This window comes from Vigna angularis, chromosome 7, assembly GCF_016808095.1.
Source record: "Vigna angularis cultivar LongXiaoDou No.4 chromosome 7, ASM1680809v1, whole genome shotgun sequence".
Classification (NCBI taxonomy): Eukaryota; Viridiplantae; Streptophyta; class Magnoliopsida; order Fabales; family Fabaceae; genus Vigna; species Vigna angularis.
In genome coordinates, this window is record NC_068976.1 from 22,778,962 (window position 1) to 22,839,909 (window position 60,948).

The window sequence follows — 60,948 nt, forward strand, 5'->3', positions numbered from 1 at the left end:
AATAAACAAAATATATTTTTTAGTTTTTTGGGTGTCGGAGATGATCGAAGAAGATGAAGATGTTAGGTGCTGTCCGGTAGTTGTTGGGAACGAACGCTCGTGAGGAAAATTGGATGAGAATCAGCCGCGCGGTATGTTGGAGGTTCAGTCTTGGAGACGAACGCTCGTGGAGGGAACGAACGCTCGTAGGGAAAACGAGATGAATATTTGGCCGAACGGAGATGGAATTTTTATACATGGATTATACTTGATCAAACAGAGGAAAGCGAATATAACCATACATTGATCGAACACAAACTTCATTCATCTCAGCATGCATAAGGAAACCAAACAGAAGAGCATGAGCAGGACCAGAGAATTTTAGGTGTACGAAACTTACCTCCGTAGCTTCAAGATGAGCCTTTCGGTCCTCCTTCTCCCTGCTGTGAATGATACCTGACTGTTGAGTGATGTTCCCTGTGGCTGACTCCCTTTTTTTTTCGTCTCTCCCCCCTTTCTAGTAACGCCTCCTCTGTTCTTTGGCTTCCTCCCTCTGGTGCGAATGGAGATGTGGACGTTGGCCGTGAGGTTAAGATGTTGGGTATGGTGATGGGCGACAGTCGAACAATAGGTGGAAGGGGTGCATAGCTATGGTGACCGGTGTATATGGATGAAAGTGATCACTCCGTGCGGATAGGTGGTGGACCTTTTTGTGTTGGTAGTGGCCTTCGAGAGCAATCTTAGAAGTGATGAAAACTGGAGTGTCCTCTTTCTTTTCTGGTTGTTTTCCTCCCTCTTTTTAGCTAAGTCTTCCCTTTTTTTAGCTAAGTCTTCCCTTTCTGACTTCCCTGCTGCCCTCCTCCTCAGCATGTTAGTGTGGTCCAAGCTTCCCCTCCCAATGAAGAAAGGCCCAAGATAATGGGTTTCCCCATGTTCCCAAGAATGTTCCCTCTCTTGGATGGTGTAAAAGACCACTTTGCAGAGTTCCAATGGCAGCAGCTTCAGGTGAACACCCGTGGCAGACAACTCCAAGAATGAATGTGCCAGATGATTCCCAGAAATCCAATGCTCAGCCCAAGAAATCCGTACTGTAAGTGGAAGTTCGTCCACCCGGGAGTTCCACTGGACGCTCGTCCAAACAGGAAACGAAACGAACGCTCCAACACTCTCCAACCCACAACAAAAAAACGAACGTTCACAAGGTAAAACCGCTGATCCAGGCCGAACGCTAGCCACTGGGACGAACGTTTTTTTCATGACAGAACGCTCGCATTTGGGAAAAACGAACGACTGTTCAAAACACTATTTGGACGAGCGGTAGAACGAACCGGACGATCAAATACACTAGGGTAAGGACGAGCGCTCAAAACTGAGAACGAACGCTTAAAAAACACTAAGACCGAACGCTTAGAGAACCCTTTACTATTTGGACGAGCGTCGCAATACCCCATGTGCCGAACGCTCGCTCAAAACAAAAACGAACGAACGCTCTACTATTTGGACGAGCGTCGCGAACCAAGAACGAACGTCCAGAAGAAGATCGAACGAACGCTTTACTATTTGGACGAGCGTCTCGAACCAAGAACGAACGTCCAGAAGAAGATCGAACGAACGCTTTACTATTTGGACGAGCGTCGCAATACCCCATGTGCCGAACGCTCGCTCAAAACAAAAACGAACGAACGCTCAAATTATGAACGAACGCTCTACTATTTGGACGAGCGTCGCGATACTCCAAATGCCGAACGCTCGCTCAAAACAAAAACGAACGAACGCTCAAATTATATGAACGAACGCTCTACTATTTGGACGAGCGGTACAACAGTGATAGGACGAGCGCTCCAAACCGAGGACGAACGTCCTTGGTACGACTGTCGCGGTCATACAAATTTGATGTGCACGAAAATATGCAGTATAGTCTAGGATGTGACTCCTAGGTCGTCTCTCAAGGACCAATATTGTGGGTTCAGTTTTAGATTTTTAAACACGAATGGTGGGGGGTTTGTGATTGTTTTGTTATTTGTTGCAGAAAAATAAAATTTAAATTAAAAGTGAAATTTTAAAAACAGCAAACAGAATTAAAAACTGAAGACAATAAAATTAACAAACTGTAAAAGTAAAAACGCAATTTGTCTATTTTTTTAAACATCACAAGAGAACGTAAATCACTAAGGCAGTAAAAATAAAGCTGAACGTAAATTAACTAGTGCAGTAAAAAATAAAGCTGAGAAACATCAATCACAATTTGAAAACGTAAATTGAAAATGAAATATTTTGGCAGAATTAAAATTTGCAACTTGAAAACCGATCAGGAAATTGGTTGAATTAAATGAGCAAAAATGATATTTGCAGTGAATTGGAAAATGACAGAGATTGGATTCAAGATTTAAACATGCAATGGAATTGTAAACAGAAGCTAATTTACAGATGAAAATCAACAACATCAACTAAGAAACGCAGAGTCTATCAAATAAAATTCTTCACTGAAATAAAACCAAATTCATTAACAAAACCCCTAAACCTCCCAATGGGAGGGGAAAATGAACTTCAGAACAGAAACGTAAATGGTGCTTCCTATTCTATTCCTAAAATCTGATACCCATTCTCTGCTGCTGCTGCTGGTTTTATAACCAAAAATTCTGAACATCCTTCCTCAATTCATCATTTTTGATTTCCTTTCCCGTGACTTGTTTTTGTCTCTTGTTTTCCAATAATGAATAAGGGTTATCCACTTTCTAAAATCAAACGAAAGTTGCACCCCATTTCCTATGTGCAGACAAAACAAAACACTCCATACCAAATAAACAAATGATTCACTTTGTGTGGGCTCTATGCAGCTACTGTTGGTCGTGGAGGTTGGCCGTGAAGGGTTGCTGCTCAATTGTGGTGAAGTGCTGTACGTTATTCCAGCTGTGACTGTGCTTCCCATTCCAGCCTCCTCCTCCCAAAATGAAGGTTTCTTTCTCCCAAGGGACGTGTGAAGACTTGAACGCTGACACCTCCCATGCTTCCTGGATGATGAGTTGCATGCTGCTCGAAGTAGGTGGACTGTACATGAGTGTGGCAGCTCTTCACTTCTCAAGGGTGGCTGCCTCTATGCTTGTTCCATCCATGAAATCTTCTTCAGCTGGAATGTGAACGCCACTCCAAGCTGCTGCCCATTCTCCATTTTGCTACTATGTGCGTCTCAAGCTGCTGGAAACGTGTTGGCTACTGGCTGGAACGCATCTTCTCATTGCTGAACGTGTTGCTGGAGTTGGACGTAGGAGGCTACTGAAATCGCTGAACGTGTGGAGCTGCTGTGATGTTGCTTCATGGATGGTGTTGTTGCTGGTTTGCTGGATTGAACAATATGGAGCGGGTGGTGTGGTATGTTGTAGGCCAAAGCTGGATAGACGTGAGAAGCTGAACTGGAGTTGGATGGAAGAAAGCTTGCTGGATTCTTCTCTCATGCTGCTAGAATGGAGTTGCTGCTTGACGTGAATTTCTTCTCCTAGCAAGGGCGAGACACCCTCTTCACGTCCATCCTCCCTTTTCCACTTTGCTGGATTAGCTTCTTTTTATTTGGACCAAGGACCGTGTAGCTGCTGCTGTCTGGACCAGCCGCCGTGAGCTTCCACTCCTTATCTCGGTAGCTGCAGATGTTGGGTGCTCTTTCTCCGAGGCCAAGGCTGTGAGTAAACTTACCGTGATGCTTCCCATCTTAGGTGGTGTATCATGAGCGTGGTCCCTTGTCTCTTAAAAGAAGATTGTTATTGTAGAATGGAGTGGATGCTGACCGTGGAGTGCAGTATGAAGAAATTAAATTCATTTCTTCTTTCCAAGCAATCACGTGTTGTTGCCAAAAAGTGGTGGCCCCTTCCTTTGTTTTATTCCAAATTCCTTTCACCAAAAGATGGGTTGTGTGATGTATTGGATGAGAATTGATTGTTCTTTGTGCAATAAGTCACGCCCATAATTAAATTAATTTAGCAATAAGAATGAAATGATTTTCCAACATTCTTTCTTCCACGTGGAATGGGTCATCAAATTAGCCATAAAACAATTAAACATGCTTCTCCCAATCAAACAAATATATGTGTGGTGTACATGATTTCCAAACCAGTATTACTTTAAAAATTCTAAGAGGTGTAGTTTCTTCAAGAAAAACACAATATGCAAATGAATATTCTTTCAAATGTCCTAAAATATGTTTCCAAAATTTTCCTGCACTCAACAATGTAAATAATTAGTTTCAGATAATTCAAATTAATTAAAATAAGAATTACTGATCAATTTAAGCATAATTAGTAAAAACGGGAAAATACTGGACAATTAAGCACAATTCCCTGATTAATTCTAGTACAATAAACTAAGTGAAGTGGAGAAAATAATGATTCATCAATCCTCAATAAACACTATGACCGAACGCTTAAAGAACGCTTTACTATTTGGACGAGCGGTACAACAGTGATAAGACGAGCGCTCCAAACCGAGGACGAACGTACTCAATAAACACTATGACCGAACGCTTAAAGAACGCTTTACTATTTGGACGAGCGTCGCGATACTCCAATTGTCGAACGCTCGGTCAAAATAAGAAAACGAACGAACGCTCAAATTGTATGAGCGAACGCTCTAACCAAAGAAACACACGGACCAAACATTCACAAACCAAGAACGAACGTCCAGAAGACAAGAACGAACGTCCAACTCTTGGAGGAACACCGGACGGTCAATTACAAAACCAAAACCGAACGTCCTAAAGAGACGTTCACTAACACATAACACAGAAAAACCGAACGGTTGAACAGTGAAAATACGAACGATCGCACAAACGAAGGACGAAGCCGAACGCCAGAGGACGAACGCTCTCAATGGGGGACGAACGCTCTTTCTTCTTTCCCTCTTTTTTTTTTTATTTTTTTTTATTTTTTTTTATTTTTTTTTATTTTTTTTATTTTTTTATTTTATTTTATTTTTTTTGAAAATAGATTTTATTTATCAACCCGGACGAAATTGAGTGTTGACAGCTGCCCCTCTTTACTTAGATTTTACTAGATCATATGACAAACAATGTTTTCATATTATCAAAGTAAAAGATAAGTAAAGATAAAAATACTAATTTCGTTCGGGTTTCAAGATAAATAAGAAACAAGCAGGGAATAAAACAAATGAACAGAGTTGGGAGCAGTGAGGTGTGACAACCTCGTGGATGGTGTGCCCACCCCATGGGTAGTGAGTGAAAAATCCGAATTTGATCGGGTCCGACCATTGCCAAGCAGAGGGCCGTTTCGAAAAGTTAAAATTTGGACTGACCATTGCCATGCAGAGGGTCATTTGGAAAATTTGGACTGACCATTGCCATGCAGAGGGTCATTTGGAAAATTTGGATTGACCATTGCCATGCAGAGGGTCGTTTTGAAAATTTGGACTGACCATTGCCATGCAGAGGGTCATTTGGAAAATTTGGATTGACCATTGCCATGCAGAGGGTCGTTTTGAAATTTTGGACTGACCATTGCCATGCAGAGGGTCATTTGGAAAATTTGGATTGACCATTGCCATGCAGAGGGCCATTTTGAAAATTTAAAGTCTGAACCTGACCATTGCCAAGCAGAGGGTCAATAGGCAGAACAACAACCTGGATTTGACCATGGCCCAGCAGAGGGTCAACACATAGAATAACAAGCTTAAATCGACCATTGCGGAGCAGAGGGTCCGTTGAACAATTAAAATTTGGACCGACCATTACCAAGAAGAGGGTCGGTTGAACAATTAAAATTTGGACTGACCATTGCAATGCAGAGGGTCATTTGGAAAATTTGAAATTTGGACCGACCATTGCCATGCAGAGGGTCGTTTGAAAAAGTAAAAATTGGCTCGACCATTGTCTTACAGAGGGTCGTTACAAAAAGAAAAAAAAATTGAGTTTAGGGTGTGATGAGTCGTTATTTCTTGAATTATATTTAGTTTATTGCACTTAAATAAACCAGGGAATTGTGTTTAATTGTCTGTTATTTCCCTGTTTTCCGAATTTTGCTTAATTTGGTCGGAAATTGGTAATTGTGCTAATTTGGGTTTTCTGAGCTGATTAAGTGCATTTTTAAGTACAGGAAGAATTTTGGAGATACATTTTGGGACATCAGGAAGAATGCAATTAAATTCAAGACTCTCCACTCAGACATTGTAGAATTAATTAAATTGTAATTTAGTAGTTTAGAATTTTTGAATCAACTCTCACATTTTGGGTCAATTTTTGGTAAGTAGACTTAGACCCAAAAGTGGAGATGAATGACTTGGCACCTTAGGGTTTTGTATGTGGACCCACCCTTATTAAAAACAGGACACACGGCCTTAGGGCAGCCGACACCCTCACGGAATAGTCTCTCTCGGCTTTTGAACAGTTTTATTCATGGAGAATGTCAGGGAAGCATTTTTTTTGTCTTCTCTTTTGAAATGAAGGGGTGATTTTTATCCTTGCTTAATATAAGAAAGCGCTGAAGTGATTGACGAAGAAAAAGCTCGATGCTAATCTCAATTTACTGATTTACTCATTGCCTTTTATTTGGTTTTCATGCACTTTTAATTGAAGTTTACTCAAGCAGCTGTTACGGAGAAAGAAAATGAAAGACCAACGTTAATTTCTGTTTTTGGTTGCATTTGTTATTCCGCCCTTTTCATTTCAGCAGCAGCATAGAAGAGAGCAGTGCAGCAGCGTTGATTCCATTGGGAAGGCATGGGCTTCACGGGTAGAGAGCTGGGACGTGTGGAAGCAGTCAGCCGCCAACCTCACTTGGTTTTCTTCCTTGAACGTTTTTTTTATTAATTTTCATTTCAATAAAAGAGGGGCTGGAATGATGTGCACGGTGATGAAAAAAAAAGGGAAGTTTTAATTTTGTTGAATGTGCTGCTTTCAATTTGGTTACGCACCTTTTATTGAAGCTGGATTCCAGCGAGGACAACTAGTAAAAGTGGTGATTCATTTTTCTTTCCAATTGCTTTGGAGTGCTGAATTTACTGTGTTATTGAAAAGAGTGTTCATTCATTGTTGAAAAGAGAGCATTGTCACGTCCGAATGGACTTTGGGTGGTGCTGGCATTTTTTTTATTTCATCTCCTTTAGAAGAAGTAGCTGTATGCCGCCACCTACAAAGCTGAAATTAGAGAATAGGATGTTGTTTTAATGAGGGACCCACACGGTTTGTGCACACTATATTTTATTTTATCTTCTTTCTTATGGACCTAGGATGAATTTTATATTTTACGTGTTACAACTTTCTTAAATGCATTTAAATGTTTTAAAGTCATTTCTACTTATTCCACTATTGCAATTTAGTTTACTATTAACCTGTTTTCTATGTGTCATTTCCGTGATGAATTACTTTTAATGCTAGGTTACTAGTTGCATCTTAATAGCTTCAATTACGTTTGGATATTTACTTATTACATTGTTCACTTTAATGTCTTATTTTATTTCAATGTTTTCAATTCAGGTTACGGTTTTATTTAATTTCCAGTTTAATTTGTTTTAATCAAAAACAAAACTTTCAAACCCCCCACTACGTGTCTGACCTAAGACTGAACCACATTTGGTCCTTGAGAGACGACCTAGGAGTCACTTCCTAGTTTATACTGCATTAATTTTGCAATCAATTTTTGTGTGAGGTGCGACCCTCTCAACAGGGTGCCAGGTGAAACTGGGCTTATGGGGGGCTAGTGTGAAAACTAGACTTCGGGGCCAGTGTGGAAACTGGGCTTTTGGATTTGGCAATTCTTGGAACTTGTAGTTTTGTGAAATAGTTTTTTTTTTTTGACAGAAATTTGATTTATGAAAAGGCTTCAGTGACTACTCCCAAAGCAAGGGATCCTGATATGTGGATAAGAGAAATAAGGCGTAAAGACCAAGGTAGAATGTTGAAACCTTAACTTACAAGCGGTGAAGAGGGTCTAAGGATGTGAATGTCAAAACCCCAAAATGAGAGAAAAACATGATCACCATGAAACAACATAACTTTAAAGAGAAAACCATAATGTTATTCTTTTTGTATTTTTGAAGAAGGATTCGACAACCATTCATATCAATGAAAAGGGTTTCGATCCAAAAGATTTTCTTTTGATGGATGAATGCACACATATGGAAAACATTTGCTTTGTTTTGTGTTTCGCTCTCTTCTTTTTTTTCGAGTCATTCATCTTACTTGCAATCATCATCAAACTGATCTTTATTTTCAATGTTTTGTGAAAGTGAGAAATGTCATACATTCGAGGTCTAATGTTTGATATGATTACATTTTGACTTTTTCTTTCGTGACATCAATGCACGCATGCTTGAATTTACTGGCAAGTGAGAAAAATGATAGATGTTTAGGATGGTCTGGAGAAGACTAGGGCAACCACGTGGGCACATCATTCCTCATACACTCCTTGCCGAAGATTTGATATGTTAATGTCAAAGTGAAACGGGATATCCCGAAAGTTGCCCCAGTTTGGTGCTTGGGAAAATGAGCATAGGGTATGGATCTTCGAAAACTCGGGTGAATAGTTCAAATGAGATTCGCAAAGCTACCCCAGTCTTGAAATTATTATGGGTTGATAAATTTCAGGGCGAAGATGCATGGTGAGATCTACAAAGTTGTCCCAGTTTTTTGGCCCAGGGTTTAGTTTGGAAGAGGTAGTGGGCATGAGAAGGATCGGTTAAAAGGATGACCCCAATTGATCTGATTTTCTTTTACATGCTTTTGCCTTGTTGGCAAAGAGATCCCCTCTTCCTGAGACATTATTTTTTTTCTCTTTTTTCATTCATTTTCAAATTTTTTGTTCTTTTTGTTTTATTATTTTTGGACACATTGCAAGTCATTTCGTCTTATCGCGAAATTAAGCTTTATAAAAATTTGAGCAAACATTATTCAATCTGTGTGGACTTTATTAGGCTTGTAACGTGGCTAGGGGCTAAAAGGTATTGAAAGAAAAGATATAAAGGCCCAAATGAATGTTTGTCAGATACATTTTTTGAAACAAGGGTTGTCATCTATCACTGTGTCAACTATTTGACTTTTTGAGCACTTTGTTTTTCTTGAACTCCATTTTTTTTCATTCATTTTTTTTTATCACTTTGTGATTTTTTTGTTCCTTTTTTGTTTTTTTTTTTTGTTCACTCTTCTTGATGAAATTTCTTCGTTTGATCATTGAGTACTCTTCATTTGCATCATGAGTTGACTCCTACCTGATGACAACCCTTGCTTGGAGATGATTTTGAAAAAGAGTTTATTTTTGGCTCAAACAGGGAGGCAATGGATATATATTCTTGCTTTTTAGATAAAGAAAAGATGGCCACACATCATTTCAAATTCTGATTGCTTTATTTTCAAAAGATTAGTTCTACGACTAGATGACCTCAACATGAGTTCTTTTTTTTTGGCTGCCCTTTCGGGTTTTCAATCTAATGGGCTTATTCTCTTTTTGAAAATTCTTCTGTTTGTCTCAATGGATTCAGGGATCACCCTACTAGCGCAAGCGAGAAAACTTTGGCCAGACCAATCTGCCCCAGTGTAAAGATTTTTGTTACTGAGGGCAATGACAGTGTTTGTTGGGGAAAATCCTTTATTTTAGAGAAAGTGAAGGGTGGAGGCTTTCAAGCAACACGTGCACAAACATCTCGAAAGGAAACATCAAAATGTTATTTTTAAACATTTGACCTCAGAAAAACTTGACCTCCCAATTTCCTTTTTGATTATTCATCATTTTTCCTTTTTTTTTATTTTCGAAAAACAAGAGTTTGACGATTCACAAGAAAGACAAGTGACTCAAGATTTCCTTCATTTTTTTTGTTTTTTTTTTTCAATTTTGTTTTCCCTTTTTTTTTTAATACCCTTTCAGGACTCGATTCCTAGCACTACTTGGAGAAACCCTGTAGTGAATGTTCGCATTGCAAGTCATGGACGAAGATGTGATACCAATGAGCATACTTCTTCATAGCAAGACACTTCACAACATCGAATTCACTTGTACAATGACTTATGCTTTCTTATGCGATCTTAAAGCCCACTTCATTTCTTCATGGCATTTGTAGAGGCATTCACAAGCCTTGCCTTGGTGTCTAGTTGACTTTCTTCATACTTTAATCATCTTGAATGAATCAAAGTTTGCCTTTGCGCTTGAACCCCCAGCACTTTTGGTGGAATGACCAATAACCCATTCATGATAATCACCTTTTGTGTATGATGCATCACGAGTCTTGCGGGAATGAGGCTTTATAGGCTTCATGTAACAAGTAACGACCAAGCTTTTTATGCAGGAGACTTGGAAGAAACGTTGCATAAGTCAGAAGGTTAGGAGTGAAACTCATAAGCCTTTTCTCTTGATCAAACATTTTTCTACCTGACAGCTTGGTGGGAAGTTGAGTTTGGGTCGAGTCCAGTTTTGTCTCAGAGCGGTTTCAAAGGGTAGGCCAACGGTATTTGAGTAGTGGGATGTGATTGGGCTCTTTCTTCTCTCTTTATCCCAGGCTTAGACCAGACTTGTTCACATTTGTTATCATAGTAGAACCTTGTGCGATCTTTTCAGTCTTCACACCAATTTCAATTCTTTCTTGGATTATCACCAAGTTTGAGAAGTTTAGGGAAACACTGCTCATCATGGTCTCATAGAAGGGTGATTGCAAAGTATTTAAGAATGTGTCAACCATCGCGTTATCACTCATAAGAGACTTTCTTTGAGCAACAATCTCTTTCCACCTTTGGGCGTATCCTTTGTATAATTCATACTCCTTCTTCACCATGCTTCGTGGTTGTAATCAATGAGATGCCCCGTCCATGTGGTATTTGTACTACCTCAAGAGAGCATCCACCAAATCTTCCCAAGATCGGATGCACGAAGATTTAAGATGAGTGCCCCAGTTTGGTGTCATGCCATCTAATCTACCTTAGAAGAAACGAATTGACCACTTTTCATCATAGGAACGCACAACCATTTTCTTTCTGTACATCATGAGATGGCTCTTGGACAAGTGGTGCCTCTGGGTAATTTAAAATTTGGGAGGTATCAGCATATCATCTGAGACTAAGCATAACCCTGCAATATTTGCAAACTTAGAGCTTCCTCCCCCTTCCATGACTCTTATCCTTTTCCAGCATTCCCAATTTACGTCCGTCAGCCTCAAAATCCATTGGCGTAACAACATGAGGAGAAGGTTTCAACATGGGTTGCTTTATCATTGTCTTGCTCACTGCATTGGGTTGAATCATTTCTGTAGGGACCATGAAAGTGGTTGCCCTAAGCTTGTTTCCTTTCTTCAACTGCGTTATTTTATGCCTTTTGAGTGTGAAATTGTCTCGAGTCCACTTCCAAGGATGTAGTGTAATTTTAGCGAAGACCATAAGGAGGGAAAGTTTGTGCTCCTGGAACTCTTTGTTGCGCTCATGTGCGCGAATCTACACGGCTTTGCAAGGCATTCAGAAGCTCTAGAATTCAACTCATTTGCTCATTCAATTGGTTGATATCAATTTTCATCCCTTCTTGGACTTTCCCTTGGTTCTCCAAGATTTGTTAACTGGTTCGAGTCCTTTAGGGCACCTCGGATGTTTAACTGTATTTTAGTTTTTTTCTTCTTTTTTTTTGGTGAAACAAATTTAAGAAAATAAAAAAAAAAAGAAAAGAAAAAAGAAAAGACAACGTAGTTCAAATTCTGTAATCAGAAATTATAAAGTTGTGAAAATATTGCCTTGGTATAATTTGGAAATTAACACGAAACAGAGTCAATAAGGTGGTTCATCATTCAGAAATCCCCAAAATGCTAGACATAGGAATTCTTGGTCAACCATCGCAGGCTTTAGTCGTCACATTCTTCATTTGTCTGATCAGTTTCTCGCAGCAATTGAGGAATGTTTGAATCCCCCTAGGCGGGTTAAGGGTTGGCAATGCAGACTCAACATCAGCTAAGAACTCAAGGATGTTTTCAATAGCTCCATTGGCAAGGGAAGCTAGCTATGAGAGACTTCTCTTCCACTTCTTTGTAACTTGTCCTTGTTCAACGACATAATCTTTCATATAGATCATTATTTACAGATGTCTCCTCTTTAACTTGATGCTACATTTTTCCAACTTCTCAACCGCTGATCCCATCCGCTGCTCAGCACTACGAAGTTTTTTTTTTGCTTCGGTAAGGAGGGATCGACTTGAATGGTAACTTGATTGTCCTAACCCTCTCTGCGATTCATTAGCCAAGGGAATTTTTATTAAAAGTCCATTATCTTGGGTCTCCCTTGAAACGAACAACATTCTTGTAAGCGTTCTTAACTTGATGAAGCATTTTAGCAAAAGTTCATTCCTCACAAGATAAAATGGCCATGGAAGAAGATGAAGAAACCAAGAGGAAAAACGGAGTGTTCCCATGAGCCCTAGCAGCCTTCCAAGCCCTCCTCTAAGTGAGATGCACCTCCAAAGAACCAAAGACCGTAACCCCTTCGTATTTCTGGATTAAATAGACACATCAGCAAAAGTTGGGCCCGTGGAAAAAAAATCGAAAGCAGACGAGCGTTCACTGAAATTTGGACGAGCGTCCTATTCTCTGGCCTGGACGAGCGTCCTAAATCTTGGACGAGCGCCCTCTTATCCCACTGGACGAGCGTCCTCTTCTACTGGCCGAGCGTCCATTTCTGCCTGGACGATCGTCCTCTCTAAGAGTCCTGGACGAACGTTTTCTTCTCACGTCATCTGGACGAGCGTCTTCTTCAAAACGAGCGTCCTCTTCTGCTTCAGGACGAGCGTCGTCTTCAGAAAGCTGTACGAACGTTCACTTGGCGTCACTCTTGCGCGGAGCGTTTATGCATGTGTGACGAGCGTTTCTGCTTGCCTTGTGGTTGATTCATCTCTACAATTTGTTGGAGACTCTTCCAAGCTCATTTTTAGCTCCTGCAATGATTCTTCGTTTAAACTTGCACAAAGTTGCGCCTCTTCATTTGCTCCTTTCACATTCGGTTTACTCTGTAATAGCTTGTCTGTGGGGTACGGGGATTTTAAGGCGTCTCGTGAAACGAACCACATATACAACACTGGTAGACATCATAACATCTTTCCCCCCTTAAGTTCGTAACAACGATTAAGGGTCCCACAAACTTCAGCTAGGACAACAGTGGTTGGATTCTCAGAGCGAACTTTGTATCCCACGAAAACGTTCATAGCAGCACAGTCAACAAAATCCCTGCTATTAGGGAAGAGCATGACATCATAGAGGATAAAAGTCAATACATTCGTAATTGTTTCCTACTTTTCCTCTTCATCCAAACGCTGCATGTATCCCTCTAGGTATCCCCTAGGAACGCCCCTCACTTTACCCTTGATTGTGACCTCACTTTCCAACTGCATAGGGTGAACTTTCATTATCCTTGCTATCTGTAAGATAGGGATATACTGGCTAATGTAGTTGTAGGGAATTTTTCCTTCAAGAGGTATATCTAAGATTTGCTCGAATTCTTCTACCATAGGCATCGATTGGAGATCCCGGAAAGTGAAACATCTCAGTGGTGGTTCATAGTACTGGGCTAAAACAGTAATGGCCGATGTTTGAACTTCCACCTCTAACAAGCTCCACAAATTCTCATACTCCTTCCTGAATGCATCCTTTTGGGTTGTCTTCATTTTCTTCAGCAGTTCTCTCGGGCCATCCATATTACCCTCCTTTGCTTCAATGGCTATTCTTCCCTTTAAAATGTCTGAACTTGAACCCCCCTTGACTTCAGATCTCATGTTAATTTCCATTTTGTCTCAAAGGCTTAATCACAAATTTATAATTTTCTGATTAGCACCAGTGACAAGACCATAAAAATGCAAGAGAAAAAGAAAGAAAGAAAAGAAAAAGGTGTATGAAAAAGGCATAAAGATATGTACAAGGTGCTTGATTTTATTAAGCAAAAATGAGGGTTATAAGACTGCACACATCTCCCTTTGTGCCCTAATGAAGGTTGAACACTTAAGATCTAAGGTTAAGTATATGGAATCTCACAAGGATGGTTACCTGAACCTAAAGATCAACAGCCACTAGAGCTATGGCTCTTTTCATTGTTTCTCCACAACAGTCAGAGTAATCAACTAGATGTGGAGACACAAATGAAGAGAATAGACTCTAGCTGGGGTTCTCACGATAGCCAAACAGGAAGTATGTCCCAAGTGGCACCGCTACACAACCCCTCTATTTCTAAGTTGCGCTCAGACCCGGGTATAGGGCCTCACTCATGATATGCATATAATGTGTGTGTGTGAAGGGAGAATGCAATTGTACACCCCCAAACCCTCACCTGCAAAACAACCAGAAAATTCCCAGGCAGATATAACATGTTTCCTACCCTAGGGTTCAACATACAACAATTTTTTCAAAGAACAACCAAAACAAACTCACATGCAATTATTATAAATGCCAAACATAGACAAAGAAAAAGGATAGGAAAACATAAAGAAAAACCACATTGAATTCGCATATCTAATTAAATGGCTTGACTCTCTATTACCTCCCCAGCGGAGTCGCCATCTGTCGCAACCGGAATCGCGACGGGACGACGATCCAAAAAGAAACGGGTTTGGAAAAGAGATTTGGAGTCGCCACCATAGTTTATTCTGGAAAACTACGGAAAAACCATAAAATAATAATACATGGTCCACGAAAACCAGATTCTGAGTTCGGGAGTCGGTTACGCGTAGGGAAGGTATTAGTACCCTACAGCGCCTGCTCGAAGGCAGTACCTTTAACTAAATGCGCGAATGTGATGTGGTTTTCAAAATGTTTGACTATCCCCTAAAATAAAATGCTAAATAAACAAAATATATTTTTTAGTTTTTTGGGCCCGACAAGGATTGACCTTGCTCCTACGTATTCTCATTCAAAATGAGAAATCAGGGTTACGTAGTTCTTTTAGAAAACTGTTTGAGAAAATTGTTTGGAAATTGCTTGGAAACTTGTTATGGATAATTTGGATTTTTGGGAAATGAACCTGACAAGGACTGGCCTTGCTCCTACGTATCTCCACTTTTGATGGAGAATCAAGGATCACGTAGTTCTGGCAAGGCAATATTGTTTGTTGTTTGAAATTGTTGATGTTTTTGGTTTTTGAAGATTTTATATATCTTTTTGGTATTTTTATTTAAGAAGGATAAAAGGTTCTTAGCACAAGAACGATGCGAACGATCACACGTGTGCTTAACCTTTAAAACATATTTTTTTGTAATTTTTATTTAAGAAAGAGAAAAGGTTTTTAGCACAAGGACGATGCGAGCGATCACACGTGTGCTTAACATTTAAAACATATTTTTGTAATTTTCATTTATGAAGGAGAAAAGGTTTTTAGCACAAGGACGATGCGAGCGATCACACGTGTGCTTAACCTTTAAAACATATTTTTGTAATTTTATTTATGAAAGAGAAAAGGTTTTTAGCACAAGGACGATGCGAACGATCACACGTGTGCTTAACCTTCAAAACGTGTTTTTGTAATTTTTATTTATGAAAGAGAAAAGGTTTTTAGCACAAGGACGATGCGAACGATCACACATGTGCTTAACCTTCAAAACGTGTTTTTGTAATTTTTATTTATGAAAGAGAAAAGGTTTTTAGCACAAGGACGATGCGAACGATCACACGTGTGCTTAACCTTTAAAACGTGTTTTTGTAATTTTTATTTATGAAAGAGAAAAGGTTTTTAGCACAAGGACGATGCGAACGATCACACGTGTGCTTAACCTTTAAAACATATTTTTGTAATTTTTATTTATGAAAGAGAAAAGGTTTTTAGCACAAGGACGATGCGAACGATCACACATGTGCTTAACCTTCAAAACGTGTTTTTGTAATTTTTATTTATGAAAGAGAAAAGGTTTTTAGCACAAGGACGATGCGAACGATCACACGTGTGCTTAACCTTTAAAACGTGTTTTTGTAATTTTTATTTATGAAAGAGAAAAGGTTTTTAGCACAAGGACGATGCGAACGATCACACGTGTGCTTAACCTTTAAAACATATTTTTGTAATTTTTATTTATGAAAGAGAAAAGGTTTTTAGCACAAGGACGATGCGAACGATCACACGTGTGCTTAACCTTTAAAACATATTTTTGTAATTTTTATTTATGAAAGAGAAAAGGTTTTTAGCACAAGGACGATGCGAACAATCACACGTGTGCTTAACCTTTAAAACATATTTTTGTAATTTTATATATATATATACATATTTTATTTTTAAAACAAAGAGATATTTAGAAGAAATAAATAAAATAAAATAAAGACAATAAAAAAAACAATAACAACAATAGAAATGATAAAAACAAAACACATAGTGGGGTGCCTAAATGAGAAAGTGGGGCTGCAGAACAAAATTGGGGCTCCTCCGGTTTGCAGAAACATAATGGGTTTCAACCCAAACAGAGGGGGGTGTACACGTGAAATTGGTGTGTGCCAGGAAGAGGAATATGGCCCGAAGCCTTTATTCCCAACTCAGAAAAACCCATTAGGGTTCCTCCAAGTTCAAACCATTTGCATCAGCTAATCTTTTCCCCTGAACGGTGCCCATGTCCCAGCCGCCGCGAGAAGACCCCCACCTCATCCGAAGCTTCGCCGGCGTTGCTAAGCACCACCAGGACCACTGCCAGCGATGTCGTTCACGCCTGTCGGAGCAGTTCTGGCCGCCGCCTCCTCCAAGCAGACCAACGCTAATTGCTTCTGGTCCCTCTCCTTCTCCTCCCACCGTCGACCCAGCCACTCGTGCCACCACTTCCTGCGTCGCCGGCAAGCCCCAAATACCACCGGGTCCACTCCCAACCGTGACGCCGTCAGCCCTGGAAGCCGCCGCTGATGGACCCTCCTATTCCCTATTTCCTATTTTTTTCATTTTTATGTTTGGGTTTTGAGAGAAAAAATGGTGAAAGTGGAAGTGATGTTGGCGATGTTGGGTAGATGAGAGTGAGGATGCTGGGAGTTGGTGTTGGCCGTGTGTGTTGGTTACTGGAAATGGATGAAGATGAGGCGGTTACCGGAGAGAGGAGTGAGAAGGTTGGGGTATACTGGCTGTGTATGAATGATGATGGCCGTGTGATAGTGTTGGAGATAAGATTGCTGAGGTTGGCCGAATGGTAAGAATGAAAACGGTGGGCTGGAATTATGAGTTTCTGTATGATAGATGATGAAGGCGTTGGGTTGAGGTGGTTACAGTGGAAAAGAGTTTTTGGGTGTCGGAGATGATCGAAGAAGATGAAGATGTTAGGTGCTATCCGGTAGTTGTTGGGAACGAACGCTCGTGAGGAAAACTGGATGAGAATCAGCCGCGCGGTATGTTGGAGGTTCAGTCTTGGAGACAAACGCTCGTGGAGGGAACGAACGCTCGTAGGGAAAACGAGATGAATATTTGGCCGAACGGAGATGGAATTTTTATACATGGATTATACTTGATCAAACAGAGGAAAGCGAATATAACCATACATTGATCGAACACAAACTTCATTCATCTCAGCATGCATAAGGAAACCAAACAGAAGAGCATGAGCAGGACCAGAGAATTTTAGGTGTACGAAACTTACCTCCGTAGCTTCAAGATGAGCCTTTCGGTCCTCCTTCTCCCTGCTGTGAATGATACCTGACTGTTGAGTGATGTTCCCTGTGGCTGACTCCCTTTTTTTTTTCGTCTCTCCCCCCTTTCTAGTAACGCCTCCTCTGTTCTTTGGCTTCCTCCCTCTGGTGCGAATGGAGATGTGGACGTTGGCCGTGAGGTTAAGATGTTGGGTATGGTGATGGGCGACAATCGAACAATAGGTGGAAGGGGTGCATAGCTATGGTGACCGGTGTATATGGATGAAAGTGATCACTCCGTGCGGATAGGTGGTGGACCTTTTTGTGTTGGTAGTGGCCTTCGAGAGCAATCTTAGAAGTGATGAAAACTGGAGTGTCCTCTTTCTTTTCTGGTTGTTTTCCTCCCTCTTTTTAGCTAAGTCTTCCCTTTTTTTAGCTAAGTCTTCCCTTTCTGACTTCCCTGCTGCCCTCCTCCTCAGCATGTTAGTGTGGTCCAAGCTTCCCCTCCCAATGAAGAAAGACCCAAGATAATGGGTTTCCCCATGTTCCCAAGAATGTTCCCTCTCTTGGATGGTGTAAAAGACCACTTTGCAGAGTTCCAATGGCAGCAGCTTCAGGTGAACACCCGTGGCAGACAACTCCAAGAATGAATGTGCCAGATGATTCCCAGAAATCCAATGCTCAGCCCAAGAAATCCGTACTGTAAGTGGACGTTCGTCCACCCGGGAGTTCCACTGGACGCTCGTCCAAACAGGAAACGAAACGAACGCTCCAACACTCTCCAACCCACAACAAAAAAACGAACGTTCACAAGGTAAAACCGCTGATCCAGGCCGAACGCTAGCCACTGGGACGAACGTTTTTTTCATGACAGAACGCTCGCATTTGGGAAAAACGAACGACTGTTCAAAACACTATTTGGACGAGCGGTAGAACGAACCGGACGATCAAATACACTAGGGTAAGGACGAGCGCTCAAAACTGAGAACGAACGCTTAAAAAACACTAAGACCGAACGCTTAGAGAACCCTTTACTATTTGGACGAGCGTCGCAATACCCCATGTGCCGAACGCTCGCTCAAAACAAAAACGAACGAACGCTCTACTATTTGGACGAGCGTCGCGAACCAAGAACGAACGTCCAGAAGAAGATCGAACGAACGCTTTACTATTTGGACGAGCGTCTCGAACCAAGAACGAACGCTTTCCCTCTTTTTTTTTATTTTTTTATTTTATTTTTTTATTTTATTTTATTTTTTTTGAAAATAGATTTTATTTATCAACCCGGACGAAATTGAGTGTTGACAATCATTAAGGATGCCAAAGTAATCTGTTGATTGTAAAAAAAAGATGCCAAAGTAATCTGTTAATTGTAAAAAAAAGGATGCCAAAGTAAATAATGGCCACCAAATAACCTTTTCAAGATGTAATTAACTTTAAAATAAAGCTTGAGCTTTTGAGTTGTTAAGTTCACATTCTTTTATGAATTTTTACTGTTGGATTCTCTATTTAAAATGCGTTGATTTTAATATATTTTTTAACATGATAATTAATTTATTTTAAAAACATAGTATAACAATAATACTAAAAATTCGGCGAAGAATATAAATTATGCACTTAATATAATCTAACAAAATTAAGCTAAGGTGATGTTTTGAAATGATCATAATTAATTGAAATAATTTTAGGGAAAAATCCTATAAATATTAAAACTTGTTTTTTATGAAAAATAATCATATTTCCTGCTTATATTCCATCTAAGCAAGAAAAACAGTTTTGTTTAAGGTTATTGATTGTGAAAATCAACTAGATGAATTAATTGTTGGGAATTTTTAGGAGTTTTGGAAATATGAGAGATATAAGAAATATATTGTATGAAAAAACTTATTATTTTATTTTATTCATAATATATATATATATATATATATTATTTAACAAAATATCAAATATCAAATATTTAAAATATTTTAATATTTATTTCCTAAATTTAAATAATAATTAATTTCTAAAATTGAAAGATTGTTAAAAAAGAAAAATTTCCTAAAAATTAATTTAAATAAAAATTATTAAATATTGGTAGTATTTTTTTATTTAAATTTTAAATTTTCAAATTTGAACCTCCTTGCTTGATTTTCTCCTTCTTTTTTTTTTTACTTGTTACTTTTGTTTTTTTTTCATGGAGAAAAATCTTCATTCAACTTGACATTCTTATTTATTGCTCTATTCATGATAATGTCATTCAACATAAGATAAATGCTAGATTATAGGTATTGTGACATCCAATTTTTCACTTACTAAATTCTATAATTAACACCAAATTATATAATTTAAAATTAATAAAACTTTATTTTTATTTTATTGAAGATGTCATTTACAAACATACTTTATTGAAAAAGAAAAACATAAAACAGTGTCTCAAACCATCTCCTAAGCAAAATATACATCACACAAACACATGTGTTGTTATCAACGCAAAGATCTTGGTGTACAAGTTTTCAACTACAACTTATGCATGTAGTTTATCAGTCATTCGTTCACCACTAGAACTATAACTCTTCATTGCTCACTAAGAGTCTCAGTGACGAAGTTCTCCCTACTGCTCTCTCTAATAGAGACTTACGGGCAAAGTTCTCCGACTATATAACCACGCAGAGTTTACCAAAAACCCAAAACTTCACATTTTGCTGAGACACATACGCAGAAACATATCAACCATCATCCCTTGCCCACTCATAGTTTCTCACACAACATCAATACACCACCAAAACTCGTTCACAAAGAAGACACAAAAAAAAAAGTTTAAACAAGGGGAAAAAATAATGTAAGTCCCCCCTACCTCTTACTCTGAACTTCTTCATTCCTTAACTTGTCACTCTTTATATTAGAACTCTTTCCTTAAATATTGTTCACTCGTATATTTACAAACCTATTATTTCTAAGGAAAATACTATATTTTATTATTACTATTATCTGACTAATATATAATCATATCTAACAATATCTCAATACATATTTTAACTTGTAATAATATAACAATATTTAAGAATATCAACTAATATTTAACAATATCTAGTAATATTTTTTTCTAACTGAATAATCATTCAACAAATCTTATTTTTTAGAAAACCTTTTAAAATAAAATAAAATCTTTAAATTATAATTAACAAGTCGTTTTATCTTTTTCTTAAAATATTTAACCGTTTGCTTGGATTGATCAGTGTGAGTCTAGCTTTCAAGAGCTAAAACAAGTTGACGTGCTCTAGTGTTGGTGATCCTTGACACAAGTAAATCTTTTGAAGTTTTCTATGATGCTTCTTATCAGGGACTAGGTTATGTGTTGATACAAGATAAGAAGGTAGTTGCTCATGCTTCAAGGCAACTTAAAGTATGTGAGAAGAATTACCCTATTCATGACTTGGAGTTGACAACAATTATTTTTGCCTTGAAGATTTAGAGGCACTATCTGTATGGTGCTCAGTTTCAAGTGTTTAGTGATCACAAAAGCTTAAAGTATTTGTTTGATCAAAAGGAACTAAACATAAGGCAGAGAAGACTAATGGAATTTATGAAAGATTATGAGTTTGATCTTCTTTACCATTTGGGGAATGCCAATGTTGTAGCAGATGCACTTAATAGGAAGATTGTTTATGTATCTGGATTGATGGTTAAAGAATTGGAGCTGGTGGAGAGATTAAGGGATATGAGATTGCAAATGGAGTTAAAGTCTGATTATATCAAGCGCAACAATGTTGTAGTATTGAGTGATTTGTTGAGTCGTATCAGAGAGAAATAATTATCAGATGTTGAGTTGCAGAGGTCAGTGGGTTTGATGGGTACAAAGCAAGGCAGAGAGTTTGCTTTTGGGGATGATGGTATTTTGAGGTTTAGAGGTAGAGTCTATGTTCTTGATGATGTTGAGTTGAAGAGATTGATCCTTGAAAAAGGTCATCAAAGTCATTTTAGCATGTATCCTAGCATAACTAAAATGTATTAGGATCTCAATGAGTCATTTTGGTGATCTTGGATGAAGATAGAGGTAACACAATTTGTTTCTTCTTGTTTGACCTGTCAAAGGGCTAAAGTGAAGTATCAAAGACCTAGTGGTTTGTTGTAGTAGCTGAAGGTCCTTGAGTGGAAATGGGATAACATAACTATGAATTTTGTTACCCATTTACCACTAACAGTTAGAGTTCATGATGGCATTTGGGTGGTAGTAGATAGGATAACTAACAATGCTCATTTATTAGAAGTGAATCTGAGGATGTCTATGGCGAAGCTTGCACGGTTATATATCAGAAAGATGGTGAGGTTGCATGGGGTACTTTGGAGCATAGTGTCAGATAGAGATTTGTGGTTTACATCCAAGTTTTGGCAGTCTCTATATAGTAAGCTGGGCAGCAGGTTACAGATGAGTTCTAAATATCATCCCTAGACAAATGATCAATTGAACAGGATGATTCAGTCATTAAAGGATTTGCTGAGGACGTGTGTAGTGGATCATTTGAGAGTCTAGGATGAGGTGTTATCGTTGGTGGAGTTCACCTACAACAACGATTTTCAGTCCAGTATTAGTATGATACCGTTTGAAGCAATGTATGGTAAACGATGTCAGATGCCTCTGTGTTGGTTTCATAAGGGAGAGTTAGTGTTGTTGGACCTGAGTTGATTCAGCAAACCACCGAGAAGGTGAAGATCATACAGGAGAGGAGGAAGGCATCTCATGGTAGGCAAAATTCTTATGTTGATCATAGGCGAAGACCCTAGGAGTTTACAGTTGGGGATCATGTTTTATTTAGAGTGACTCCTACTACTAGTGTAGGCAGAGTCATTCGTTATAGGAAGTTGTCTCCTAGGTTCATTAGTCCTTATCAACTTTTAAGACGAGTAGATTCAATGGCTTATGAGATAGTCATGCCTCTTTAACTAGCAAATCTTCATCCAGTGTTTAACATTTCACAACTTAGAAAGTATGTGTCTAACCCCTCTCATGTGCTTGAAGTGGAGGATGTGAAGAGATGACATCTAAGTGAAAGTTCAATCTGTTGGGATTGTGAAGACTCAAACGAAACAACTTAGAGGAAAAATCATCAATTTAGTCAAAGTTATCTGGGATAAAAGGACATGTGACTCTACATGAGAGTTAGAGGGAGTCATGAGAGAGTCTTATCCTCATTTGTTTTGTGGTAAGTCTGATTTTCGAGGTCAAATTTTTTTGTTGTTGGGAAGAATGTACAAACCTAGTAAATAGAGTAGTAGAGTATATAGGTGTGTTAAAATAATGAGACCGAATATTTTATTTTAAAATAAGTCGATAATATAAATAGAATTTCTTAAACTTGTCTCATTACCTAAAACATAGTTCATCTCTCTAAAACATTACTTTCTTAATCTCTCTACCATCTCTGTAAGATTCCTGATTCCTCATTCATCTATTTGACAATTAAAAGGTGTTTAGGTGATCCTTGCGACAAGGACTACCTATTAAACTAATCAATTCACTTTTTAGAGCAAGTAAGTTTTTACTCTTTTTGGTGATATTTTTTAGTTCATGATCATGCAAAGGGAATATGTTTGCATGTGTTGAGAACTTCTCTTCTTCAATTCTTGTCCAATTGAGGTTCTAAGGTTTGTCTTCAAACACCAATCAATGATTTATAGGTTTTTCTAGAAGTTCATTGCGATGGAAGCAACAGTTGAGGGTTCTTAGAACTATAGGAGTTTTCTAAGGTAAGGAAAGTTAAAACCTTTGTTTTAGTTTGTGATTATGTTAGAAGAATTTGTATCTCTATGTATTGTAGTTAAACTTTAAGAAATGTCTATGTTTGGTTATATGAAGACTTTATGAAATTGAGAATTTGATCATGTTTTGTGGATAAGTTGGAATTGTATGTTTGTGATGTGTAAAATTGTATTGAATTATGTGTAATGAAGTTATTCAAATGTTTGGAACTGAATGCAAGGTGAACTGTTTATAGAAGGGTCTTTTTGTTTCGATTTTAAGGTCAAAATATGGGTTTTAATGGGTGAATTTCATAAGTGAGTGTTGGAATGATGAAGTAACTAGTTGAGTGATGTTTTGAGGTCATTTTAAACTTGTAAGCATTGTTAAATTTAAAGAAATCTGGTATGAAATATGTAAGGGTATTATTGTTGAATTTAGAGATATATTTAGAGTAAAAGTGAGGTTTTGACTAATGAGAATTTGAGGTAGGCAGTGTGGACTATGTTTGACTGTTTGAGAGTGTATTAGGAGACTTATTAGGACTTGTCTAAGCTGTCAAATGAGAAAAGTTTAGTGTAAAATGGTTAGTGTTGCTTATAGGATGAGTCCTTAGGGGGTTTTGGCTAAATTAGAGGTTTTGCATGTTGAGATTTTGAATTTTTGGTTATGTGCATAAATGGGCATTTTAGAGGGTGTTGGTAGGTTATTTTTGACTTGTTGGAGTCAGTAGATTGTTTAAAAATGAGCTATAACTTGTGAAATTCTCTTTGGGTCTCTAAAATGAGGTTTTGGTTAATTTTATATTGGAATCTTGTGATCAATTAGTTTAAAACGAGTTTAGGTTGATTTAAATATATTTGTTTAGGTCCATTTGAGTTTAGAATACAATCTAGGAGTGTTAGAATTTGGGAAAGATACATGTAATAGGTCATGAGTAGTTGAGGGGTGCAAATTCTACCATTTTGGTGTTGCAGAATTATGCAGTCTGGCTGAGCGAGTGTGTTCTAACTAAGCGAGCAAAACACTTTTCGCTGAGTGAATGTAGTTGTTGAGCGAGAAAAATCCACTATTTTTGTTTTTGCACAACGAGTTATAGTGGTTGAGCGAGTGGGCTAGTAGACACTTTTAGCTGAGTAAGCAAATTTGGTGGCTGAGCGAAAATATTAGAGTTTTAGTTGAGTTTTTCTATATATTCTTAAAGTGTGTTCAATGTATGTGAGGGTTTGAATAAATGGTTTATACTACTTTTTGTGGAGTATGAATTTCCTTATAAAATGAATTAGAAATGATATTATATATGATTATGTTTATGATTATGCGGAAAATATGAATTGAAATACATGATGTTTGATTATTGAGGTTATATATGTATTGGAAGTATGGTTGATGGACATAATTCCATGACTCGTGGAGAGGTTACATGGTGGTCCCTTGTATTATTGTTGTATGAATGTATGAAGCTTTGAACGAGTGGTTTATTATGACACTCTAATGATAATTCATTCTTAGTTAGAGAGGGGTGAGTCATGTGGTGAGAGTAGAGGGAGGTTTTTGTCTATAGACTTTGATCATAACCCTAGGAAACTAAAATGAACTAACCTTGTATGGTAGCTTGGTTTCAGCCAGTTGTATTACCATTACAAGTGCACAGACTACTAATAGTTCGACATTCATACCTAATTCGGATGAGTCTTATCTAGGTTATGCCATTATAAGATGAAAGGACTGTTATGGTTTATTTTTGAACTAATGTTTGAATTTGTAATATAATATATATAAATTGTCTTGTTTATTTAGCTTATCTTTTTTGTTTGTGCTTTGTTGCATGTTCTTGTACTACTTTCTTGGTTATGATCATCTGATAGGTGTGAGCAGATGGCGATGAGATGTTTGTGGAGTAGGTTATAGTGGAAGGACCAACAAATGCTTAGTTCCTTAGTTTGTTTGGTTGTATATAGTTTTGGTTTAGACTTTGGGTTGTATATAAAGTTTATATTATGATTATCATGATGACTGTAGTTAATTTTATATTTCTTATCTGTCGACTGTTCTTGCTTTATTAATTTTTGTGATGACTCTATTATGGTATTTATATTATATTTGAGATGTTACAAATATCACACACACGCACACACACATATAAATATTTAGTATATTTTGTAAGAAATGTTTGTTAATACTTTAACTACTCTATAGATATAGAGTAAGACATCCAAGACTTGAGGCTTGTATTGAGTTAAATGTGTAATAAACTTTCATCAAGTTTCTTATCCTATTATGTCTTAGTTTATATGATTTAAGTCATAAGTGAAATTAAAGACGCGTTTATAGGTTTCACTATGTCTTAGTTTATATGATTTAAGTGATAAGTGAAACTAAAGACCTATTTATAGGTTTCAATATTTAATATTAGACACAAATGTAAGTATACAAGAAAATAAATAAATTCACTAAAATATGATATACTTCTCCCTGAGTGAAAATAATTCACTTATATGAGGGTATGAAACACTTATTTGAGTGACTTTGATAATATCTTCGCTTTAGTACATGTATACTTCCACTAAATAAGAGTATGAAACAAAACATTCATTAGAATGATTGCAATGATACTTTTACTTAACAACTTACATTGAGTTTTATGTTCGATGACAAATATTTCTATAAATAATCTCTCTTAAAATTAAAACAACATTCTCATCAATATACAACAATAAATTTATCCTAATTTTAAGATTTGTGGAAAAGAAGACTGCTTATACAAGTAATAAAGACTTTATGTAATATTATTACACTTTATTAGACTCAACATGTCAATGAAAAATATTGGATACACACGTCATTGATAAACTTCAAACTTTACATATACTAAAAAGAACCCATAACTTTGAGACACAATAGAAGCCACTTAATTCTATTTAGGTAAATTGAGAACATAAAATAGTATATGCATATCCAACATAAATTATTCAAATTCTATATATAATGGAAAGGACATTAAAGTTGAACTTTAAACTTTAATTCAACATGAAATACTATTAGACTTTAGAATGAACTTATCACTAAAACATTAAATACAACTTGGTGATAAACTTCAAACTTTATGTATAATAGAAAAAACCCAAAACTTTTATTTAACACATGAATATAAATTTTAGGTTTAAACCCTTTAGTTGTCTCTATTTATGTGAATTTTTCCCAGTTTTATCCCCTTCTTATTAGAATCACCAATTGAGTCCTTATAAGTGTTAATTTGAATCAACTGAGCCCCTACCGTTAAATTTAGTTAACGGGGTTAAGTTTTTGCACAGGTGGAAGATTGATGTGTCAAAATTTTAAGACGTGGCATGGTGAGAGTTGAAACGTGGCATGGTTTAGGCTTGCGTGGAATTTTGATAAAATGTAATAATATAATATTAGGATTTCTGAAATGGGATTTAGGGTTCAATCAAATTGAATGAGATTAAAAATCTGAGAAATGGTCGTAGATCAGACGAAGGGATGGAGATTAAGTGGTTGTAGATCTGAGAAGTGGTTGTTGATTAAATCCACCCCAATTGCATTTCAGCAAATTGGGGAAAATTGTTCGTGCTTCTACACCGCGAAGGGGAGATGGTGTACTACCGCGACGTGGGTTTGGCTAACTAACGAAGGATTGCGGTTTCAGGGAGAGTGGCGATTTCAGCACATTGTTCTCTTCTCTTTTCCTTTCTTCATTCCTCATTACCATGGTTTCCCTGTCAACCACCACCTCCTTTCTACCCTTCACTGCATAAAACGCTTCCAGCAGAATCCCTCCTCCCAACACCTTCCGTTACACTAACCACCGTCATAGGGATCACCGGAAGGTTGTGTGCGCCTACATCGCACCTCCGCAGAACTTCAAGAGCCAGGACTCTTCCCCTGTTAATTTCAATGTAAATGTCTATACTTTGATTTCGCTTTTTGGTTCAGTAATCAGATTTTGTTGTTGGGGTTGGTGTTAAGTGAGTCTGGGGTTCTGGATACACACAAAGTTTTTTTTTCTTCCAATGGATATCTGGCTGACATCAAGGTTGTTGCTAGGGTTTGCACAAATCAGAACAGTTGAGCGCGACGCAGGATCAGGATGATGATTCTAATGTTCTTATTGAGTGTAGAGATGTGTACAAATCTTTTGGGGAAAAGAAAATCTTGAATGGTGTCAGCTTCAAGGTGAGGGGTTTTGTACTTGACAATGGTTTTGGTTATATCACTTTGCTAGTGATGGAGGAGAAGACTCGCGATTTCAGGGAGAATGGCGGTTTTTTTTTTTTGCATTTTCTGGATTTTGGGAATTACAGGTGAAAGGAGATCGCGCAAGGAGATTCACGGTGGTGCTCTGGATGCTGTTTGGGTTTTTTCTGGGTTGGGTTTTTACTGAGAATATCAACAAAGTCTAAGTCTATTAGATTCTTTTCATATATCAATCTCCTTTCTTCTTTTGGTAATAAGATTCTCCAATCGCGTGTTCCTTTCCAGCTCTAAATTTTCGAGATCCATGAGGTTCTTTTGGTCATCCTCTATCCATTTAATGACAAATTTACTTTCATCTTCTTTGCCACCTGTAGCTTCTTCTTACTCTTCTATGAACCCTAAATCCCATTTCAGAAATTCATATTATTAAAATTTAAAAAGTTACTAAATTCCACGTTCAACTCTCAGTATGCCACGTTTTAAAATTTTGACACATCAATCTTCCACGTGTGCAAAAACTTAACTCCGTTAACTAAATTTAACGGCAGGGCCTCAATTGATTCAAATTAGCACTTATAAAAGACTCAATTGGGAATTCTAATAAGAAGGGGATCAAACTGGGAAAAGGTCACATAAATAGGGACAACTAAAGGATTTAAACTATGTAACTAGTAAAATAAGACATGCATTTAGAAGTTATTTAGTTTTATGTAGATAAATTGAGAACCTTAAATGCATTTGAAATATGTACATACAACAAAAGTTATTCAAATTCTATATATAATCAGAACCACATGAAAGTTATTCCTAATCCATAAACTTTGAATTCCAAATTACATACAACAAATGATTATGCCACTTATGTCTTAAAAAAATAACAAAACTTTATTTTAAATTCATTAATTATCACTAGTTAATATGATTTTTCTCATCTAAAACCTTACTTTCTTGATAACTACAAAGGTGAAAAAAAATGTCCAACACCTGTAATTCTTAAAATGAATCTATTTAGGAGAGATTATTTGTTGAGTCTAGGCATAATTAAATTTTAAAAAAGTGTATTTGATAATATAATTAATAAAAAAACAATAAATTTGACATATAATAAAACTTATATAATTATATTTATATAATATATAAACTAACTTATTTGGTATTTAAGAAATACTTTTAAATAAATAGGTTGCTTAATAATGTTAACAGTTATCTTATAAGACAGTGAATCATTTAACAACCATATTATTACTCAATTAACTACTATTTAGTTATTTAAAAAAGGTTGAAACTGACCATTTTAAAACAATACCTAGATTTAATTTTACAGATCAACAATATATTTTATTTGATTGGTAAAAATTGAAGTAATGTAACTCATTATACTTAATTAAGTTATATACATTACTTGGTTAACCAATAATATATTAATAGAGATAGATGACTTTAACAGAAATAAAATATTAAAAAGAAACAAATGATCAATAAAATTTATTAAATAAATTGTATGTATTAATAATTATTGAAAATAGTCCCTATGAATAAATGCTAGAAAATTTTACTATTATTTTACAATAATTAATCTTTATATATCTCTTTTTTAAAAATGAAGAAAATGCAACAGTAACAACCATTATTATAAAATTAATGAAAACAAATGTGTTAGTACATATGTGTTCATTTTTTATAATAATAAAAATTAATAAAATGATAATTATAAAAGTAAATATAAATACTTTTTATAATTTTATTATAGATATCTATTTATTTATTTTGTAATTATTTTTTTTTATAATTTTTTTATAATTTAAATATATATATATATATATATATATAGTTTTAAATAATTTTAATTAATAATTATTATTGAACACTGTTATCTAAAATTCATTTTCATTTAAAGGAGCTAAAAATCCTTAATCTCAATATCATATTATAATAGTCATAATAAATAATTTATATTTATTACTTGATCCATGCATATACATAGACAAGAGACAAAAACATATGGATATATCTTTTATTAGTATTTTGTTCTTAAAAACAATGTTGTTAATTTAACAATTGGATGATGTGTTTTTTTTTTTCTTGACATGAAATATTTTTAATGCGATCACATATTTTAATAAAATAATGGCAACTAATCTAGTTAAGATTTAAAATATAGTACTAAATCTTGTCAATTTCTTTTTTCAAAAAGACGAAAAAGAATTTTAATAATTTTCAAGAATCCCTACTTCTTTTTTCTTCATAACTATATGTAAGAAATAATAATCTTCAATGTTTTTTTTATATATATTATTATTTTAATCTAATAGTAAAAATAAAAGCAGAAAATTAATTTGGATTGATTATAATCTTTTTGAAATAGAACTAGACTAGTAAATATAGAGTAAGAGAGGTCTTATAAAAAGTGGAAGAAATTCCATATTTTATTTCACAGTGTCTGAAGAAAGAGGAAGATACAAATTTGTCCAAGAAATTGAGGGTGAAATACCGAAAGTGGGTATATCCCCCAAATAAAAACCAAAGACATTTCTCCCTCTTCGAGCAATAGAAACTGAGCAATTGCTTCTGGTGATCTCGTTTCCATATAGTGCTCTTCCCCCTTTTCTCTCCTCTTTATCTCTCTCTTTCTCTCTATTTCTCTCTCTTCCATTGCTTCTCCACAAGTAACGCCACGCGAGGTCAATTGCGTAATCGCCATGACTGTGATGACTCCTGCTCCTATTGATGTACGTCTCTTACCCTCACTCCGCAACTTCTCCGTGCTCCGGCTTCATTCACTCGCGCGTTTTCAATTTCGCTTCTCTTTTCTTGTTTTGTCTTATTTACTTGCATGATTTTGTTCCTTTTGCTCTTCCGTCTAATGGTGTTAATTTGATTGTCGTTTTGGTCGGAGGGTTGGGTTGGCGGGGAGTGATGGGGTTTCGTTTAGGGGTTGTGGTTTTGATCTGCGAGACTGGAATTTGCTTCAATTACGATGCATTTCGTGGTCGGATTTTGGGGATTTAATTGGCTTTGTTTCTTCAGTGGATCCGAAGTACGGTTATAGTTATTAGCTTTTGTTTGGTGTTTGGTTCTTACAGCAGCAGGAGGATGAGGAGATGCTTGTCCCACACACTGATTTGGCGGAGAATAATCACCAACCCATGGAAGGTACATGTTGCTTTCTTACTCTTTTGATCCGAGAAACCCCTGCTAATTTTGTTACTCTATATATTGGTTTTATGTGATTGATTGATGTTCCTCTTAGAGGACCGGGAGTCACTTCATGCATTTTTTGATTGACAGAGAGACAGGGAGTGACAAATTTGTTAGACATTTGTTAGTTGACAAATTTGTCCAAGAGTTTTAGGTTTTCTAGACAAAAAGTGTTTTCTTGTTATTTGACATTTTAGGGATGTTGTCTATTTTCAATGTCTATTGATCGTGTCATTGTCTTTCTTTCTCTTCCATTTACTCATTTTTTTCAACAAGTAAAGGACCTAGTTCTTTTTTTTTTGGGTTTCTTCTCTGGTTATGGGCTGATTTAAAGCATGATACTTAGTTGTTCTTTTTCACTGATTTTGATGATACTAGTTGTGGCACAACCTGATGCTGCCAACACTGTGGAGAGCCAGCCTGTCGAGGATCCTTCATCAACAAGATTCACGTGGAAAATTGACAACTTTTCTAGAATGAATTCGAAGAAGCTGTATTCAGAAATATTTGTTGTTGGTGGATATAAATGGTATTGACAATGTGTTTTCACATTGGCTTAGTTGATTAATGACGAGCTTATCTTTAATGATCTCTTCTAAATTTTGTCTTTGCTGAGCAGGCGGGTACTTATTTTCCCAAAAGGGAACAATGTGGACTATTTGTCCATGTATTTGGATGTTGCAGATTCTTCTAGTTTGCCCTATGGCTGGAGTAGATACGCACAGTTTAGCTTGGCTGTTATTAATCAAATCCATAATAAATATTCTGTGAGAAAAGGTAGTCTCTTAAATTGTTCCTTGCAATTGTTACAAAATGTACCATATATGTGTGTAGAAAAGATCATTGCTTGAACTAAAGTTATAGAAAATGGTGGGATTTTTGTTGCAATTAATTTATGAACAGCTTATGTGTGTGTGTTCAATTTATTTCCTTGTAGTATTGTATCTAAATCTAGATATATTACTTATCCTGAACGAACTGTTATCGCTAACATGCTAAATAAAACAAGGCTCTTTCTCATGGCTCTGGTTATTGGTTAAGAAACAAATGGTAAGTATTTATTGTTTAGTGCATGGAAGTGTAATGGTAAGTATTTATTATTTAGTGCATGTATTGTATTGAGAAGTTAAAGTGTTTTACCTTTTATCTAGTACATTGTATTTTTGAATTTACAATGGAATAAAAGTAATAAGTGAAGAAAGTGAAAATGGTCTTGGTTTTTAGGTATACTCATGTCATATGTCTTGTTGTAACTTTGTTTTACACAATTTAGACACACAGCACCAATTCAATGTGCGGGAAAGTGATTGGGGTTTCACATCCTTTATGCCGCTCGGTGAATTGTATGATCCTACCAGAGGGTATCTTGTGAATGATACTCTTGTAGTTGAGGCCGAGGTTCTTGTTCGTAGAATTGTTGACTACTGGACATATGATTCAAAAAAGGAGACTGGCTATGTTGGACTTAAGAACCAGGGTGCTACATGTTATATGAATTCTCTACTCCAAACTTTATATCACATTCCTTATTTTCGAAAGGTCAGGCCCTATTTTTCTTTTTTTCTCTCATAAGTTTAGCTTTTTGGCTTGATAGTGATGAACTTGTGTCATGGTGGTCATATTTCAGGCTGTGTACCACATGCCAACAACAGAGAATGACATGCCCTCTGCAAGCATCCCTTTGGCATTGCAGAGTTTATTCTACAAGCTCCAGTATAGTGACACCAGTGTTGCAACAAAGGAGCTCACTAAATCTTTTGGATGGGATACGTATGATTCTTTCATGCAGCATGATGTTCAAGAACTGAACAGAGTCCTTTCTGAAAAACTTGAAGACAAAATGAAGGTAATGGAAGGCCTTTTGGATGTTTTGTGCATAACATTTTTTGTGGAAGATCCTCTAATTTCATGATGATTATGTTTATTTTGTCATTAGGGAACTGTTGTTGAGGGAACTATACAGAAGTTATTTGAAGGACATCATATGAACTATATTGAATGCATCAATGTGGACTATAAATCAACTAGAAAGGAGTCGTTTTATGGTACCTCCATGTACATTTTGAAGTTAATTATGGTTTAATTGTACCATACCACTAGGTTCTAATTAATTTTTACATATCCTTGCAGACCTTCAGCTTGATGTGAAAGGCTGTCCTGATGTATATGCTTCCTTTGACAAATATGTTGAAGTTGAACGTCTTGAAGGGGACAACAAATACCATGCTGAACAATATGGTTTGCAGGTTGGTTGCAATCGTTAATTTGAGTCTGGTTGCAATAAATCATCTGTAGAAGTTCTAAATCTTGAGTTCTTATGACTTTACAAAATTAATTTTTGATTGCAAATTTTTAAGTTCTGAACTGAGTCCTTTTAGTTTGTGATAGTTACTGTTTGAATGCACTCAAATATATAAGTTTTCAATACAGTTTCACATATAAACTGACTATTTTTCTTTTTTTTTTTCAGGATGCTAAGAAGGGTGTCCTATTCATTGATTTCCCTCCTGTTCTTCAGCTTCAGCTGAAAAGATTTGAATATGACTTTATGCGGGATACCATGGTCAAGGTTGGTAGTCAAACAAACTCTGGTGTATAGGATATTTTCTTCTCTAGGTACTTTATTTGCTGCCATATGATAGAGTTTGCAGTCAGAGTAAGGTTCAAATAATTTCCTGTAGCTCAACTATTAATACGATTGAAGATTTTTCGATTAGCTTAATTACTTATGCTGGACTATCTACAATGATATCCTTCTTTATATATGGTATGTATTCATTTACAATACTGTTACTTCATGCAAGAAAGTTATTCAGCACATGTCTTGTGTTGGACAATAGTGCCCCGAGATGATGAAAGCAATGAAGAATTTCTGCAAACATTTTTCTCAATACCTTTTTGAAACGATGAAAATATTGAAGAATTTCTGCAAGCATTTTTCTCAATACCTTTTTGAAATTGAAACTTCTTTTTTGCTTTTCTTTGCTCTGCGTGGAAAATCTTTTAGTTGGTTCGTTTGTTTGCATGTTTATATATGTACTTAAAATTTGTTTAAATCATTTGAAACAATCACCTGAAGGGATATTTTCTGCCAGAGGGATCATGGGCATTACTTAGTTTTACGTTTTTGTCCACGGGTTCTCATTTGATGGAATGGTTAAACTCTCTTTTCAATACATTAAAGTTTTTTCTTTCTTCTGCTATGTAGATTAATGACCGTTATGAGTTTCCCATGCAACTCGACCTTGATCGTGAGAATGGAAAATATTTATCACCCGAAGCTGATAGGAATGTCCGCAATCTTTACACACTTCACAGGTAATGTTGTGCTAATGGCAGTACTATTTGTTGCTACACTACATTGTTTTTTATTGGTTCTTGGTGATTGTTTAATCATAGGTAATGTTGTGGTAATGGAAGCAGTATATATTTTCTCATAATTTACCCATGTACTTGAGTCAAGTACAATCAATGACTTCTACAGTCTTAAGAAAGAAAAAAGTGATAAAGTAAAATAAGGAGAAAATGATTTGAGGATATATAATGGAAAGAACAAAAAAATTATCTTGGGGTTGCCATCTCAAGCTTTCAGGATCAAGGTTATCAAACTCCAGAGGTGTAAACTCTTTCTTATGAAAAAAAATAATTTATAGAAATAGCATACTAATTCAATATTTCAATAGCATAATTGAGTAAAATAAGTCCACAATACTAAATAAATAGGTTCATACAAATATTGAGAAGAGACATGTCACGAATAATAGAGACCAAACAACAAACCCTAATCCGTGAGGTGGAGAAGAACAAACCTAACTACAGTTTTTTTTTTTAATTTTTTTTAAATTTCCTCACTGAAAATGACTATCAATGGTGTCATTTCGGTGAGGTGGAGAAGAACAAACCTAACTACAGTTTTTTTTTTAATTTTTTTTTAAATTTCCTCACTGAAAATGACTATCAATGGTGTCATTTCGGTTTAAAAAGAAACTCCTTTTGACTTTCCAATTCATTGCAGTCAACTCGGGCAATGGGGGTGTGAGAACGTAAACTCAACATGCGTGTTTGATAATCATGTTCAACTTTTCAAATCAAGTGGGGGATTGAATTTTTAAATCTTGTTGGAACAATAGTTAATATTAAAATTTTGGAATTACCATTATAAAATATTAATTAAGTCCATCAACTTTGTATTTTTTCTTTCAAAGTGCTGATGATTTCCATTAGTTCGCAATTCCAACTTTTTATCCAAATGCATATATTTTGACAGATTTAAATTTTTTTTCCAGTGTTTTGGTTCATAGTGGTGGTGTACATGGTGGACATTATTACGCGTTTATCAGGCCAACTCTCTCTGAGCAGTGGTATGTATATACTATAATTACCACATCTGAATTGTTCAGTGCCGTATAAACTAGGTGCTTTTTGTGCATTAGTGATGATGACTACCAGGGGTCAGATTATAAGATACTTAAATGTTGATTTTGCTGCATTCATTGTAACATGGTTCATAGGATCCTGCAAAAATGCACAGTTATTGAGAAAATAAATATACATGTGATAAACATGACACAGACAAGGAAAATATCTTGTAAATGATAGCATTTAACTGAAAATTGAAAATTCACATTCATAGATTTATATGGGTAACTTTCTATAATCTCAACTATATAATCTTGTGTAGCATACTTAGGATAACTAAAGAAATACTTATTTTTTAAGTGGTCTGTTGAGAGTACCCTATTATTATGAGTTAATATAAATACTGCATGGGATATATAATAGAATGTATATGACTATTAGGTATAAATTTGATGACGAGAGGGTAACTAAAGAAGACACTAAACGGGCATTAGAGGAGCAATATGGTGGCGAGGAAGAGGTAATTGATTTTTCATTTGGCTCTGGAATTTATCCCCATATTTGAGCGTTTACTTATTGATTGTTTAAACCTATTTTAACAGTTACCACAGACGAATCCTGGGTTTAACAACACTCCTTTTAAATTCACCAAATATTCAAATGCTTATATGCTGGTATATATACGGGAAGCTGACAAGGACAAAGTAATATGCAATGTGGATGAGAAAGACATCGCCGAACATTTAAGGGTAGGTGATCATTCTTAGGTACTTTGGGCTCAATATAAATTATGCCAAGTCAAATAGTAATAAGTTTGTCAACTGCATTTTGGTAAATAAATGCAGATGGCTAATTTAATACGAATGTTCTAGTCAGATACTACAGTCTACTTGATGACTGTTCTGAACTGATTTTTTCCCCTTGTTATCTATCTACATATGAGAGATTAATTTACACTGGTGTAAAGTAAGTTATACTTTTACACTACATAATAACTTTTTGGAGAGTAATTTTATACAAAACTCTTTGGATTAAAAGTTCTTATAAGATAGACTACAAATCATTTGTTTAGTTTAATATTAATCCAGAGTTATTTTTTGCCTCATTCATGTGATGGCTTTGGTTTGTTTGCATTGGATTCTAGGTTCAGACATATTTGCTGTCACTGCGTACACAAGTAAACATAATATTTACTTTTAAAAATTTGATTGTTATTGTTGAAGTTTTATTGGATTTGAGATGAGTGATGTAGGTAATATTTATGATTTAATGGTTATATTAGATGAAAACCACATTTTGTACGAAGTTAATTTTGGCACGAGAATAGGTGTAATATAATATAAGTTAATCCTTGTATACAGATGATATAAACTAATAAGTTGTTTTTATAACTTTTTCGTGAGAAATTTATTAGGAGTACTTGAAGCCAACATCAAACCAAGCTTATTTTGGTGTTGTCATTTAAATTTCTATTTTCTGTTGTTTCTGCTTTATTCTGAAAAATTTGCAATCAATTTCTTCAATGGATTAATGCAGGAGAGGTTGAAGAAAGAACAAGAAGAAAAGGAGCACAAAAAGAAAGAAAAGGCGGAGGCTCACCTTTACACTATTATAAAGGTTCCTTGTGGCTAGTTTCTAACTTGCTGTTCAGAATTGAATACTGTTTGTGTCTATACACATATGCTGTGTGCCACCTAATCAAATTGTATTTTGATATAACCTGATAGCATGTGACACTTCATAGGTGGCACGAGATGAAGACCTTGCAGAGCAGATTGGAAAGGATATATATTTTGATCTTGTAGACCATGACAAAGTGAGGAGTTTCCGTGTCCAAAAACAAACATCTTTTAACCTTTTTAAGGTATAATCTTTAAACACACTTTTAGCTCTCGTGCTAGATGTGTTTTGGCTTGGCATACCTTATTCATTTCTTGTCTGCTTTGACCTGATCTCTGCAGTAAATCTCTCTTGTCAAGCAGTTGCTTTTTATTTGGAAAAAAATTATAATTCCGGACAAACTACTTTTCTGACAGCATGCCTTATTTGTTTAGGATTCTTTTATGTTGTGGATGTTATAAGCTGTCCATTGACAGAAAACTATATTATTATAAATGCTATTAAATGGGAAAAAAAAATTCAAAATAGGATTGAAAAAGGAGAACTTTTTCAGTAGAATTATTTTTCAAAGAAAGAGCAACACTATAATTTTGTTTTTTTTCCTTGTGAGAGGGATTCAGTGACATGGAATTTGCCCCTTCTTTTCACCATATTATGTTCACAGTTGATCAGTAGTCTTGATATCAATTGACTGGAGATAAGCCACCTAGGATTTGGGATATGGAATACTGATAATATGGAATACTGATAATATGCCTTATTTGTTAGAAATTTAATGTCTGCTTAAGAAAAATCATTAGTTTTTGTTGCTTATTCTGAGGTGATCGTTAGTTTTAGAACACTGTTAAAATATAAAACTTATGAAGCTTTAGCGGAATGATAACATATTCCATATAAATGTTTCTGTTCTTTGATTTTCTATTTGAATTTGAAGATGTTACAAAGAAAAGCCAAAAGTGACAGGAAACACAGATTTCATTGACATGGACATGGGCAAAGAAATTTGAAAAGTCTTGAATGAAAAAGACAGTTATTGTCTTAAAAATGACCTCAAGTTATTCTTGACTAAACATTGTTATCTTATTGTTAATGTAGTTTAGTTTAATTTAGCATAAAGAGTTAAAAATAAAATGCAACTGAAAATATATGAAATATTTATAAAGTGTTCTGCGTGGTTACTTATCTATCACAGTTATGACATAAATACTATTAAGAAAAATAAATGCTTTCCTATATATGCTTGCTCGAAACACCTATTTTCATTTTTTTAATCTGATCGCTGGCTGATCCGTGTGATTAACAGGACGAGGTTGCTAAAGAGTTTAACATACCAGTTCAATTCCAGCGCTTTTGGCTGTGGGCAAAGCGGCAAAACCATACATATCGACCAAATCGACCATTGACACCCATGGAAGAAGCACAATCTGTAAATTCCTGAGCTTGATTGAAGCTTTTCTGTATTATTTTGCTTTCATACCCGCATTCGATCTTTATATCCATTTCTTGTTTAACCCACATATGTGTGTTGAATCTGTTTTATGCTTCATGTCTAATCAACATGCCAATTTTGTTAAATTCCTGGCTGATTTGCTTATTTTGGATTTGTATTTCTTAGGCTGGACCTGCAGTTAATTCTGTGTTGACTTTGCTTTTAATCATTTCATTTCTCCCATGGTTGGGTAGTTGTCTTTTATTTCTGAAAATGAATAAGAAAAGCAACTGCTAAAGATTTTTTAAACTATTTTTTTGACCCTGAGGTTTGCTTTATTATTTGTGTTGGGGGTGGTGAATACTTCTATTGTTATTTATATCTCCCAGCTTTGCTTAATTTTTGCCACGTATTTCTGTGCTATGTGAAGTTGTTCATACTTTTTGTTGATCTGATTTGCATTGCAGGTCGGACAATTGAGAGAGGTATCAAACAAGGTTCACAATGCAGAGTTGAAATTGTTTTTGGAAGTGGAGCTTGGGCTGGTAACATTTGTATTTATGGAAGTTTTATTCCAATTTGATTGCATGAACGTGAATATTCAAATTCTGTCCTTCTGACAAACTACATCAATATTTAGGATTTACGTCCTATTGCACCACCTGACAAGACAAAGGATGATATATTACTTTTCTTCAAGTTATATGATCCTGAGAAAGAGGAGCTACGGTACTGAGTAATGTCTACATTTGAACTTCTGGTTTTTGCAAAACATGAATTTTTGTTGACATCCAATGTATTTCCCTTTTGTGGCAGTTATGTTGGAAGGCTCTTTGTGAAGAATACTGGTAAGCCATTGGAAATCTTGACGAAATTAAACAAAATGGCTGGTTATGACCCTGATGAAGAGATTGGACTATATGAGGTTTGTTTTTCTTCTCGTTTAATATTTTATCAGTTGTTAAACACCATGAAAATTTTTAAACTGCACATCATCCTTGTATGATCTAAACACTTTATATTTGTTTAATAACTACACTTACTGATGATTGATGATGCATAAAGTACATCATGTTCTTCAGCATAAGCCATATCTCAAGATCTGTTCTGCACGTACCTTTTTTTTTTAACATTTTTTAGGTTCTGATCACAATGCGTTACTTTACCCATGACATTTGTAAATTTACCGTGTCTACTATTATTGTGCAGGAAATTAAGTTTGAGCCAAATGTTATGTGTGAACCTATTGATAAGAAATTAACATTTCGAGCTAGCCAGGTATTATAAACGCCATTGGTGCACTTTGTCTTACTATCTTTGTTTGGTGTATTCACTTGTTTTTCTAAATTTGCAGTTAGAAGATGGAGATATTATATGCTTTCAGAAAGCTCCTGCTATATACAATGAGGAACATGTCCGCTATCCAGATGTGCCATCATACCTAGAATATGTGCACAACCGCCAGGTACTTTTCTTTTTCGGGTTCATTTAAAGGCAATCTGTGTGGATTGATGTGATGCTAACATTATCACCACCCAACATTCAATTGTATTATGTTTCATTTTCTCCTCCTTCCTCCTCTGTCCATGCCTGCACATATCTGTATGTTTGTAACCAATACACCATGTATTTTTCATTATGTTTTTACTCTAAGATGTTTGCTAGTTTTGTAATATCAAATTCATGTATTTTAGGTTGTTCACTTTCGGTCTCTTGATAAACCCAAGGAAGATGACTTCTGCCTCGAGATGTAAGCATCGTGTAATTTATTGGAGAGCAAATCATTAGATCTAATATATTTTAGTTTTAGCGGAGACAACATGCAAGTATTTACTTATTATTTTGCATGGAATTACATCCTTACCATTTACTCTGAACATTAATTTATAGGTCAAGGCTCTATAAATATGATGATGTAGTGGAGAGAGTGGCTCAACAACTTGGTTTGGATGATCCATCCATAATCAGGCTTACGCCACACAATTGTTACTCTCAGCAACCAAAACCCCAGCCTGTTAAGTATCGTGGTGTGGAGCATTTGTCTGAAATGCTGGTTCACTATAATCAGGTAATCATTGACTTAATGCTTAATCTTTCTTTTTGTTTCTTGTTTAAAATAAAACATCTTATTTTCCTTAATGCATGTCAGACTTCGGACATATTGTACTATGAAGTACTTGACATCCCTCTGCCAGAATTACAAGGTTTGAAAACTCTGAAAGTTGCATTTCACCATGCTACCAAGGATGAAGTGAGTATATAGTCATCTGATTTTATTTTGGTTTCTATCTAGATTTTTTCTGACCCTTTTTTAACTGTTTATTCAGGTGGTTATTCATACCATTAGGCTTCCAAAGCAGAGCACTGTGGGGGATGTCCTTGATGATCTGAAAACAAAGGTTTTTTTGTCTTAGTACTGTTTAGTTCATTAATATGTATAAATATTATTCTTACTGACCACTGAAATCATATCCTCAATCTCCTTTAATTTAAAAAAAGGAAATACGTGAAGCATGTTTACTGTTTTTGTTGAGTGCTCCAGTTTGTTATTGAAGTGGTGACTCTTTTGATATAATTCTTGCTCATTATTATTGTTCTCTCAGGTGGAATTGTCGTCCCCTGAAGCCGAGCTTAGGTTGCTTGAAGTTTTCTATCACAAGATATACAAGGTGTTGTGTTACCTCTATTTTAACTGATCGTGCATTTATTGTTTATTGTTTTATATTTTTCTGATCAAAATTAACAAATAATCGGAATTCAATATAATACTGAAGTTACTTTTACTTGTGATCTTGTAATTAGTTTTTACCCTGCCTCTCTGCAGGTTTTCCCTCCCAATGAGAAGATTGAAAACATTAATGATCAATACTGGACTTTACGTGCAGAAGAGGTAGTAGTCTCGTTCTTTTTTTGAGTGGGCTGGGAAGGGAGATGTTAGCTTTTAATCCATGAAGTGTTCCTGCTTTGATTTACTCAAATGATTGCATCAGTTGATTCTTCTAAATGCATAATCAATTATTCATTTCAGTTTGTGACAATATAAATGAGTTGCTGTTCTTGTGGTTTGCAGATTCCAGAAGAGGAGAAAAATCTTGGTCCACATGATCGCCTAATCCATGTGTATCATTTCACGAAAGATACGGCTCAGAACCAAATGGTATATAATTGTATTTGATCCATTTTGCGTAGTGCAGTTTGTAATATCGTGATGGCTTTGATACTTCATTACGGCTTTAGTTATATGCCAAATCATTTGTAATGTGTTTCCATTTGATTTGTTATGACAGCAAATTCAGAACTTTGGGGAACCCTTTTTCTTGGTCATACGTGAAGGGGAGACTTTGACTGAAATTAAAGTTCGAATACAAAAGAAACTTCAAGTTCCTGATGATGAGTTTGCAAAGGTATTTCCTCTTTTTTGTCTGTTCGGTGGTTATATTATGTCTCTTCAATTTTGGTTAACACTTTCTTTTGTTTGGTGGAAGTTTCATTGTCCATAAATATTATTAAATTTGATGTGAGTTTATCTAATTGTTTAATATATATTTTTGTTTGGCCAGTGGAAATTTGCTTTTTTTTCTTTAGGGCGTCCTGAGTACCTTCAGGATTCTGACATTGTATCCAATCGTTTTCAGGTACTCCCATTTATTGGCGAATTGCCTTTTTTTTTTCTAGCTGTGTTAATTGCATTCACTTTTTGTAACATTTGCATATGTGTGAACTATTGTATCTTGTGATATAGAGGAGAGATGTGTATGGTGCTTGGGAGCAGTATCTTGGCTTGGAGCATACTGATAATGCTCCAAAAAGATCATATGCTGTCAACCAGGTGAGTAATCTTGTCTACAAGAACTATTTTCTGAAGTACATTTTTTTCTTCTATTTATTTTTGTTGAGTTTGCTCACTGTTCTGGTAATACTGAAGTTTAGTTTTAAAGTTTAAGAAAACTTGTTTGATTACACACCATTTCAAATTTCTTGGGTTTTGTTTCAGAATCGCCATACTTTTGAGAAGCCAGTAAAGATTTATAATTAGAAAACTTGCGTGGGATGAATTTGGTATTCTTCTCCATCTATGGGCTTGTAAAAACAGGGAAACAGCAAAAGGCTACTCTGTATAGGCCAACTAGTGAGATCAGCAATCCAGGTGGTTTCTGCAGATTTTATATTAAAATTGTGGTATGTAATTCTTTCTGTCAAAAGGAGTGACATTGCTCTCAACACTATCTGCTGACCAAAGCCCGTTGAGCTTTACTACTTCCAAATGTGGAAGTTCTTCAAGTTGAGGTCATTGATCATCATCACTGCACTGTATCAGTACATAAGATTTTTGGATTAGTGAGTGTATACAGGGTATAGTTGGTTGACTTTTTTTTGTTTATCTTAATTGCTTCCAGATTTTGTTCAGTCAGTAGTTTTCAAATTAAGTGAGGGCTGTGGAATGGTGTAGCAGAGTTAATGTAATGTTGTAAAAGAGACTTGTCAGCCTCAGTATAACCCGATAGCATAAATATAGTTTCCTGCCGCACCATTCGGTCCATTTCCTTTGGCTGTCTTACCTTTTTATTTTCTGTTTCTTCCTGCACCTCACCCATCTTTAGAACGGGTGAATAAGCGTTACCGTGGTAGTCTCATTTAATTTTAGAGTAGAAGTAATGCATCGATATATGGGTTATTATAACCACATCTGCCTATTCCTTCATTTCATATTTTAAACCTTGTTCGACTTAATGAAAATAGTATAATCTGGTTTATACAGCAGTTAATTTTTCTGTCCATCCAATGCAACGAAAGAGTAAATTGATAATGGGTATCCTTTCTCTAAGCCAGATTAAATTCCCATGTGTAGTTAGAAACATTTTCTCTAATAGTTCATTAAAAAAATAAAATACAAGAGTTGCAAGTATGATTAGTCCTTCACAATTTAGATTGAAAGTAAAATCAGTAGCTGTAAACTGGTTAGTGCTGACTCACTTTCAGCTACCAGGGATGGTTTTATTGCAGCAGATTTTTCTGTGTAGGTTTTGGAATTGTGAAAGCTGATGATGTATGAGAAATTATGGTAGAAAACATTCGCAGTTATGGGGTGTTTTTGCACTGTTAAAAGCTTTTGTTTGTTGTATCCATTGATTTTATTACTACTATATTATAAAATAACCTATTATAAATAATATTTTTTAAAATATATTTTTACTTTTGTTTTTTTTTATAATTGTATAAAGTAATTCACGCCTTACTACCCGCTGCACAAGACAGTACGTAAAGCTTTTCAACCATAATTTTCATTTTGATTAAGACAACAATATTAGACAATGGAACCTTATGTTGGTCTTTTCATAATCAAATTCTCAGTACTGAAATTTAATTGTGAAGTTTCTTCTAACTATATTTAATCAAACTTACCTTGTTACTAATTTTAAAATGATTAGTTGATTTTTTTTAATCTAAGAGGTGATTGAATCAAAATCTGTGGGTTGAAATCATGTGTAACTGTTATGTTTTTCCATTAAATTCCCTCTATACTCCATTATGTTTATGTTATGTTAGTAGAAAAATTATCTTTATTTGAACCTCACTTCAAACTTGCATATTTTACCTTCTTCTAAGGAAGAGTTGAAAATGAAGAGAGGATAAGTGATGGCTAATTACATTCCAAAAGTAAATTCCAAAAGTAAATTCAACAAGTAAGAAATATTTTGTCTTATGCCGAAACTTTTGCCAAAACTATTTTTTTATGCTAAATTTACGGTATCTTTTAGATATTATTTTTATCTTATCTTTGTTTTTATTTTAAATTAGTTTGTTATTATTTTTTATTTATATTTTAGTTCAACTTGTTTTTTCTATTATAAATACAATACTTTATGTGTATATTCATCATAAAGAAAATTAAATATATATATAGTTTTTACTATATTCAACACGGTATCAAAATCTTGTTGTCTAAGTTTCTTCTAACACTATTAGTGTTTTCGGTTGATGATTGCTCTAAGAATTTTGTCTTTCAACACTTGTGTATGAGTATCTTAGTCAGGCTATCTTAATGTTAGTTTTCTACTGTGTCTTTTTCACTGTTGTTCACTATCTGTTGGCTTTGTCCACCACTGTTTCTTGAGGAGGAGTCTATTTCTTGGTGTTTTGATGAATGAAGGAGACTATTCTTTTGAAGAATCAGATCTTCCACCTTCACTATCTATTATCGATACACTGTCATTTTTGTTATTCGCCTTGAGGGGGAAGTCTGTTTCTATGTAGTTCAATCTAGTTCTTGTAGTCTATCGTTGTTTGTCACAATATGTTCCATCCATTATTGATGACAATATAGTCTTTGTAGTTTATCATTATCTATCATTAAAGGCCACCCTCTGTTGTTGATGACAACCTAGTATGTTATAGTTTATCGCTTTCAATCGCTATTGGTCGTCGTCCACTACTGATGTAATTTCCTTTGTCAAAGTTATCTTAGTTGAAGTTTCGTGGTTGTCCATCATTTCCAATATTATTCTCTACAACTTTTAGGATTTCTCTCTCTTATTCATCAATGACTTGTCCATATATGTTTCTTCTCCAATGGTAAAGACAGTTTTTGTTAGTTCTTTTATAGCCGTGATGACTCTTTAACAATGACATGTTTTTTCACTAGATGTCAACAATGTGTTCCTTAACAACGATTTGCAAGAAGAGATTTATATAAAGTAACCTTCTAGATTTATTACTCAGGAGTGACATTTTGGATTGATATTTCGTTTTCTATGTCGTCTTCGTAAATCGTTAACAATTTGGTATCACTTGAGTGTAAAAGTAGATATTTTCACTAAGTTTTTATTGATTGTATTAGTAACAAGTTTAGTACATACGATTTGTATGCACCATCTTGTGGGGGAGTATTAAATATATTATCTTTATCTTTTATCTTTAGTTAATTTGTTATTAATTCTTATTTGTATTTGGGACTTAACCCATATTTCTTCTATTATAAATACAATATTCTAAGTATATATTCAACACAAAAGAGATTAATCCCATATATAGTTTTCACTATATTCAACATTGTCAATATGTCAACAAGTTTTCTTTCTTCTCAATAAGTGTTCTCAATTTCATACTTCATTCGAAGTCTCATTCTAAACTGTCACCCATATTAGTTTGCACTTGTCATTTCTATTACAAAGTCTTATATATAAATCAAATATTTGGGATTGGTTGCAACCAAAATTCATATTTCATGCGTAGGAGATTAATGGATTGGGTTCTACTTTCATACTTGATCATCTTCCAATATTTCTTACTTTTTCCTTCATACACTTGTTTGTTGTGTAACCTACATGACAAATTTGTCTTGTTACAATTCAAAAGCTCATGTCTTATCAAACCTTCACTAAAGTTTGATCCTTGTTCCATGAATTCTTGAAACAACATAGGAGATTGCTGCAAGTAGTATCTATAATTACGAAAAAAAAATGATAGTCTTTTATTATGCTTCTAAAAAATTTGAAAAAAAGATCACGTTTGACTCTAAGTCAGGTCACGTGATCGATCTCAACCTTTCTTTCAAATTTTTTAAAAGCTTGATTGAAGACTATTTTTTTTCTTTTTGTAATTGTGGATGCGTAAAGACTATTCTTGTCATAAAATAATCACTCATTACTACCAGCCGCGTATTGAGACAGACCGAAAAGCTTCCTCAAGCATAATTTTCTTTTTTATAAAGACAACCATGTTAGACTATGGAACCTTACCTTCGTCTTGTCATAATCAAATTCCCATAGCACAAAGTTAATTGGGAAGTTTATTTTAAATACATTTCATCAAACTAACACTGTTAGGTTGTTACTAATTTACAAATGATTAACTAATTCTATTTATCTTTGAGCATCCTTGAATCAATCAAGGTTTGTTTAGTTTACATGTTATATGTTATATCTATGTTAGTTGAACCACACTTCAAAATTATATAAAATACTCTGAACTTCTACATATTTTTTTCTCTCTGCAATGAAACAAAATTGAGAATTGAGAATTAAGGTGGGTATGATTGGTGTTATTATTAAAAGTAAATTCATTATATAAAAAAATATCAAGGACAGACTTTGTCTGATGGTGGAGATTTTCGCCACAAACTGTTATTTTCTTGCTCAATTACATGTTGTCAATATTTCAAGAATGAACATAAATCTTAATTTTTTTAATTTGTTTTTGTTGGGATAGCAGAAATCTAGTCTAAAAACAATGGCTTGTGATGGAAAAAAAGGTTCTTCGACAATAAAAATAATAGTTTATGCAATCAAATGTTTTAACCACTAATTATTTAATATATGTAACTTAATATATATATATATATATTATTATAATTTTAGTATATTTTGTATACATATCATCAAAAATATTGTATATTTATTTTAGCAACTTGTAAGAATAGTGGACATCGATAATTTTGATTTAAACTACGTAAATTAGAAGTTGGAAAATTGTGACACAATATTTTCGTTCCTTTGGAAGTTTCTACGTGTAAGAATAAGAGTTAGGACCACATTCATTTCATATTCATAGTGAGAAATAAGTATTATTAATATTTTATTTTTAGTATTTCACCACAAATATGTTTAATTATGTATTTTTTAGGATTTTTTTTTCTCTCATATTGTATCACACTTGAGTACACGGTTCGAAGGTAAACTCAAACTAAATGGATGTGATTGAACTTTTTGTGCTAATAACTTGTGTATGAACACTAGTGCATAAAGAACTTTAGACGTATGTTATTTTGGACTTTTAACGTTATATTTCGATCCAACATTTTCATGAGTGATATTAATGGGACGTCAGACTTTATAAAGACGTCAGATTACATCAAAACCGATGTCTAAGGATATTATAGACGTCAGATATGGCATTAACCGACGTCTACTGCAACTCGTGTCTTTGGGTAGCATAGTAGCACCTTCTTCCTTGTTTCCTCATAAGAAAAACTTGCGTATTTTGGATCTCTTATTACATTTCAACCGAAAACCGAATTTGGGTCCTTGCCTAGTTCCATTCCAACAGCCAATGAAAAAGAATACGATGACATGATAACTAGGCAAGGACCTAGGTTCGGTTTTGGATTGAAATGCTATAAGAGATCCAAAAGACGCAAGCTTTTCTTACGAGAAAACTAGCAAAGGGAGAAGATGCTACTACCACTACAAAAAAAAGGAATTTTACCAGGGGTTTTTCTCAGTATTACCAGCGGTTTTAACCCCTGGTAAATACATTTCCTGCGGTTGACAAAACCACTGAGAAAATCACCGTCACAAAAATTTCAGATAGTTTTTGCGGGGGTTTTCAGAAACCGCCGCTATTAGCGGGGGTTTTTACAGAAACCGCCAGTACTTGTGGAGGTCAGAAAAACCGCCGGAACTTGCGTGAGCTAGTAAAAAACCGCAAGTATTTTCTGATTTATGTAGTTGGGGTTTTAAAACTGCCGGTAATGAAAATAATTTAATTTTTTATTATTCAAATTATTTGATTAATGTGATTAATATAAAATATATTTAATATTAAACCAGAATAATATAAAAACCAAAAGTAATTATTATAATATAAAATAAACTCTAAAATTTTAAAAACAATTAATTTTTCAACTTAAGAAATAATATATGTTCAATCCTAAAAATTAAAAATAAACATCTTTTACATAACAAATCAAAAAATATTCTGAATAATAATTATCATGCTTGTTCTTCATTTTCATCATCATTCTTGTTCTTCATTTTCATCATTATTCTTGTTCATCATTTTCATCGTCATTTGATATGGTTCATCTATCATATACCTACAATATAAAATAATAATTAATCAATAATTTTTAAAAATGAACTTGCTTCCTTAATCATCAAATATATTCAACATCATTTCATCCTTGCATTTTATAGCAACTTAAACCACCACCTACCATTTTACCAAGTGGCATTCATTAGCAATAAATCATAGACTTGCCATTTTGGGAAGTGAAACTCTTGGTAGCCCATTACCACACGTTAATACTACCAAATATGTTGTCCCTGCAATCAATGAAATTTGAACAGAGTTTCTGCTATAGTATTACTAATTGTCATGCTTTTATTCATCCAATCAAAATGAAACCTATCAACTCTAAATTACCTAATCAAATAATGAAAAAGGATAATTCATCATGAATAAATCAATGATTTTTTCAACCTACTACGTTAAAGCTAAATCACTTGAAAAGGTAGAACTATGCTAAATAATACAAATTATTGAATGTGTACCATATTTGAGAAACCTAAGTTAGAAAATATAATTCTGTTTTCATGGAACAAAAAATCTGCAAATGATTAATGTTAGTATTTAACATAATTTATTATATAAATATTTTATATTTTATGATTTTTCTTTCAATAGGCTATGTATAACTATTTTTGCACATCTTTCCAATATTATAGGAAAATTTTCACGCATAAAATTCATCTTTCTTTTATGTTTTTAACTTTAACAAGGAAACAACAGAATTTAACAGTAAACCTTAATAGGACAGGGGAGACTAAGATGCAACATGAACAAAGCACCTTCAAAACCAAAACATATATTAATATAACAAGAAGAAAAAACCAATAATAAACATTTTTCAAACCTGGGGTTGAAGTGCTTCCTGCTCTCAGAATGATACCAAACCAGCACTAAAAAGCAACAGGAGAATGAAGGAAAACAAGGTTGATGGAAACTGCAAGAAAAAAATTGAAATTGAAATCAAAGAAAAAAAGCATTTCCCATGAGCTCTTACCGTGAAAGCATTTTAGAATCCTAACAATCAATGCATAAACTGAGTTGAATGCAAATGAAATAACTTACAGATACCTAAGGCGTGGTATCGTGCTCAACCAATTAATTTGGATCTTTATATAAATTTGGGTATTCAACCAGTTAATCAAATTTCTAACTATCATGGTTTTGGTGGGATCTGCAAATGATATTCAGAGTACACTTCATCAAATTTTTCAACTAGCAAACGAAGACAAAAAAGGTTGATCCACAAAATTATGTACCACAAGATAATCGGTGGTGTAAGGGTATGGATTAGCCTTGGGAATCCTTGCTATTTCCTCCTCCAACTCTTTGTGCAGAAGTTCCATGATCAATTTCTTCTCTTTCTCAGCACCTCTTTCCTGTAATGATTAAGAATGTTGGTATAAGAATAACTAGATCAAAAACACTACAGTTTCAAACTATGGGGAAGTAATGAACCTCTGTGTGGAGATGAAATGCATTTGGAGTTGTCTTTCTTTTAGTTGGGTTATGGTTACGTTCAGGTTCAGACTTCAAAGAAAGCTACAACCATAAAAAATAAAATGATTACTCTTAATAGATAAAAATGGTTTCAGAATTGAAAAGAAAAATATTATTTTTATATTCTAGATTACTGAATATCTGAGAGCAGACACTTCATCAGTTTTATATGCTGCGATAGCTTTAGTTTACTACAGTTCACCTGTAGTTAGGAGCCTAGCCTAATACAATATAACATCAATCAGTTTTCAAAGTACATTATCACAGTTCAACCATAACTAAGATGATTATAAGTTATAACACATGACTTAATCATATTCTCAAACAAGGAAAGAAATGACACCTGCCTACAATGATCTTTTGCGTCCTGAAAGCAAATTGTTACCTGAAAAACAAAGCAGAAAAGTGTTTATCATAACCACATCTTTGTTTATCATAACCCCTTTAAGAACTTGATATAAGTATGAAATTAATGAATTCAATAAAATTTTCAAGTTTCAGTAATATATTCCCAATATAAAAGTAGAAAAATGTTTTCAAGAACTCCCACTCCAAAATGTTTAGCCAGAAAAATAATTGCGAAGAAAATAAAGAATGCCAACATAATAGAACCTAAAGTTTCCCTGGATATCCAACCACTGCTTCCCAAACCTTCCTACCACCCACCGTTTGCACACTTTGCACCAACTTCATTTTAGTTTCCCTGTAAAGCCCTTGCATACAAAAATAATATAATTATTCTGGGTAGAAGATGAAGGAGCTAATCAATAAGAGATTAAAAAAATGAATTAAAAATATTTAAGTAAAAGAGAAGGGAAGATAGCTTTATGGATGCAACTTTTGACACCAAGATCATAAGTAGGGGTAAGTTTGAAACTTTACATTAATACAAATCTGTCTAGAACTGTTGACTTTAATATTATTCAAGGTGCTACCAAAGAAACGAAGTACGTACGAATCCTATATATTGTAATTGAAATATGTTCTAAAAGTAAATCCATTCATTCCTCTGAAGCCTTTCATGTGAAGATAACAGAGCAAAGTTTCATGTTGAGATAAAAATCTTTATTGTCTTAATTAAGCTCGATCATCATAATGTTCCAGTGATCAATTGTTGCTCTTGCATACAAACACCATGGTCGAAACATGTATCTCCCTACAACCAACAAGAGAGACTAAAGTCAAAAATCTTTATTGTCTTAATTAAGCTCGATCATCATAATGTTCCAGTGATCAATTGTTGCTCTTGCATACAAACACCATGGTCGAAACATGTATCTCCCTACAACCAACAAGAGAGACTAAAGTCAATCCAACTTGAACAGACAACAAAATTAATATATGAGAATTTAATAAAACATAAAGCATTTTAGTAAGTAAAATAATCTACAGCTATACTGCATCGATCCAATATCCATCCTCTTAACTGCAACACGAGTAGAAGTAGAAGAACATTCATCAAAATCATCAGCCAACTCTCCAAAAAGCCTGCCACTCATAGAGTGCCTACTTTCAAGATCTACCACTCCACAAGTTTAGGTTTGAAGAATGATAAGTTCACCAGTTTTCATAAATTATAGAAAACACGAATTTTCAAAATCCCCTTCGAAACCCTAACCCCCAAATCACAAGAATCAGAAAAAAAAAGAACATGATTCGAACCCTATTTAGCGAAGCCCATCCCTGCGCCGTGAAGACGTCACCGCCGTGGTACCCACCACGCACGGTAAGGATGGAGGTCGCGCCTGGCCGCCGAAACTTGCGTTTCCTCTCTACCAAAACCGAACCTAAATCTCCTCCTTTGCCATGCTCCTTGCGCGAGAACTCCACGTCTTGTTTGAAATGCAGAAAACGTGAAGAACAACGTTCGAGACGCGAAGGCTTCAAGACGCGAACTGAAATCCAAGAAACGTAGATAAACGGCGCGGGAAAGAAGTAGGGTTGGCGAAAATGAGTTTGGAAACTGAGAGATGTAAAGGAAGGTTCAAGAAAAGGGAGAAAGAGGACTGAGAAAATACTAATAAAAAATAAGTTTTAAAAAATAAAAAACATAGCTGCGGTTTTATTAAAAACCGCCGAAAATTACTTGGGGGTTTGAAAACCACCGAAAGATAACCTCCCCTAAAATGTATTATTTCCAAAGACATGAGAAAAACGACACCAAAACACAAGGAAAACTCATTTTAATCGGTTCAAATGGAAGATAATTCATCAAAGACTAATTTAATCGGAGTAAAAGTAAGTTTAAATGGTTAAAAAGAGATAAAACGCACTTGGAAATGCAATGTCGCGCAAAGAAAAGGTGAGGAGGAAGACGATGAAGTGCGCGTAACTGCGGGTTCGCGATTTCTGATTTAACAAGAATCAAGACGTCGGTGCCCCTAGTGCCCGACGTCTATTCTCGAGTAAACGTCGGAGACCTCAATAATATGACGTCCATACGATTTAAAAATTAATATTCACGGTGTATATAGACGTCGAATGTAAGGGGAGTCGACGTCCAAAACAACTTTTCACCTACCCTGTCAGGCCATTTAGGCGTCGGATGTAAGGGGGACCGACGTCTCAATAACAATCTGAACGTCGGTGTGGCGGGATCCGACGTCTAAATGGCGAAAAAAAATGATTTTTCACATTCTGGCGCTTCCTTTTTTGCGTCTAATTGTACGAACTGACGTGGTTTAAAGTATAGACGTCGGCCCCCCCATGAACCGACGTCACCAAGGCCAACTTATTTACCAAAATGCCACCGGTCAATCTTTTACGTTGGATATTGTGTGATCCGACGTCTAAGGGGTGACGTTAAAGGTCATTTCTGCACTAGTGGAGTCTGCACTCTTTATTCTAAAAAAGACATGTTAAGATGAATTATTTAATTATGTTTCTTGTAAAGGTGTTGGTTCATTTCTTACTTGTAAGAATAAAAATCACTTTTGGATGTTTGGGAGAGTCTCTTGAGGTTGTTATAGAAAACTCTTTAAGTTCTTCTTGGGTATTTTCCTTCATTCATGATGTTTTATCATTCTATGTTACTATTTGATTTTTATGCTTAATGTTTGTCTTAGTTTGACTATCCATAGTTTGATATTTGGTTTATTGGATGTTGGAAAACGTCTTTTAAACCTATAATTAAAATTGAATACTTAATGTAGCTTGTATATAGGGATAAAACATTATTTAATAGTAATCTTAAGACTCTTAAACACCAATAACATCTGAGCCAACTATATAAGAGATCGACACCACTCTTTACCCAAAACCTTAAGGCAATGGGTTAATGGGTCTTGTCCCTTCCACATAGGTACACTCTCCCTCCACTATCTTAACGGAACTTGCTTACTTGAATACCCTTTGCCAGGAAGACTTTCGGTATAGGGATCATGATACTCGTCTAAGCCGATCACCAAGACAAACCATCGGCTCTGATACCACTGTTGGGTCTATCGAGGAGGAGGTTACCTGTGGGTTACACAAACACCAATAACATTTGAGTCAACTATATAAGGGATCGATACCACTCTTTACCCAAAATCTTAAGGCAATAGGTTAATGGGTCTTTCACCTTTATATACTGCTCTACTTTCTCATTTCTATCCAATGTGGGACTTGGACTCACACTTGGATTCCCAACAAATGTATGGTTGCTTGTTGAAGATTCAAGAAATTGAAACCATAGAAAGTCACTAGAAGTAGGATTTAAATAAAATTGTGAGTTGATTTTAACTTGAATATATGGAATTGAGATGTTTGGAAATGCATGAGAATGAAGTGAATGAATTATAGTCTTGACAATTGTATATACTCTGTTAAATTTCTGTTGTACACCAACTGTTTAATAAAAATACAAAAAGAGTTTTTTTTGTGTTTTTGTAAATTTTGTTGCCTAATTGAGTTGTGAATTGTGAAAATTGTCATGCGTTGAACAAATTCTTATAAAAAGAATTTTATTTATTACTTACTACGTGCAATGGATGTACTTACCATTTTCTATTAACAATAGTCCGATAAGGTACATGGAGAGTTCAAAAAGCTCGATAAGGAGTCCATGTAGCTTGATGTAGAATATAGATAACTCAGATAGTTTGGTGAAACATCTAAAAAGGATACATATATTCTGTACCATATGGTCGGACGATCTCTGTTGCTCACAAGCAAGACATCACCGTCCGGTCAGCAAAGAGGAAAATTGACCGGTATGCACAGCTGATCTCATAAGCACACATGAATAATGATTAGGGAGATTAAGACAAATTATGAATTAAGCTTACTAGATCAGGATTGAGCCGAGATTAAAACATTGCTAATCCTAGGCCCACGCCAGAAAACTATAAATGTAAGTCAAAGGTAACAGGTAGGTGGACGCACTTACTGTACATTAATTAGTGCCATTGTTGTATTGGATAACCGAATGGTTCAACTACTGACTTTGGCATCAGAGTATCTTTAACAGGTACACACCGGCCGGAATAACGAACCAGGGACACAAGGAGCAGGATCAGATGGCGAGGAAGGACAAATTGTGAAGGTGTTTAATGACTCAGTCCATAACCGAAACATATTCTTTAATTCACTATTAAATATCAAGAAATAAATTACAAATGTGTAAATATCAAATTAGAGTATCACATAAACCTTATAAGTGAAATAATAATACAAAAGTGTAAAAGGTGATGAAATGTGTTGATTGAATGAAATTTATGATTTCATTTTCTAAAATGTAATATACCATTTCAACAAAATTAAGGAAAAAATAAGTGTAATCACATTTATGATAGGGAAAAAATACCTTAGAGATCAAAGTAAATTTGATGGATATTGAACAGGTTAAACAATTAAAAGAGAGAATGACTTTTGTTTTTGTTTTTTTGCAAAATAAAGATTATTTAATAATGAGTTTTTTTATGTTATATAATAAACTAAGGATTTAAGTAATTAAACATTTGAAATTGAGAGTTAAATATTTTTATGTAAAAAATAAATAAAATAAAAACATTAAAAAAGGTGCATCAATAGTAAAATATGTGTTTTATACATTATTTAATCCAATGATGTTGATGTTTGTATTTCTTTAAATATATTATACCATTTCAAAGAAACCACATAAAGAGAAAATATATATTTAAACACCGTGAAAATATGTAACATCCCATAAATACAGTAATAAACCATACAATAGAATAATCACATTAATTAACATATCAATTCAGTAATACACTAAAGTCGAACGTACGCTCATGACCGAACGGCCTTACAAAACGAGGTACAAACATTAGAGATGTACAATATAAGCATAACTGACCGAACGGTTTACAAAGCAAAAATACCGAACGGTTATATCAAGCAAAAGGAAAAGTGGTCGTTCGAAGACAACACACTATACTAGCTAAACTATACAGCGAACCGAACGTACTACCGCTCGGCCTTTACTTCCACGTCAATGTGATTCTCTTCCTCCAAATTTCCTTCTTCCAGTGCCTCTTCCAGTAGCGCATCTCCATCTGCTCACATCCACACGGATGATCATTGCAAGGACAAGACGGACGTACATATACAGGACAACACGATGAAAACACAGGGTAAGCTTATTTGATTTAATTCAAGTAATAACATGCATTTCTCACATTCAAATATAACAAATACATATCAATATAAGATTCAATCAAACCTTGATACTAGACTAACTGTCCGGACTATATGAATTTGTGTAGCTACAGACGTTCTTGCACCCGGGTGATGTAGTAACTGGGATACACTCAACAGCTGCCACCCGAGGTTAGCCCTATCCAAAGTACCCCTAAGGACTAGGACCTCCTGCCGTTCCCACACATGACCTACCCTCCTCTACGTGAGGACGAGTACTCACGAAACATCAGGATGAACTGCCAGCATTAGCGTAACCACAGTCATACTTTACCAATTCCAATATTCAATACATGAGTCGTTCCTCCCCGGAACGCTCGTTCAAAATCCACGACCGTTTAAACATCTCATATACTATTCATCCTTTATAATCTTTCACTTTATTATCATTTTCATCTTCAGTTCCAAGGGCATAAAATACCGAACGTTCAGCCCTCTTCATAACGAGGACGAACGTGAGGAACGAGTCCGAGAATTCTCCCGTTCCAGAATAGAATAAAACCGACTACCATAACACACCATGTATGACGAACGTCATTTGCCACTTGAATCAGTTGAATGAACTGACTCTCGTAAGTTCAGATCAATACTCAAAGAATAATTTAAGTACAGAGGTTCTAGGCCGGATCAAATGGATATAGACACCTCAAGACGATTAGAGAACCATACTTAGAATAATTCAATTTCAGAAACCTAATGTCAGTCAATGACCGAACACGGTAAAAGGAATTTTACTGAATTTGGACGAACGCTATTTCAACAAGTTTGATAATTAAAGACGAGTACGAGCGTTTTGTATAAGACCGAGCGCCACTCATCACGAACGCTTTGGGTCGAGACCCATCACTGATTTAAACTCGTGATAGAAATAAATATAATACGAGATGTGGTGAAGATAGGGGGTAAGAATGACTAAGTATCCAGATATATGTTTACAAGATTCTCAATTCCTCACATAACACTCAGGACATCTATGCTTGGCCGAACGCTCAAACGTAGCACTATTACAATAGGGCGTTCGTCCTCAACTAGAATTCTTCCCAAATGAAAGAATTCAATTTCAAAGAAGTTTACTATCAACACCGAACGGTCAAGGACCGTTCAATGACGAACGTACATTATCATAGAGAGATTTATATTCATAATTCATTTACATTTAACTCATTTCTCAGCATATAGTTTCATATTTTCATATACTCATATCATAATACATTTTCATATTTCTCATACATCAACTCATAATCATTATCATATACCAAAAATCAAATATCACAAAGTCATGCTTCATACAACTCACAGAACGTCCATACAGCACAATACAAACAATACGAATTAAATTGAATAAGCTTCCCTTACCTCTTAAAGTGAACGAACGTACTAAAACACTCTTCATCTGACTGAGTTCCCTTCTACCCTTACGTTCCACTCCTCTTTAAACTAATTTCAAGCATCCAATAAACCAACAGAGACTCAGACAGGATAACAGCATGCAACCGAAGCTGGGTTTGCATGTATCAGAAAAACGAACGGATAGGCATAAGGAAAACTTACCAGTTTCAGAACTCAGATCTGTTCGGTTCACAATGAAGCTTGAGACGCCGGGAATGCTTCCACGGTGCCTGAACGGTGATCGGAGTAGAGAAAGGTAAGTTACAGTAGAGAGAAGGAAGGGTTTTCTAGAGAGAAGAAGGAGGAAAATGAAAGATCAGATTTTGGAAGGAGGGTGCATGCAGAGGAGAGTGGGCAGGGTTTTCAGAAAATCACTTTTTGTCTGCCCCACGCCCAAACGGACGTGTGCTCTCCTGTAAACACCTGTCCTCCACTACTGATTTTCGAATCTTCCATTCTTGACACTTGGCGTCAGTTTACAGAGTTTTGGGTACGTTTTAAATGGATCTGTGCAGGGTTTTGGAGTGCATTTAATGAGATTAAACAGGTGGGTTTTCCGAGGTCTGACAAAATATGAGTGAGTTTTATGAATTTTTAATCAATCAAACAATTAAGAGAGAATAAAAAGAATTATAGTAAGCAAAAATTACGGAACTAAAAATCAAATCAAATAATAAATATAATGTTTAAATTACCTAATAAACTATAAGTATTTTAGTATTATAACAATTATGTGTATAAGGATGGAGACATGGGTGAAGAGAGACATGTGGATATGTACATACCGATTTTCATTTCCAATAAGTAGATATCTATTTGATTTTATTATTCAAGACAAAACTTTAATAAGAAGAAAACTCAAAATTGAGATGAGTGTATGTATTATCTCGTACACTTAAAACCTCTAAATTCTACATTTATATTTCGTGTTAAACATATTAGAATGTCATTTAGGAGATAGTCTTAAATTATAAATAGTCATATATTCTTTTCATAAATATTTTTTTATATAATTGGATTTTAGAGAGACTTTGTAAAGCTATTTAAAAGAATAGAGTTTTCTGTGTTGAGAAGATAATAAAAAAAAAATAAATAAGCAGAAGAAAAATCCATTTCAAAATTTTCCTATACATTTTTATCATTAACCTTGCTTAATAAAATTATATAAATATCTATTATTTAATTAAACTTTCTGTGTCCAACTGTTTTTTTTTAACTTAATTTGAAGTGCCTGAAAATAAATTTGATTTGAGATAAAGTTGATGATTTTGGATATCCTATTCTCGTAGGAATCGTAAAGATTGATGTTCTTTTTTTGAACTTTTGTTACTATATTTTTTATTTTTGCAAGATTCATAAACTTTTGCTACCATATTTTTTATTTTGAAAGATTGATGATTTAATATTTAACTTTTGTTACGATATTTTGTGTAAAGATTCATATACTTTAACGTAAAATAGAAGTTGGAAAATTGTGACAAAGAAAATCTGTGCTTTTATGGTTTATCATTCCATACCCATTTGAAGTCTCGTCTCATTCCAAAAGTCTCATTAATTTTCAGTTGTCATTTCTATTAGAAGGACTGACTTTAGACCTTTAAATGGGTGCAAGACTTGGAATTTTCAAACATAATACTTGTCTTTTTCTTTTTGGAAATTGGTAGCCATCTTCCCCAGATTAAGACTTCAATATGAAATAGGAAAAATAAAAAAATTAATCTGAGAAATTTCAAGAACATAAAAATTGAGGAACTAGTTCAATGATATACGAATTAAATTAAGTATTATTAATTTTTCTGTAAATTAAAAAATATCATATAAAAAATTACAAGAATCATAAAAAAGAAGAGTGGCTAACAATGTCTGCAGCCGAGATTCTTATATATAGATTAAACTCAATGAATTGGTTGCAATCAAATCCATATTTCTTCCGTGTGAGAAAAATGGGATGGGTTCTACTTTCGTACTTCATGATCTTTCATTGTTTGCTTTTTCATTTTCCTTCTTACAATTGTTTGTTGTGCAACCCTCATGACAAATCTGCCTTACTACAATTCAAAAACTCATTTCTTACTAACTTTTCATCTCATGTTTTTCCGTCAGAAGATGTTTTTTCTTCCTCGGATTCTTCAAATATGAATTCTTGGAATAACTTGACAGATTGTTGTAGGTGGGATGGGGTCACGTGTGACAGCAGGTCAGGCTATGTGATCGGTCTATACATTTCCTGCAGTGATCTTAGAGGTGAGCTACTGGGTCCTAATAGCTCAATTTTCAGTCTAAGACACCTTCAACAACTTATACTTGATTCTAATGATTTTTCTGGATCTTCGATACACTCTACAATCGGTGACCTTGTCAACCTCAGGCATCTACATTTACTTAACTCTGGAATGACTGGTGATGTTCCCTGCACAATCTCCCACTTGTCAAAGTTAGAATATCTTCTTATAGGTAGCATCGACTCGTTAAATGATCCCATCAAAAGGTATTCCAGAATGAGACTTGATGATTACACATGGAACAGACTCATTCACAACGCAACTAATTTAAGAGAGATTTGTTTATTTGGCATGGACATGTCTTTTATTAGAGAGAGTTCTTTGTTATTGTTGACCAATTTGTCATCCTCTTTGGTTTCTCTCGTCCTCTTGGACACTCAAATCCAAGGGAAATTACCCACCAACATCCTCAAATTACCTAATCTCCAAGAAATATATCTGTCATGGAATAAAAACCTTAGAGGTGAACTTCCCAAGTCTAATTGGACTACTCCATTAAGAATCTTGTCTCTCTCTAGAACTGCTTTCTCAGGATACATTTCAGATTCCATTGGTCAGTTGAAGTCTCTTAACTTGCTAGAACTTCGGGATTGCAATTTTGATGGATTTATTCCACCATCATTGTTTAATCTTACTCAACTTTCTTTCTTAGATTTATCATATAATAAATTAGTTGGCCCCATTCCAACCCAAATCACCAAATTGCAAGGACATATTCCAATTCCACCTAATGGCCTTGAAATCTTTTTAGTCTCAAATAATGAGTTGAGTGGGGACATTTCTTTAGCAATGTGCAATGCAAGCACCCTTTCTATACTCAACTTGGCTCACAACAACTTGACAGGACTTGTTCCACAATGCTGGGGAACATTTCCTTCTCTTTGGGCGCTGGATTTGCAAGACAACAACCTTTACGGAAGCATACCTGATAACTTTTCTAATGGAAATGCCTTTAAGACTCTAAAGTTGAATGGAAATCAGTTGAAGGGACCATTACCACGAGCTTTGGCTCATTGCACAAAACTCGAAGTTTTGGATGTTGGAAATAATAACATAGAGGATACGTTCCCCTATTGGTTAGAAACTTTGCCAAATTTACAGGTACTCAGTTTACGGTCAAATAAATTCCATGGTGTCATCGCTTCTTTCGGCATCAAACCTCCATTTCCTAGTTTGAAGATTTTTGATATATCTGATAACTATTTTACCGGACCCTTGCCAGTGTCATACATCCACAACTTTCAAGGAATGAAGGATGCGAATGACAATCAAAATGGTTTGAAATATTTGGGTGATAATAGTTCATATAATGATTCAATAGTGATTGTGATGAAAGGGCTATACATGGAACTCACGAGGATACTGACGGTTTTCACAAGCATTGATTTATCAAATAATATGTTTGAAGGAGAAGTACCCAAAGTTATTGGAGAGTTGCATTCTCTCATAGGGCTTAACATTTCACACAATAGAATCACTGGTACCATTCCATTATCACTGGGTAATTTAAACAATTTGGAATGGTTGGACCTCTCATGGAACCAACTGAAGGGTGAGATTCCCATGTCTTTGACAAATTTGAATTTTTTGGCAGTCTTAAACCTTTCACAAAACCAATTTGAGGGAGTAATACCTACAGGACGACAATTTAACACATTTGGAAATAATTCTTATGTTGGAAATCCAATGCTTTGTGGATTTCCTTTGTCGAAATCCTGCAATGAGGATAAAGAAAGGCCACCATGTTCAACACTTGATAAAGAAGAATCAGGATTTGGATGGAAAGTCATTGTAGTGGGATATGCATGTGGGATGATCTTTGGAATAATATTAGGTTGTAATGTTTTCTTTGTTGGAAAACTCGAATGGCTTGCAAGACTTGTTGAAGTTGTGTTAAACGTGAGACTCATAAGAACAAACATAGCAAATCATGCAAATGGTTGGAGAAGAAATTAGTGCACTTTTAATTTAATATGTTTTTTTTACGTGCCCATATGTTTTTTTGTAGTTTTAATTTCTCTTTACTCAATCTTATTCAATAAATTTCATATTATGTTCAACATGGCGTAAAATGTTAAACCTTCATAAGCATGCATAAAGGTAAACTAACATTCAATCTTCGATCAACATTGTCCTGGATGCATATAACCTATATGTTGACATGATTAATGCAAAATTGTCTTGTTCATACAAAAGATGTATCAAGAAGTGAAGATGACACAGTTCTTTGACAAAAGAAGTTTAGAAGTTAACTTATGAATAAATTTTTAATTTATAAGTTTTAGGCATATAATTTAGTTTGT

The 60,948-nt window shown here is 35.0% G+C and overlaps 3 protein-coding genes across 4 annotated transcripts; 2 read left to right on the forward strand and 1 right to left on the reverse strand.

The window, feature by feature from the left end:
* Nucleotides 1–29,974: 29,974 nt before the first annotated feature.
* Nucleotides 29,975–42,588, forward strand: LOC108338146 (ubiquitin C-terminal hydrolase 12). Of its 2 annotated transcripts, none has more exons than XM_017574875.2 (32): nucleotides 29,975–30,171; nucleotides 30,526–30,595; nucleotides 31,019–31,169; nucleotides 31,260–31,417; nucleotides 31,914–32,179; nucleotides 32,268–32,486; nucleotides 32,577–32,685; nucleotides 32,771–32,886; nucleotides 33,111–33,209; nucleotides 33,849–33,958; nucleotides 34,927–35,001; nucleotides 35,441–35,519; nucleotides 35,602–35,748; nucleotides 36,536–36,616; nucleotides 36,744–36,863; nucleotides 37,923–38,045; nucleotides 38,516–38,593; nucleotides 38,689–38,777; nucleotides 38,865–38,973; nucleotides 39,258–39,326; nucleotides 39,403–39,513; nucleotides 39,743–39,798; nucleotides 39,939–40,116; nucleotides 40,198–40,299; nucleotides 40,376–40,447; nucleotides 40,652–40,717; nucleotides 40,873–40,938; nucleotides 41,119–41,205; nucleotides 41,336–41,452; nucleotides 41,609–41,683; nucleotides 41,791–41,877; nucleotides 42,043–42,588. In XM_017574875.2, exons 1-32 carry the CDS (start codon nucleotides 30,142–30,144, stop codon nucleotides 42,082–42,084), a joined length of 3,357 nt encoding a protein of 1,118 aa, XP_017430364.1. In that variant the 5' UTR covers nucleotides 29,975–30,141; the 3' UTR covers nucleotides 42,085–42,588. The 2 variants fall into 2 exon arrangements, with proteins under 2 accessions (XP_017430364.1, XP_017430365.1); XM_017574876.2 differs by having other exon boundaries at nucleotides 30,529–30,595.
* Nucleotides 42,589–50,383: 7,795 nt separating this feature from the next.
* Nucleotides 50,384–53,457, reverse strand: LOC128197862 (uncharacterized). The gene is made up of 4 exons (XM_052880693.1): nucleotides 53,316–53,457; nucleotides 50,997–51,340; nucleotides 50,589–50,616; nucleotides 50,384–50,490 (listed from the first exon to the last, which is right to left on the reverse strand). Exons 1-4 carry the CDS (start codon nucleotides 53,455–53,457, stop codon nucleotides 50,408–50,410), a joined length of 597 nt encoding a protein of 198 aa, XP_052736653.1. The 3' UTR covers nucleotides 50,384–50,407.
* Nucleotides 53,458–58,236: 4,779 nt separating this feature from the next.
* LOC108336546 (receptor-like protein Cf-9) lies at nucleotides 58,237–60,619 on the forward strand. The gene has a single exon (XM_017573023.2). It carries the CDS (start codon nucleotides 58,262–58,264, stop codon nucleotides 60,599–60,601), a length of 2,340 nt encoding a protein of 779 aa, XP_017428512.2. The 5' UTR covers nucleotides 58,237–58,261; the 3' UTR covers nucleotides 60,602–60,619.
* The last annotated feature ends 329 nt before the right edge of the window (nucleotides 60,620–60,948 follow it).

Excerpts from the sequence above, each read along its gene's own strand:
- LOC108338146 (XM_017574875.2), top strand. The coding sequence starts at position 30,142 with ATGACTGTGATGACTCCTGCTCCTATTGAT. Across the intron at positions 36,617-36,743 it reads ACCTTTACACTATTATAAAG|GTGGCACGAGATGAAGACCT; the intron begins GTTCCTTGTGGC and ends GACACTTCATAG. Across the intron at positions 40,117-40,197 it reads TGCTGGTTCACTATAATCAG|ACTTCGGACATATTGTACTA; the intron begins GTAATCATTGAC and ends AATGCATGTCAG.
- LOC108336546 (XM_017573023.2), top strand. The coding sequence starts at position 58,262 with ATGAATTGGTTGCAATCAAATCCATATTTCTTCCGTGTGAGAAAAATG.
- LOC128197862 (XM_052880693.1), bottom strand. The coding sequence starts at position 53,457 with ATGGTACAGAATATATGTATCCTTTTTAGATGTTTCACCAAACTATCT. Across the intron at positions 51,341-53,315 it reads ACTATTGTTAATAGAAAATG|TCCTCTTTCTCCCTTTTCTT; the intron begins GTAAGTACATCC and ends GTATTTTCTCAG. Across the intron at positions 50,491-50,588 it reads ATGTTTCGACCATGGTGTTT|GGAGATACATGTTTCGACCA; the intron begins GTATGCAAGAGC and ends TGTTGGTTGTAG.